This window comes from Enhydra lutris, unplaced genomic scaffold (assembly GCF_002288905.1).
Source record: "Enhydra lutris kenyoni isolate GAN:26980312 unplaced genomic scaffold, ASM228890v2 scaffoldscaffold56, whole genome shotgun sequence".
NCBI lineage: Eukaryota > Metazoa > Chordata > Mammalia > Carnivora > Mustelidae > Enhydra > Enhydra lutris.
The window spans coordinates 11760846-11832934 of record NW_019154140.1 but is presented as its reverse complement, the minus strand read 5'-3'; the positions used below and the strand labels follow the sequence as shown (position 1 = coordinate 11832934).

The following is a 72089-nucleotide window of genomic DNA, read 5'->3' as shown; positions in this document are numbered from 1 at the left end:
GTGGACAAGAAGAGAAAAGGCGTGACTACTACTAACTACCACTATTATTACAACAAAATGCTAGGAAAGGGGACTTTTGAATCATTTAGCCAGAGGTAAAACACCAGAGTTCTCCACAACAAGAGCCAGCAAGCCCCCATCATGAGAAGAGAGAGCTTCATACATAGTAGGCATGCAACAAATATTTGTTGAATGAATGAATCCATGAAGCAAGCCGACTCGCCTCAAGCAATGGAGAGAGCCCAAGCCAAGTGGATTTGAAGTTACCCATAGTCTTCTGTACCTCCAGGGAGGATTAATTGTCTATGGGAAAGAAAAGTAGGAATATATGACCAGAGACCCATAAGCACTGGCTCTCTTATTTCCATAGGGTCTGAGGGATTTTTCCTGGCAAAGCCCAGCAATAGAACTGAGTATAGTTGGGGAGGGAATGAGTCAGGTTGAGCTGTTTGTTTGTTCTCCAGGGCAGGGCATTGCAAGAGTCAATAAACACACTGGAGCCTCTTTGACTGGGCCTTGGAGCAAGAGATCAGCTTGTTTGTTCTAGAGAATTTGAACTTGGGTCAAAATGGCTCTCAGGGCCTCCCTTCCCTGAGGTAGAGACCTCCAGGCAGTAACTGAGGTCATCCACTGGGCAGCCAGGTGCTCCACCTAACAATGCGTTCCACATGGGACATTCCTTTCACCCAGCTTTTTTTTTTTTTCCCTCATAACATGCAGTGGACACACCAATCTGCCACTTACTAGTTGTTCAGTTTGTCTTATTATTTAACACAAACCACAGAATTGTAGCACCATCTGGCATATCCAAGTTGGTACACAACGTTAAGAATCCCAGGACAGGAAATAACCTTAAGACATCATTCCAACTACCTACCTGTCTCTACCATACCCACCCACCTGGAAGTCAGTCTCATCTCCATCTTTCCTCTTCTCAAATACAGGAGTGATTTAACTTTCTCAGACCGTCCAATCCCAGCTGTCATCAGGCAACAATAGGAGATCCCCCTCTATGCGTTCTAGACCGTGCCATTAGGAAGCTCCTAATCTGGGTGTGTTGACAGAACATGAGTATCTGTAAACTTCCTCCAAAATGCTTACTGAACAACAAAGCACTAAGTACAAACCAACAACTGGGCTGAAAAGAGGAAGAGCCAAGAAGCACTGAAAGACAGAAGAGGTTGGTTCAGGAAGTCTTCCTGGCAGAAGGAGTATCCCTGGGCTGGAGAAGAAAGGGGAAGAAGGGAGAGAAAAGTGAAGGCACCCCAGCCTGAGGAGAGGATGCATGTGAACAACATTTCAGAGGACAGAAAAGGTGTAGCATGGACAGGAGGCCCGGAATAGAGAGGAACAGAAAAGAACTGAGTGGAGCAAGGCTGACAGGGGAGTCTTGCAATTAAAGCCAGAGTCTGAATGTGACAGGTAGTAGCATGGTGTAGTATGGGAAGTCTTGAGGTGTGAGTCAAAAGACATGCATTCCAGTCCTGGATATGCTACCATCTCAGGTACCCCAGGCCTTAGTCTGCCTATCTATAAAATAAGGCCACTGGATCAGAGGACCTCAAGGGCCAGTCCCTTGCAGTTGAAAAACTCTCGATGGTAGGGTACAAGAGTCAGCAAGGACTGCCATGGAGGTTCCTCCACAAATCCATTTAATGTTTTTCCCTTACACAAGACAAGTCTAAGTTCCCTTTATCCCTGCGACTGAATTACAACTTGAGCATATTTACTACGTCAAAGATTAATCCTCTAAACCCGGCAAGCTCTCTGGTTGAGCAGCAAGGAAATATCTCTATAAAAAGAATAGACTCTATAAATTATTGGTCACTTACCTAGGGTTGTTACTAAATTATTTTAAAAGGATATATATTCTGCTCCTACACTCTCACTTCTGTCTGTCTCAGACTAATTGCTTCCTGAACTAGGAAGGGTGTCCAGGCAGAGACCTAGGAAGTTTGATATATTCTGGATCCTTCAACTGCTGGGATTCCAAATGATAAATAAACTGCACAGTGGAATTTGAATCAACCTATTCACAGACTAGAAGGGAGCAAGAGGGTAAGTCATTGAAATTGCCCTCTTTTTTTTTTCCCCCTTCTAAGCATTCTATGCAGTGTAACACTTCCATTGGTTTTACTTGAGAAAGTGCCCACTTCTACCTCAGGCCTTATCATACTGGATTTTAAATGTCTGTTTTTCTGTCGACCACCCTTGATGACAAGCTCGCTGCTGGCTTGTTCATCTTCAAATACAACCTAGTATGTGACTAGCACCTAGTTAGTACTTGTGAATACATCTGTTCAGTGCGTGAATGCATAGATTAAGACTGGTAATCTAATTGAGAAAGACTTTCTAGTATCTAGCCTTAGTCTTATGCCATTCACCCCCTTCTGCCTCCTGGGCCAGTAAATGACACTTGCTTGCATCTGAGTTACATGTCTATCCTTCATCCCCATACCCCATGCACCTCCATCACAGCTCTCATCATGTTGTATTATAAATGCTGGTCTACTCCTCCCACCAACTTCAAAGCACCTTAAAGGTAGAGACTTTATCTTACTCATTTTTGTCTCCCTTGTCCAGAGTAGTAGTGATCACAAATAAGGCAATTTGTTGACTGAATTCAGAAAGCACACTAGCTTATCTTTCCAGCATTATGACCAAAGAAAGAATCCTTTAGTAGGATGTCAAAGGTCAATCCCTATGACAAAAGATTTATCCATAACATTATTTCTACTTGACCAAAGGAGAAGCTTGCAGAAACAATGACATGGATATTCTAATTCTCCAAACACATTTCAGAAAAACAAACATAGTTTACACAAGACATTATCTAGGTAACTATTCACCTCTAGCACCTTGGATTATTATGAATTCTGGGTCTCAGATGCACTCTGAAGGGTGTGGAAAGGAGGAAAAAGTGCAAACACGGGCTCTGTCTTCAGGGACACCCTGATTAAAACACATTAGTGAGGATGACCAGAAGGAAGCTGAAAGCCATTAATGCTGTACAATTACCCAAAGATAGGCATCAGGCAAGGAAAGGCTCTGGGGTACTTGGCTTGGGAAATGACCAGAGATGGCCAGTCATTCACATTTTGACAAGCCGCCCTCCGGTTGGCACAGAAGAGCTTCTGAGGTATAATGAGGAAAGCACAGTCTGTTAGAAGGATGAGGAAAAGACTGTCTATTAGTTTGGAGGAAATCAAACTAGTGAAGTGCAATAGGAAAGAATGTTCATATTCTCACTTATGTCTTACAGGGGAAGAGTAAACAGACCAAAAAGTTATTAGACATGGTGGGCCAAGGAGAGGGGTAGTGAGGCAGGATGATCTCAGGCCTGATTTGTGGGGTATCATGAAATTGTTATGAAGGCATAGAGGATCAGTGGGAGAGATTGAATATGACCTAATTAATGGACTGAAAGACTGAGATGACAAGACTCTTGATGATCCATAATGGGATCTATGCTCCTAAAGTTGCTCTATACCTCCATCTTACCCATATCTACACAAGGGCCATTTGCTCTAAGAATGACCTCCTCCTCTGCATGTTTGCCTCCTCCAGGAAGCCTTCCAGAATTAACAACCTCCCCCATACCCTTCCCCACACACAGCTATCTGGACCTTGGCCTAGCTATATAGTACTCATCCATTTCCTGACCTTCTGTCACTATTTGCCTCTAGAACCTCTAGAGACTGTAGTCTGTCTGCTATCCATAGACAGGCACTGGGAATAGAAATCACCTTATCCTCCTTTGTGAATTTTGTTCCCAGAAGTTGTTCATGGTAAGAAAGCACAGACTGCCTGAAGAAGACAGCCATCAGATGGCTCCATTCCCCGCATCAGAGAGTCTGCAATGGGCTCCTCTCTACACTAAAGTTATGGAGCAGGAGTTATGGCTTTCCCCGTAAAAAGTCATTCTAATTATGAAAAATGTCTATGGCTCTTTCCACCGTTTAGGCAAAGCCTCTGGCTGTCCCGATGAGCAGAGATTTAAGATCCTGTTCTCCATAAAGATGGCAAGATAGCCCCAGAGATAGATGTGTTAACGCCTAATTGGTCATTGTTGAGTCATCAAATCTGTTTCAGACAGCGGAACTGGACAATCCTGACTGATAAGGGAGGGCAGCAAACAGCTCAGGAGGAGGATAGTGAGGGATCACTGTAGTGAGCTCTCTTTCTGCACCGCCCCCCCCTTCACTCTTCCTTTGCACGGGGCTCCTAGCAGCAGTAGATTCTACAGTCTCTCAGAGGGAGCCCCATCAACTTCCCAGCAAGGCAGTGTATCCTCTAGGCTACTCCTAAGATCTCAGGCTGAAAGTCCACTTGCTTCTGCTCTGGCCTCCAGAAAGGCTAGCGTTCTCCTTTGCTTGAACTTCAGTACTTTAAATCCCCCAGTCAGCATTCTTTCTCTTCCCTAATTCCTCTATCTTCCCCCTCTGTTCCCGGCCTTTCTCTTCTCCATATAACTTTCTTATTTATATCTTTTTTTCAAAGCCATGTGAATTCTTTTTAAAGGTTTTATTTATTTATTTGAGAGAGAGAAAGAGAGAGAGAGAATGAGAGCGAGAGAGCATGAGAGGAGAGAGGTCAGCAGGAGAAGCAGACTCCCTGCCGAGCAGGGAGCCTAATGTGGGACTCGATCCTGGGACTCCAGGATCATGACCTGAGCCGAAGGCAGCCACCTAACCAACTGAGCCACCCAGGCGCCCACCATGTGAATTTTTAAAAGTCCTTTCTAGAATCCTTAATCATCGCAATGAATATCACTTAATTCAGAGTGGGTGAAACATACTATTCGAACATTTGCCACTTTTGGCAGCAAACAATGCAGAGATGTAAGCCAAACCCCAAACACCTGCGACTGGGAGGGATGTGAGTGAAGAAAATGGCACTACTCGTAATTTGTGTCTTTAAAAGCAAGGTAAAAGAGGACAATCTGTTGTTAAATGAGATTTTTTTTTTTTTTAGTGCTAGAGTGTGTGACATCTTCATTTCAGGATTTTATTTTTTTTTAAGATTTTATTTATTAATTTGAGAGAGATCGCGAGAGCACAAGCAGGGAGAGTGGCAGAGGGAGAGAGACAAGCACACTGCCCGCTGAGCAGGGAGTTTGATGTGGGGCTCAATCCCAGGACCCTAGGATCATAACCTGAGCCAAAGGCAGATGCTTAACCAAATGAGCCACTCAGGTGCCCCTCATTTCAGGCTTTTAATTTTTTTTTATCTTTTTAAAGATTTTATTTATTTATTCATTTGACAGAGAAAGACACAGCAAGGGAGAGAACACATGCAGGGGGAGTGGAGAGAAAGAAGCAGATTTCCCAACCAGTGGGGAGCCCAATACAGGGCTGGATCCCAGGACACTGGGATCATGACCTGAGCCAAAGACAGATGCTAATGACTGAGCCACCCAAGCGTCCCCATTGCAGCCTTTTAAACAGAAAAGGGCACTACTCACGCCTGAGAAGATTTTCTAAGATTTTCTAACTTCCTGGGGAGATGGGACAAACTAACTTCTCAAGGAAAATCTGTGCCTCTTCTTCCTTTTCAAGGAAAATGATTGGTTTTGTGGAAATGGTAAAGGAAAGGTAATGGTAAAGGAAAAAAATTGTTTGTTCCTAGAGTAAAGATGCAGAGGATGCGGGTAAGGTAGGAAGCAGTGGAGGCCCTGGTTTCCTATGCCAGTGACATTCCGGTCTGTCCGCCCCAACCAGGGGGCTGCAGAAGAAATGGAGCAGCACCTCCATCTGGGTGACCCCTAAAAATACTCTGCCATCTTTCACTATTATGAGGGACTAAGCCAGTCCTCTTAGGTGGAAAAGTGGGACATGGTTGTGGCCTGTGGATTTACTCACTTGGGAGGACATACTCCTTAGGGTTATCCCCAGTATCTTTCTGTCTCTGGAATGCTCCTCCATTTCAACCATCCAAGTCAGAGATAAAATTCTCTTCATTTAAAACCCTTCAGAGAAGTTGGAAGACCTCCACCACTTCCCTGTCTGACATGTTTCCTCTCTTTTCTATAAATTTAACATAACTCCTGAGCAGCTTTAGTCAGAGCCCATTTTTTTCCTTCTCATGCCTACTCATTGAATTGGTTTTCTCAGGCTCCCATGCACCAACCATGCCCCTCCCCTTTCAATCCTGGAGACAGAAAGTTAAATGAAGTGGTCATACTCCATCCCCAAGTCCCGAATGCTCCTCCAGTCCCTCTTGAGATGCAGAAGCTGGAAAGAAGTCTGGTTTCTGTTGCTCTACACAACTCAGAACCACTTCACCTCCTAGAGAATGAGCATTTCAGAGTATCCTGAGCTTTCTTGGGGCTACCTGTCCAGCCACAGAAGGAAGATGGCAGATGGCTAAAGGAACTCTGCTCATACCCCATCTGAACCCAAGACAGATAAAGCAAGGCAATTTGCCATTCCTCCGAGAGCCTGGTACTCCCATGAGGGACAAAGGAAGCTGGATGTCCTGATCATCTAGAGTAATTGCTGCCGCCACCACCCTGACAATAATAACCCCCGAACCACTGACAGCCCTTTTCATCTGAACGATCTCAAAGCACTTAGCCGCCAGGTGCTCATTAAGCCCTCTTGGATGAGGCTGGCTCGATGGGTCTGAGCCCTTGCTACAGACAGCCAGGGTCAGGGGGTGACTCAGAGAACCTAAGGAGCCAAATGTTGCAGAGGAGGGGGGCCCATCAGCTTCCTACATGTGGGAAAATGAGCCTCCTTGGCCCAGGCCTGGGTGCCGACTCCAGGGGAATGAAAAGGAGCCTAGCTCCTCCCCCAGCGGTCTGCAAGCAGGGTCATGTAGAATTAATCCAACACAGAGCTCGTCTACCCCAATACCAGACAGGACTGTTTACTCCCCCAAGAACTGGTGGGAGGTATGGGGGAGGAAGCACAGGCAAGGGCAATTTCGGAAGAGAGAACCAGCAATGAGGGAAACATCTCTTAAAGGAGATGGGAAATAGCTGAAAAACATTGCCTGAATCAAGAGAGAGTCTGAGGAGGATGGTTCTGGGAAACTCAAGTCTTAGGAGAAGCCCTGGATGGCCAAGCAGGGAAGGGCTGCTCTTCATTTTCCTGGGTGTCAAAAGAGGCAACATCAGTTTTTCTACACAAGTGGTCTATATACAAAGGCTGAATGCAAACCCACAATGTGCACATCAGAATGTGATTTCTAATAACTGGCGATCCTGCTCTCCTGCTGCACTTTACAGCCTCTCTAACACCACACTGAAGAGCTGTGTGGATCAAGTAAATAAAAACATCCCAACCTACCTGCCCAGTTCCACAGTGATCACTACACTGGAGCGAAGCCAAAATTACTTTGAATGGCTCTTTTTGATATAGACCACAAAGCCTGCCTTTAGAAAAATGGACCACAGACTAGTTCCATGGACCGTTTGATTGGGTCATTAGACAATCTCAGAAAATCATGTACTCTACTCATTTCCTTTTGCTACTACAACTATCACAACAAAGACTGAAAGGGCTTTTGTCTGGTGGCATATGTGGCTTGTGCAGAGCCAAACCTATGTCCAAAAATATACTTTAAAATAATGGAATTTTTTGTGACAATATGGAAATGCATTAATGGACAAGACTGCATACCTGTCTTGGTCTCCTTAGATGACTCAAAACCAAGTCACCACTGATTCCCCTGGTGCCAACTGCTTGGATTTCAGGGATAGGTGCCTTCAAGAAAACTGCCTTTGGTGTGCTAACTTAAATAGTCCAAAACTGAACAAAGACAGTAGAGTGGCCTATGGACTTGGAGGAAGATGATTCCCTGAGTATCAAACTTAGAGAACCAATTACTTAGGAAAACATGCCTTGAGGGAAGAGATGAGGGTCAGATGATAGTTCCCCAGCTTTCCTCTGGGATCAAAGCCCAAGAGCCCCCAAGAACTCCAAAGACCACCAGGCCTGTTGTCTCGCTCCTGAAGGTTTCCATTTCTCCAAAACCCTGCAATCAGAAGAAATATTAGAAGTATACAATTTTTTTTGTATACTCTTCAAGGTCATTTCCATATATTTCTGCCCCAAAAAAGAACTTGTCCCCACCCTCCAACCTTAGTTCTCCCAGACTGTAAGAAGGAGCAGGCACCCATTTACCCAGAAATTGGGGGTCCCCACCCCCAACCTCCAAAAGGTGAGGGAGGCAGGGGAAAGACACTCATTAGCAAGTTGCAGGTGGTGTTACCAGGGTATTATTTATTATTTGTTGGCTGCCAAAGCTTCCCTGAACCTGCAAAGACAGAGCCATTGCCTCGGGGGCTGCAAAGTCTGAGACAGACAAACAACACACAATCCAGGCATGAAATTCACCCCACTGAGGAGCTGGAGGCAACCTCAGGGATAGGAGCCACCCTCCTCTCTGGAGAGTCCTCTGGTTCCTGAAAGTCTTGGGGAAGGTGCAAATGCAGGGGAAACTCTAGATCAGAGAGGAGCAGGCTCTCCAAAGGAATGAGAGGGGCTCCAAAGAAAGGAGTACAGACACAGGTTGAGGCAAGAGGTCTTAGAATGGTGTGAGAGGTAGGAGGAAATGAGATCAGGGTTACAGGCTGGGACAGCAGGCAGAGGAGGCGGGTTGGGGGGAGAGGCGTTGCTGAATGGTTGGGGGAGGCCAAGAGATGTCATCAGCTGTTGCGTGGGGGAGCACTGATGCCAGAACACAAGTTGTGGCAAGAATGAACCGCCAGAGGTACCGAATGATTAGGAGTTTAACCAGAGGGGAAGAGGGGCTTGGTCATCAGTAACAGCCTATATTGAGATGCTATTGCTCCTTCATAACTGCTTCATTACCAGCAGAAAGCAGACTGCAAATGAAAAGCCTAGCATATGGCATGGTAGGACTTCCCGTGGTACCATATGGCCATGTATCCCTTTGCTGGGAGGAGCCCTCTCAGAGAGGGGCAAAATTTTTAGTCTCACCCATGACCTCTTTCCCTAGGAAAGTAACTTGAGGCTCACTATCCCCTAGGAGGTCCATTCTCTGGAATCTTTGTCCTCAGTCAATGTTATTGGTCTGATCTCATCTTCTGTGCGCACCTCACTAAAACAAGAGAGCTTGTTTGGAGGCTTAGCAGAGAAGACTTCCATCTAACTGAAGAAAGTTTGGTCTTTTAACCAAAGAGAGGCACTTCTCCAATTCTAAGTATGCAGCTGCAAGAGGGATGGACATGAAAGGGAGAGGGAAGCTGGGACTCCCATCCAGTCAACCCTGGAAACTAATAGGTTAGAGATGCCATAATGACACTTGGCCCTCATACCCCAGGCAGGACAGCAGAAAAGAAGGCCTGGGAAGGCCAGAATGGCCTCTAAACCAAATGAGTTGGTCATGCTGTGCTTACTGTCAAGAAGTCTTTTGTTCAGTTTAACTTCGGCACCCCCATTTTAAATTATCTCTTTTCCTCTTATTTGGAAAAGGAGAAAAGGAAGTACCCTTCTCCTCCATTTAGGTACCCCAGAAATCAGTTATCATATCCCCAAGCCTCTTCTAAACTCATCACTCCTGGCTACTCTTTGCTGGGCTCTTCCCAAGGATACTAGGTGCACCCAGTGAGGAACTCAGAAGACAAGAAACCTGCAAGAGTGTATCTACATCTCTCCTTGAAAACATGCACCCATTACTCAATATCTTTGGAGGACTTACCACATAAAAACAACTTCATACAAGCAAATGCTGTGGGACACCCCGTTCCTGCTATTTATGCCCGAGCAGAAGGCAAATACCAACCTCTTGTTTTAGATTCACTAAAGCTATCTGCAGTAGGATGGGAACTTTCTAAAGGTCTGGTTCAAAGGGGCTCTAGGAAACGTAAGCAAGGACATTTCTCTGTAGGGACAACTACAAAGTCACTACAGAGAGCAGGTCTGACCTCTGCCAGTGTATCCCCAAACAGTAACAAATGGAAGAGTCTTCTATCCCCAACTCCCTCCAAACTGTCAAACCCCCTATGTGGGATAATAAATAACTGGGAATGGGGCACCTGGGTGGCTCAGTGGGTTAAGCCACTGCCTTTGGCTCAGGTCATGATCTCAGGGTTCTGGGATCGAGCCCCACATCTCTGCTCAGCAGGGAGCCTGCTTCCCCCTCTCTCTGCCTGCCTACTTGTGATCTCTGTCTCTTTCTCTCTCTCCCTGTGTGTCAAATAAATAAATAAAATCTTAAAAAAAAAGAAAGAAAGAAATAACTGAGACCATAATACAGGATAAGTCTCTCCGTAAATTTCTACTTCCACCCCAGGCTGTGAATCCTATATACTCCATGAACATGGGAATGAAGAACGCAGACAATCTGAAAATGTTTGATAAATTTTAGAAAATCCATTTGGCTCTGAAATGTATGATGCAAAATTTTTGTACAAGATTTATTTGTGTTATTTAGGCAGACATGAGATTGCTTTTCCTTGATGCATGTTTGCTTGGAACTGGGTGGGAAAACAAATCTAAGGTCACAAACTCCCTGTAAAGATGTCCTAGAATGGAAACTAAATAATTGAAATAATTGACCACATTTAAGGAGTCAGTTTCCTACCAAACTCTGTCACTAACCTGAAGAAACCCAGACCCACCATGCATCCACCAGGGGGCCAGGCAGCCAGCAGTCTTCCCCTGCAGCAAACACAGGGGCTGAGGGAAATGAGGTTATTATTACTAACTCCTGCAGGCTCTGAGCACCCTGGAGAGCCTACTCTCATCTGTTAATGGCGGAATCAATTCTATCCTTCAATTGGTTTCCAATGTGACTAATTTATTAGAAATGGGGAGGCTATCAGACCAGGCGCAGCGAAAAATTTCCCAATAGGAAGGTGAGCCTGTTAATTCCTGGGATCTTAGAAATTGTTTGCTTCAAAAGCACAGAATCTGTTTTCTTTTTCAAGCTAGGTTATGGGAGAGTCTGTCCTGAGGCAGCGGGCCCAGCAAGATGACTCTTCTGCTTGTTCAGAGTCTTGAATCTTCTCTCCTAGGGGAAGCCAGATCCAATATCCAGAAGGTGAGGGCTGCAGTGTTATTTTACAAACAAGTCCTCCCTATATCAACGCCACTTACTGTACTGGAAGCCGGTATTAAGTGAACCACTAGTGTAGTGCATCAAGGGCTTATTGAATATTGATTCCCATTTACGTGACAGCAAAATGGCCTAAGAAATCTTCTCTGGATGCCTCAGCCCCTTGATAAAGAGGGTGTTAGTTTTGTTTTATGAAGCCGGGATCCAGGCCAGTCACATCTTATAGCTCCACTTACTTTTATTTAATAAAAACAAGGGATGGTATGAGTGAGGATGGGGAGTGTGTGGTGTCATGTTGTTTTTCAAGAGGATTTGATCTGTTGGCAAGGCAAGAGGAGCAGGAGTTAGACTTCGGGAAGGATTTTTGCAGCAGATCATGGGCCAAAGAAGGGAACAGAGAAATCCTAAAATGGGCAACCCCAAAAGCAGGTTTATATCTTTCTTCTAAGAAAAGAGCCCCTACCTGAGTGAAACAGGGAAGCGATTTTGCTAGCCAGCAACTACCATAGCAAGCAAACAATGGAAGAGGCTGCTTTGGGCAGCTCTAAGAACAGTCATAGAGTCTCTCTTCAGGGAAGCAGGGATCCAAAGGTTGCTCTATCCCTTCCCATATGCCAGATCTCCCCTAACCCAGCTCTTAATCTGTATGGGAATTTCTCCTATTCTCCGAATTTTCCAGAAAAAGAGATTACACTAGCTTTCCCACCCCACCCCCATTCTCCAGCAGAGAAAAATTCCTTAATGTTAAATCTTAGTTCAATTCACCAGTTTCTTCAAAACGTTCCCTCTGGAAAATAAGCTACAATATTTTTGTGGAAAGCAACTGATGGCTCCATCCCAGAACGGCATGTGGAGAGTAGGGGCCACAGAGAACAGGGGTGAAGCTTTGAAAGTGAATGTCTCCTGGGTCTTCACCTGCACCCCACTCAGCCTCCACTCTTCACGTTAGACACACGACCAAACTTCTCCATATGGAGGACCGCAGAAGCCACTTCCCTCTAGCCCAATTAGGGTGCAGAGGCAGGGGGATGCCAAGATTGGAGACGTGGCAACAAGGGAGGGTGAACAGAGGAGCTGGGAAATGACCACAGATCGGTCAGCCTGCCAAGAGCCACTGACCCCGTTTTAATATCCCAGAGGTTGGAGGCGAGAGTAGAAATCACAGGCTCCAGAAAAAACAATCTTTGAAAGAAAATTGCCTGTCGCAGCCGGAGATATATGAAAGTGCTGTTACAGTCAAGGGTGGAGGGAGTGACTGTAAAACTACACCTGGTTATTGCACTGACTGGCTGACACCATGACGCTCTTGCATGCCAAACAGTTGTGTTCAAAATGAAAAATCCCTGTGGACTTGGGTAGCCACGACCATGCTGGCAGAGGTGTGCAGACGAGAGGGGGGGGCAGGGGGGAGCAGTCTGGGCAGGGCTGCTCCAGCCTCAGGATAGAGCCAGACCTGTGATGGCCAGATTGCAGGGAGGCACAGGAGGGGGACCAGGGACTTAGAACTTGAGTCCCTCAATAGCAAGGGGCCAGAAGAAAGCAGGAATGTTCTTTGCCCAGAGATCTTATGCCAGATTCTGCAAATGAACCATTTTTGTCTCTGGCCTCTGACAGTTCTGTCTGGCTGACTTTATTCTCCCTCTTCTTTCTCTTACCTTTTCCTCTCTCCTCCATCCATGTTCCTCTGTGTATCTTTCCTGTTCTTTCTGCCTCTTCCTGGTGTGCACGCTCTGTTCCCCAAACTCTAACTACCCCGTCTCCCTGTTTTCTGTCCCTCCTGTTATCCTTCTGGTTTTTTTTTGCAGTCATCCTCTTCAGTCCAGCTACATGGGTATCACTCTTTCTTTGCATCTCTACTCTCCCAAAAAGTGGCCAGGGAGCACAGAAAGGGAGTTCTACAGATGACTGCTCACTGCCTTTTACTGAGCACTTACTTAGTGTCAAGCCCTCACTTAACAAACATTCTCTTATTTAACCCTGACAACTAGTCTAAGAAATAGGTCTTATTTCCCCCATTTTACAGGTGGGGAAATAAGATCAAAGAGTCTAAGGAATACAATGCTAAGTGGTAGACCTAGGCCTGCTGGCTTTGAATATCCACGTTAACAATTAATGGACAAGGAAAAAACAGACAGAAAAATAGTGAGAAGGCAAGCAGCTGGGAAAGATCCTGGAAAACACTATGGAGGCAGGAGCAAGTAAGTGTTCTAGACCAATCGGTAGGAGCAACTGAATGTCAGTCCTTAACCTGCAAGCCTTAAGGCCTGCTGGGCCAATTACCAGATCTTTCAAGATTATCAGCCCTGTCCGGACTCAAAAGTTGGGTGACGGGAAAAGAGAACCACTAGCCCCAAGGGCAGCATCTTCTCCACTCCCAGGCTGGTCCAAGTCTCTTCCAAACCTCTAAAACCAGTCCTTTCCAGCTGAGCCCTCAAATCTCTTGTGGGAAAAGGCTGGTTCCTTGTGTCTTGAGAGAACATTATCTCCACAGCCAAAGACACCTGTCCTTTTGTTATGCATAAATAACACCATCAAAACTTTGTTGGATCACAAAATTCTCAGACTGGAAGTCAGGTCTTTTATCTGCCCCCAATAAATCTTTTGTTTTAAAACTACAGTCCTCTCCTGCCCTGTCTCCAGTACTTAATAACCCTTCTTGTCACAAAGTTTCCCTTAGCACTCCCTCTATCACTCCTGCTGGAACTGGGTCTTGGTCCCAGCACTCCCATCATCTGATTGCATAAGGGATGGTGTCTACTAGCTCCCATGAGCGCCTGGCGTGTGCCATGGAGCATGATATGCGATCTCTGCTATCTCCGCATCATTACAAATGGAATAATTGGCCATAAAAATTACACAGCCTGTTGGAAAAGAAATAACAACACTTCTCTCTCTCTCTCTCTCTCTCTCTCTCTCTCATATTACAGATTCCTGAGATAGCTTCTCCCGGCTAAAATTTCATGACTTCTCCATATTCCAGTCATCAGCAACATCCCCTCTGCCCCACCTCTGAGTACTCAAAATATTGAGTCTGCTCCAGAAAGAAGCCAGAGACAGAAGACAGACTCAAAGCTACAGCCTCGTCAGAAGTTGTGCTCAACTAAAGCAACACAACCTGACCTAGAAGTTGAGAGTGGGTTTTGTTGTTTTGTTTTGTTTTGTTTTGTTTTAATGCCAAAAATCTCTCTCATAATGGAACTATGTGAAAACAAGTCAACAGCTTAGATACTTTTTGAAGTAGAAATGTGGGGTTCCTTTCAAGGAAGACTTCAGCCTGATGGAGAAAATGGACAAGTTTAGGACACTGAAATATTGCACTGAATACTAGAGCAGTGATTCTAAGGTCCCAGATCTGGTGCAAAGTATAAGAGGGAGATATCCCAGTAAGAGATGAAATGTCCAATCCTATGCTGCCCGCCCAGGGAAGAGGGAAGTGAGGGGCGATTATTATTCGCTCTGAATGACTGAAAGGCCGAAAACTAACTGTATTCTGAAAGACCCTGGCTGCACTCCCCTCCTGGTCCTGACCACCAGGCCCCAGTGCCTTGCCCTGCCACTCCCAGCTATGCAGTGACACTGGAGGACAAGATTAGAGCAGGTGGTAAAATTCAAAGGCCACTGCTTCTGTGGGGAAATACTTTTGGAGAGAAGACAAGAGATACACAGGAGTTCTCTACTCAGGCTATAATCCAAAGGCCTCTGCTCTAGAAATCACCTCTAGGAGAAGACCAAGAAATACATTTCCCTATCAGAAGAGTGCAATCCAGAGACCCGGAGAAATGTGGGAAAGTCTCAGATTAATCTTTTCCATGACTCTGCGGGGAAACCTCTCACTACAGTATTTGCCCACTCAACATACCATATCTTCCCAATTCACCCTAAGCTACTTTGCCCTCCAGTTCTTTTATCCCTTCAAGCCCTAAAAAGCAAGTAGTAAGGCCAGTGAGTGGATCCTGGCATCCTCCTCTGGAGACAAGCAAGGAGATTGAAGCACTAGTCCAAAGCTTTTCAGACTCCCACCTCCAGTTAATACATTTGTGCACTGCAGTTCTCCTATCTCTGGAAGTGGGGGAGCAGGGGAAGATGTTACTTGTTCCCTTTAATTCCCACAGGGAGAGGGAACAAAAAAGAGGGAAGCTGGATACAAGCCAAACAGACTCAGAGACAGGCTCCTAGTTTTCCCAGCTGTGGACTCAACTTCTTGGAGTGAGAGCAAAGAGTGAGACGAGGCGATTGCTATGTGAAGAACAGGTTTGACTCCCACACCCTGTCTCCATTCTTCGTGCCTCTCACTCCCTCTCCGTGGGGTGAGGAAGGAGAGAATTACACCAGCTCCTCAGCCATTCCCGGCTACGGTCAGACCTCCTACAATATATGAATCAGCCAGCCATGGAGACAGAAATGAGGAAGATTATTTTGAGGCCTGAAACTCAGCTCCCTTCAGGACTTACAGTGACAAATGTCTGCTGGGGGACAAGTGCTTAATTCTGGAGGAACATCTCCAGCCAGCCTCAAGTGAATCATAGGGAACTTTGCCCCTGTTGTGCCTAACTATGAGACAAGACTCCTAGGGAGGTTCCCGAGCCTTCCCCTTGAGAACACTGACTCCTGTTCCCTCTCGGCTTTCTAGGCAATTCTAATAGGGACTCACAAATTCAAAATACATAAAATATCCTCCTTCATCCTCCCCAAAAACATCCACACAATTTGAATCTAGTCTAGAAGTGTTACGTAGATTTTACTCACACACCTGCAATATAAATTATTCATCCCCCCCCTCCTACAGAGGTGCTTCTCTGGCTTAATGTACATGCCAAAAATCTGGGGATCCTGTTAAAATGCAGATTCTGGCTCAGTAGGTTTGGGGTGGAGTCTGAAGTTCTGCATTTCTAACAACCTCCTGAGTGAGGCTAATGCCACTAGAGCCCAGACCACACTGTGAGTGTCGAGGACCTAGTACAGAGTACATGAACCCGGAGTGGATTTCACCTCCTGCCCTGAGGTGGCCTCCAGTCTGAAAGGGAAACAAGACACAGAGATGAAAAGGCAAGAACAGCATAAGAGCAACCAGGTAAAACACTACAACAGAGATTAGGAAGGGGAGTCATCTAACAGAGGCTGGGACATCTTAGGAGACGAGGGAGGATGTCTCAAAACTGGAGAATTTTGAACAGAGTATGAAGGTAAAGGCCAGTGGGACTGAAAGGAGGAGTCAGGGGCAACACGTGCAAAGGATTGGGTGGGAAAGAAGGACACTCACACAAGGGCATGGAGCTAAATTTGCCTCTCAGAGCAGGATTCTGGACCAAGAAATGATAGGAGCTCATTGGAGTGAGTCTGTAGGAGCCGGTGGAAAAGGTTCTTGAAATTCAGCCAGTGAAGCGGATATTTAATAGAAGAAATAGAGCCTCTGTGGTCAGAACAGTGTTTCAAGAAACTAAGTAAAGGGGCACCTGAGTGGCTCAGTTGTTAAACATCTGCCTTCGGCTCGGGTCATGATCCTGGGGTCCTGGGATCCAGCCCCTCATCGGGTTCCCTGCTCAGCGGGAAGCCTGCTTCTCCCTCTCCCACTTTCCCAGCTTGTGTTCCCTCTCTCTCTGTCTCTCTCTCTCTCTGTCAAAAAATAAATAAAATCTTTAAAAAAAAAAAAAAAAAAGAAACTGATTAAATTGTAGTAGAGGCATGCCAGGAGCTGGGAGCAACAAGGGAGTGGGATGTTACTATTTGATGGGCATGGAATTTCAATCTGAGAAGATGAAAAAGAGATGGATGGTGGTGATGACTGCACAACAGTGTGAATGTACATAGTGCCCCTGAAATGCACACCTAAAAAATGGTTAGAAAGCTCTACTTTGGGGCACCTGGATGACGCAGTCAGTTAAGTGCCCAGCTCTTTTTTTTTTTTTAAGATTTTATTTATTTATTTATTTGACAGAGATCACAAGTAGGCAGAGAGGCAGGCAGAGAGAGAGAGAGAGAGGAGGAAGCAGGCTCCCTGCGGAGCAGACAGCTGGATGCGGGGCTCGATCCCAGGACCCTGGGACCATGACCTGAGCCGAAGGCAGAGGCTTTAACCCAGTGAGCCACCCAGGTGCCCCCCCTCTTTTTTTTAAGATTTGATTTAAGTAGAGTGAGAAAGAACACAAATAGGGCCGAGGAGCAGAGGGAGAGGGAGAAGCGGACTCCCACTGAGCAGGGAACCTGATGTAGGGCTTGATCCCAGGACCCTGAGATCATGATATGAACCAAAGGCAGACACTTAACCAGCTGAGCCACCCAGACACCCCAAGCGCCCAGCTATTGGTTTCAGCTCCGGTCATGATCTCAAGGTTGTAGGATAGAACCCCACGTTGGTCTCCACGCTCAGCCCAGAGTCTGGTTAAGATTCTCTTTCTCTCACTCTCTGCCCTTCCCCCTCCCCCACTCTTTCTTGCTCTCTCTAAAATAAATAAATCTTAAAAACATAAATTATTTTAAAAGTTAAAAATTCTCGGGGCGCCTGGGTGGCTCAGTGTGTTAAGCCTCTGCCTTCAGCTCAGGTCATGATCTCAGGGTCCTGGGATCGAGCCCCGCATCGGGCTCTCTGCTCAGCGAGAGCCTGCTTCCCCCTCTCTCTCTGCTTGCTGCTCTGCCTACTTGTGATTTCTGTCTGTCAAATAAATAAAATAAGATCTTTAAAAAAAATTAAAAATTCTCAATTTTGTTATGTACATTATACCACAATAAGAAATCATAGTGGAGGCAGAGGCCATAAAAAGTTGGTGCTACTATCTAACTAGGACTAAAATCCAGGCCCACTCTAGGCTGAGGAGCTAGCTGAAAAACGAGCCTCCTAGAGTCAAAATAAAATCTGGAACCACCTCTCAGCCCCACCCCACCCCCATCCACTTCACTACTCTACCATAAGATAGGTTGCTTCAGTTCTTAAGGATTTGAAAGAAAAACAATCACATTACAAATGGGTTTCTGTTATGCCTCCGAGCTGGAGCTGCACGGCTTGAGTCACTAGGAGCTGCTGTGCATGGCTCTCCTTGCTCAGCAGCCAGCAAATGAAAGAATCAAGCTAACGATGAGGAAAGGCAAGCTCCGAAAATGCCCAGGCTCAGAGTCCTGGGGACCATGCAGCTCTTTCTGGCTCCATAAGGATAACTGGGGAGAAAAGGGATGAGCTGAACTGGTAGAGAATGAAACAACAAACTGAAAAGAGCTACCAACTGTCAAGGTTGGAAACATTCCTATGAAGAAAATAATGGTAGCTGCCTTAAGAGGCCACAGAAGCAAAGTAACCACTCTGAAGCAAAGAAATTGCTCTGCCTCGACTCAGAGGCAGGGAAGACAGAGGCCAATAAGAGTGGAAGAAAACAAAAAGTGCCTCTTGGGATAGAGAAGAGGCTACACAACAGAACACCAGTACAATGTTCTCACGTTTCCACCAGGGGCAGGCTGAGAAAGAGGCTGGCTGGAAAAGAAAGGATGAGCCTCAAGCCAGACAACTGGAAAAAAAAAAATCCCTGACAGGATTCCAGGGGGGAGGGGTACTAGGCAGGGAGTTTGGAAAACCAAAAACATTTCTTTGGGTCACTAGAGAAAGGAAGTCTTGGAGAAGTCAGGCAGTTGCTCGGAAGCCCGATCCACTGGCCCATGCCGTGCGGAAGGGATACCTCACTGCAACATATCCATAAGGGGGAGCCCAGTTGAGCAAGGGCTCCAGGAAGCTGAGAAGAGGCTGGCTTCCCACCCTAGGATCTAGGGAAGGTCTCTGCTTCTTAGCAGCCTCTGCCCCTGCTCCCTGCCTCCACCCTCTGTAGGTAATGAGGTGAATCCAGCAGTCATTAAAAGGAGAAGAGCTTGATGGTATTTTCTGACTCAGGGCAGCCTAGTCAGACTCTTAATTTCTCTTTGGAAATCCATCATCTGGGATCGAGCGTCATAGCACTCTCCCATGTAATCCTCGAGCTCCTCCCCAGTCATCAGAGCAATTGCCCTGTCTCCAATGATAATGCAAAGGAATTGCATTGCGATCGGGGAGGATTTTGCTGTTATTTATGCCCTCATATGCAGGTGTTTAAGGGCTCCTTTCTGAAGTCTGCCCTCAGTCCCTATTACAACATTGAAAAGCATTTGTTTTCTTCAAGGAAATTTTTTTCAAGGGACATGGATTTTATTGGCAACAGAGGTCAAAGAATCACCATCTACAAACAATGAGTAAAGAGAAAGGAGGCTAAAGGTAGATGTAACTCATAATTATTTAAAATTAGCTTGTGGGGTGTACTATTTGTAGGAGAAAAGGCTGCCCTCTATCTCCACTGAGAAGTCCAGAGGAAATACCTATCTAACACTCATTAAGTTTTTAGAAGATTTTTATACCCATTATTTCAACCAATCTTCTCAAGCATCTTATATGGGAATGGGGAAAGTAGGTATTAGTATTATGATGCCCATTTTGATTAAAAAGTATAGGGAGTAAATGGAAGCCCAGGGAATGATCTTCCCACCAGGAAGAACTAAGGCTAGGCATTGAGAAGAACTTACCATCTGTAGGAATTGTGACACATTGAAATGCACTACTAAGAGAATGTGAGTCAATCCAACTTGTCACAGCCACAAGAGGACTCTGGAAGAAGGCCAAGGGGCTTTGCTTGTCACATTACATCAAAATTGCTGGAGTACTTTGTGCCTCCTCAAATTTCTCAGAGCCTGTGTGCCCTTAGAACCAACTAGAGGATCTGGCACATAATAGGTACTCAATAAATGTTTGATGAAGGAAGGGGAGGGAGGTAAAAGGAGTGGAAGCAGGGCTGAGGACATTGTAGGGAAATGAGCAGAGGTTGAGAGGAAAATAGGAGAAGGAAACAAGAGCTAAAGAGGGACACCGGAAAAGGTATAGGAGCTACCAGTGGAGGAGAAACAGAGATTGGCGGGGGGGGGGGGGGGGGGGAAACGGGGATAAGAGAACTAGGGGATACAGGGGTAAGAGAACTAGAGAACTGGTATCCACAGGATACCACAGGATACCAGTGGAACCAGAATGGGGACAAGGTCACAGGAAAATAAGGAGGTGGGGGAAATTTTCTGGGCAAGAGGCATTCCCTCATATCCTCACAGTTGGTGCCTACTACTGGAGGAGGTAACATCTCAGGGACCCTGTAAGTTAGGTGCTAAGGATATAATGACAAAGAGGAACTGAGCACAGGACAGACAAGCAGGAGACGATATTTTTTCAGCAAACATCCCGTAGCAAATCTCTGAGAATGGAGGAGCCAGCATTGGCAGCTACCTCACTCTAAAGTCACTAGACAAGTCAGGCAGGTGAAAGGAATCTGGGGAGCACACAGAAGCTACTGTGCCTAAGACATGATCTCATTTTGCTGGGGACCTGGGCACCCACTTCAGTTCAGAAATGATTACAAAGAGGTATGACTGGAGCAAAAGTCAAGGTACTCTGGGACAGGAAGCAAGTTTGAATCCTTAGTATGCTAGGTGTCTTTTGGTAAGACACTCAAGTTCTCTGGCCCTCACAGGGAGGGTAAACATAATGGTATAGTCAGGAGTTTACAATATCCAGGCCTGGCACATGTGATACCTGAGCCATAGAAGTGACAGCTTCTTCACTGACCTTTCCTACCACCCCACCATTACCAACCTCTTTCCCCCTGATTCAATGACCAATGCCCAACAGCAGCCAGACCATGTTGAGGCTCCTTGAAGAGCTGGAGAGACTCAGAAATAGGTTTCCACCGCTGCAAGGGCAATTTCAGGAAGACTCATTGGACTGTGGAGACCCAAACTTAATCTCTGGTTTCAGAGGAAAGACCCAGCTGGCTATAGTCAGATCAGGATAGCCCTGCTTGAAGGACTCCCCGAAAAACCCCAGACCACCCCGCTGGTAAGAAGGGTCACGGATTCTGCTGCTTCTTTTCATCCACAGATTTCTTAAATGTAATGAGATATCAAAGGAGATAACTTTGGAACTAGAAACTCTAATCCCACCAAAGGCCCTTACCCTCACCAACCTCCCCAGCCCACCCCAGATCTTGATTCTTTTGAGGAGGCAAAAAGGTAGCAGTTCTCCCTTATGGCTTTTCCTGACCTGCTACTGGAAACAGGAGAATAGAAATGAAGATTTTGGCCATCACCATGGAAACCGGCAGTCTCTCTGGCTCCCCCTCACACACACTCACCCAGCACCTCCTTCCCTCCCCCCTCTAAGTCATATCAGCTCATAAGATTTCTTTGTGGCCAATACACCAATTCATTTGAAACAAAGAACAGAAAAAATCACTGGTTTAGAGGAAAAAAGGCTGACCTCTAGCTTTCTGACCACTCACCTGAGCTGAGGTTCCCTCCCTACGATCACAGATGCTGCTTCTGTTCTCACACAGATGCTCCCCTAACCCCTATCGTCCAACCTCACCACCCCTCTGATCCCATCTCCCTATTCCCACACAGTTACCCCCATCCGAACTCCTGTTCTACTGGGCCACAAATACAGATCCTTTAGCTGCATAAGCCCCCAGTGTAGACCTGCTCACCCTCAGTCTGCCATCCTCCAAGGCCATGTGCCTTCACCCCCTTCTATACCCATTCTTCATACCACCCCTATGCATATTATCCCCTATTTTCATGTCCCAGAGCCTTCATTCTTAATGTCCTCCTACTCAGATTCCTCATCACCTACCTTGCCCCCTGATTCTCAAGCATTCTGTAATAACAATAGTTCTTACAAAATATCGGTATTTCCCATTATCCATTCCCCTTTTCTCTTTCAGTCTTAATTCAACCTCCAAACTGGATGTTTGAACACCAGGGTCCCTTGAGAGAAGAGGGAGATAAGGGAAATCTCTCAGTGCTCTCTTCTCCTAACCTTGGTTTTGCCATGGTCCAGCCCCAGTCCCCACTGGGGGCTGTGAGACTTAATTAGCCTTCCCAGATTACCCTGAGATTCTTGAGAGAAGATCCAAAGACTATTCTGAGCTGGGAGGAATTTTATCGGCGTCTTTTACGGCTTTGTTTGTTCTTCAATTTCTCCAGCTCGGACTCTTTATCCGAGTCTCTTCAGTCATAAAACAACCTCAAAAGGACAAGCTGAAACCAAACTGCATAGAACCACCTTGATACCTGCCCTTAGCCCCACCCTATGATTGGGAAGAGGCACCTAGATCCCCACCACTGTCCCCTCAACCCACCAAGTACCCATCCCCAAACATGGTATCCCACTGCCACCCCCATCTGGGAAAATGGAAGCAGAAGATGACTCAGGGGGTCAGGGAGGATCAAGGCTTGTTTGGAGCTTTGAGATCTCTGGATAAAAAGTAAAAAGGGTGGGGAATTGTGAAAAAGTCAGCTGAAGCGTCTAGGGCTCAGAAGCAAATCACTGTTCACCCCACCCACCCACTTCCCAGACTGAGGTTCTTAGTCTTTCACAAATGGGTGCAAAACAGGTTTGCATCGAAGCATGAGCACTTTAAGCTAGCCTGAATAGAACTGCTCAAGTATTTACTTCTCTAGGGAGTTGAAAATTGAGAAGACAGACACATTTATTTAGGATAGACTCTACCTGTTTCAGCCAGATGAGCTAAAAAATTTTCCATGAAAGTTCAGCCTCTTATTGTCCTGGTCAAGATCCAGAATTCAGTGGAGAAAAGAACTCTCACAGAGGGCTGAGCATAGGGTCTTTTATGTATCTAGAAAGTTATTTAACCTCACTTCTCAAGAGCAAGAAAAGTAAAGAACTGGCCACAACACTGGAAGACATTCGAGTGGCCCTATAATGAACTCTCACCTTTGCAAAGATACCTCCAACTTCTTAGTTTTCCCCTGAAACACTTTTTTTTCTCAATTGCCTCATCCATTTTCACAGCTTCAGTGATTATTTTTATGTGAGTGAGTTCTGAATCTGTCTGGGAGTGGGGGGTCTACCAGCAATTTAAAGTATAATTCAGGGGCGCCTGGGTGGCTCAGTGGGTTAAGCTGCTGCCTTTGGCTCAGGTCATGATCCCAGGGTCCTGGGATCGAGCCCCGCATTGGGCTCTCTGCACAGCAGGGAGCCTGCTTCCCTTCCTCTCTCTCTGCCTGCCTCTCTGCCTACTTGTGATCTCTCTGTCAAATAAATAAACAAAATCTTTAAAAATAAAAATAAAAATAAAAAAATAAAGTATAATTCATATTCCCTCCACAACCAGCCTCTTCTAACTCCCTCTTTTTCTATTACAGTCACCACTAGTCTACTAACCACCAAAGGTGAGAACCTCCAGCTTCATCTTTGACTCCTCTTTCTTTTTCCCTCTTCTCTCATCTTACTCATCCTCCCCACCACTAGCCCATCAAAGTCCCTCAGTGACCAGGTCTGTTCATCATGCTTTCACAAGGGTGGGACCTCCACACTTTCATGTCTGTTCCCACGCCATCGTCCTAGTTTAGTCTTGTAGCCTCTCTCATCTAGACTTCATTAGCATCCTAACTGGTCTCCCTGCCTCTGTCTCTTCTCCAAGTTATCTTCCCACTGCCTTCAGAATAATCTCATTTAGGGGCGCCTTGGTGGCTCAGCCAGTTAAGCTTCTAACTCTAGATCCTAGCTCATGTCTTAATTTTGGGGTCATGGATTCAGGCCCTGCACTGGGCCTACTTTAAAAAAGAAAAAAAGAAGAATTTCATTTAAACCACTTTGTGTGTCGTTTATCCCCTCTACTACAGCCTACAGTTCAATTCATATCTTTTCAAAGATCCTCACATGAATGTTCTGTGCCAGATAAATGCGTCATTCATTCCTTCCACAAATATGCATTTAACATCTAGCTACTCTATCTTTGGTGTGTTGAGAAAGCAAATGTGAATATATATCATCCTTGACCTTAAGAAGCTCAGAGAAAGCTCTCTTTGGTATCCCCAGAATATTATCTTTTAGTTTCCTGCTCTCGTGTCTTTATACCATTTCATTCATGTAGAATGTCCTGTCTAGTCTTAAATTTTTCCTTAAAATCCTACCACTTCCATGAAGCCTTCCCTAGCCATCCCATCATGATTTCTCCTCCTTTTTCAGAATTCTAGTAGCACTTAATCGTCTGTATCACTCACTAGGTATTGTCTTACTGCCTTGATGTATATTTTGTCAGTGCTATACTTGAATATACACTATCAATACTAATATTACCATATATATTATATAAGATCTATATTTAACATCTTCAAATGACTTCACGCACTGGAGGTAGGGATCCTGCTTTCTTTTTGTCACCCCAAGACATTTAACACAGTGCCTTATACAAATGATTGTGTATGTAATATAGTTGGAGACACCACTCTGGCCAACAGAAGAAGCAAAATTCCAGGATAGAAATGCAGTGTAGAGTCGTGGAAAAAGCAATGGTTCTCAAGTCAGAAGTGAGCCTGCCTCCCAGCTCCACCAGTTATTAGAGACCTTAAATTCTGAGCCAACTGTGCAGAGTTTTATGAGGATTTAACTTGGTAAGAAAACATATGGAAAGAGTAGATCAGTGCCTAGCACCTATTAATAAGTGCTCCATAAATATTCATTTCCTTCATTTATTTCAGTTTGGTTCTGGTAAGAAGGCAGGTTGGATGGAATAGTGTCCTTGGACCTTCGGGCTCCAGCCTGTGCAGGTCTCAGGAACATAACCAAGAGAAGCACTGACCTACTCAATCATTGCTGGCTTTCCCTCCATCTTTATTCTTAAGACCCTCAGCACTTAGCCTACTTTTTATCATTTTACCATTTTATCATTTTGTTATATCCCAGCACCCATTCTCTAGGAAGCTTCCCACTTGATTTTTATCCAGGATTGCCCAAGATAGAAAATTAGTCCCAGAAGTCCAAGTCTGGACAATTGATTTTCTCCACCCTCCCACTTCCTAGGACCAACATCATTGATTAATCTTCTCTGAAAATGGTTGAGCCTTCTAGGGTATTATGTCACAGGGTCTCAAATTCCCTTCCCTTCTCCTCATCAGGCTCAACTGCCACCTCTCCCAGCATCTCACAGATATTCTGAAAAATCTTAGGACAATGACCTGAGCAATGAAGTGGCCACAGAAGGCTCATGGAAGTCTAGCACCTCCTTGTTCAATTGAAATAAGTCAAAGGTCATCCATCCCAGAAGGAGATGAAGTGACTAAAACATTATTTTCATTTTTCTTTATTTTTTCTTTTTTTAAGATTTATTTATTTATTTGAGAGAGTGTGTGTGTGAGCGGTGGAGAGGAGCAAAGGGAGATGGACAAGCAGACTACATGCTGAACGTGGAGCCCAGTGCAAAGCTTGATCCCAGGACCCTAAGATCATGACCTGAGCTGAAATCAAAAGTTGGACACTTAACAGACTGAGCCACCAAAGTGCCCCTCAATTTTTCTTTAGATTGAAGTAAGGATCAAAAAACAGAAAAATAAAGAAGAATAAAAGGGTAAAACCCAACAGTCCTGACCCAGCAGAGGGAGATGCATCCACTCCCATCACTGCCACCTCAAACAGGCACAGCAGGCCTCCACAGGGGCCAGGAGAACTCCTCTAATGGAGAGAAGGGGAAAGGGAGGGATGAGTCAGCGGGTATTGGAAACAGAGGGTTTTGTTCAAGGAGAAGAAGTCTGTGATGCAAGCTCTAGGGAAACAATGTGCTCCCTGTATCTTCACCCCCTCCCCTCCACCTCCTCTCCCCACACCCCAGCTAGGTCATTGACCAGGTCTCTGGTCAGAATCAGAACAGAAGAAACTTGCTAAGAGCCTGTGGCTTCCATCTAGCCATTCCACACTCATCGATCATAACTTTCACTGTCATCCTGATCTTTCCTCTTCTCAGGGGCCTTTGGGTGCCTCACAATCATCCCTAATTTTAAGTCATCCTTTCTTAGCTTGAGCTTTAGAGCTTAAGCTTCCAGCTGTGATTCCACAATGCTCTCTCTTCTTTAAGCTAGCAAACCTGTTTCTATTCTCTCTGCCTCCAAACCCTCACACTGACCTCTGCCTGACACATCCTTTTCTCTTTTTCACCTAGATCTAGCCCTTCCTTTCCTTCAAACCCTGCCCAGGACTCTCCTCCTTCAGGAAGGCTTCCCTAAGTAAGCCAAATTTCTAATTCCAAAAATTTCTCTTTTACACTGTATATCTGGTACCCAGTTTGCAATTTCCTGTGTATGCATCTATCAGACTCAAACTTGTATAGCCTGATGCTTCCTCCTCCCCCTCAATAATTTCGAGAGTTTTATGTTCAGAATCGAGCATAAAAAGAGTCCAAGTTATAGAGTTATAAAAAAACCGAGTGGGCAACCTGGGGAGGGGGGAGGCAGCAGTGATGGGTGGAAGATCATGAAGGTGGGAATGTGGGATGTAGAACTGATGGAAGAGACAACCATAAGAAAACCATCATTAAGCTTTTCTTCATCATCTATGTACACATACCTTCTGGGCTGGGTTATACAGAAAGAAATTATATAGATTAGCCTCCTGCACATTCAAGTTTCATAATACAGTCATAATAATATAATAAACAAAGGACAGACAAGCCCAAAAAGGAAAGATCAGAAGGCTAAAATATTAAATAATAATATCCCACAGAAATCAGAAGTAAATGTAAATTGAGACTAAAGATGAAGATGTGTGCAAAATGAGAGGGAAGGACAGGGTTTGAGAAAAGGAGTGGGGAAGGGATAAAGTAGGAGGTGGATATCCAAGTCCAGCCATCCTGAGCCCAAGGAATTCACCAGCTCATCTGTAATCCAGAAAGGAATCCTTAAAATGAAGGAACTCTGGGGATGTTTTGAAGGATAAGAAAGAGATGGTTTGCTAAAGAGCACAACCCCTATTTGAGAGAGAGTGGAAAGCAAACAAGTGCAAGAGGATCATAGCAGATAAACCTGAGCAGGCAGAGGGTGGGAGGCAGTGTTCTGCTCCCATCTCAATCCTCCACCAGTCAGCACTGTAATCCCAGGCTCCCACAGCTGCCTGGAGCCAAGCACTGTGCGTAATAGTTAGACCCCGTGTCACAAATAGACACAGGGCTCCTAGTTCCTATTTCACAGTGCCTGGCACATAGCTGGTGCTCAATAAACACCAAGGAATAAAGGGTTGATTAACTGATCAAATATTTTAATTTCAACAGAATGGGGTAAAGTTTGATATCAGAAATTACTTCCTGCTTGAGTGAATGGGAAGACAGTAAGAGCCAAAACCATTTATAGGCACAAAATTATTCCACAGATTCTTAGGCCAACATGGACCTCTAAAATGTCTTGTTCTCCATCTCTCACTTCTAAGAAAGAAGGAAGGTGATACTTATTATATTCATACTATGTGCCAGTAGTAGGTGCTTATGCATAGAGTATTTCATTTATGCAAGCCATATTCCAGCCCAGCCCTTCCAGAAAGACTGCTTATAGTTTTTCCTTTAATATCCTGCAGAGATGGTAACTTCCTACTTCCATTTTTAAGGCTTTCCTTTTGACGAAGGGCCATACTTTATGGTACAATTTAAACTCATTTTTTTTTAGATTTTATTTATTTATTTGACAGAGAGATCACAAGCAGACAGAGAGGCAGGCAGAGAGAGAGGAGGAAGCAGGCTCCCCTAGAGAGCAGAGAGACCGATGCGGGGCTCGATCCCAGGACTCTGAGATCATGACCTGAGCCGAAGGCAGCGGCTTAACCCACTGAGCCACCCAGGCGCCCCTAAACTCATTTTCATTCAAATTTTCTCTCATATAATCCTTCCCTTATACCTCTCCCTATCTTATCCCAGCTCCCCCTACATACGTCCCACATACACATTGTATTCTTCTCTTCTGGTTCCTTGCTCCCTTTTTCCACCCCAAAAGCAAACAACCCTCCCTAAACCAGTGAAAGGTAGATGGAAAGAAGGAAGGAGAGGACACTAGGCTAAGATGGAAGCCTTGAGCCCAGAAAGACGAACGAGGCCGGGAGGAGAGAGCAACCCGCCCTCCGTCAAGGTGGCTTTGCCTGCAGTTTTTATTATGCATCGATTTTCTTATCCATCTTCTTTAGAGCCTCTTAGATCTTCAGGCTGCGGCTGTTTCTCCAAATTGTCATTCACTCCAAGCTCTCCAGCTCCTTGCAGCAGCTAAGGGGGTGGGGGGGAAGGAGGGGGAGAAGGCAGCCAAGAGGTGAATGAGGGTTGCTAAGTAACCGTTGCCAAGGAGCCAGTACCAAGGAGCATCCCAAGCTGCCTGCTTATTCCAGCCTACCCCCCGTTCCACATCCTCCCCTCACTTAAGTTCTCTCAGGTCTATAAAGCAGCTTGATTCTGTCACCTTTGCCAGCTGCAGAGCTATTTCCTTAGCTCTTCAGGTAGAGGACTACAGACTCCAGTGACTGAGAATCTCACATTCCCAAACCAGGGCAGGTCATCATGGGCACCCAACCATCTGTCCTTCAGATGACACAGTTAAAAACAAATTATTAAAATGTTTTAATTTAATTGACAAAAATAAAGATCCTGAGTTAAAAGGGCAGACAAGAGGGCCAGGTGGAGAGCCAGAGTGTGTCCAGCTCCCTAAGTGGATTTGAACCCCCTCAGCGAAGCTCCATTATCTGATCTAAAATTTCGTGAATTCCAAGAACAGAAGATGTATCCTGTTCCAATAGCAGATCATTTCCAAATTAAAATGATACTTTGGTTAGTTAAAATTGGGACGATCTTCTGATAAGGATTACCCATAACTGCCCCCTCAGTCAAGGCAGAGACACCAGACAGTACTACATGATATTTTCTAACAAATGTACCATTCAACTCAAATAAATATTAGAAATTCACACCCCTTCAGGGGTAGTAGAGGGAGTAAATAGCAGAAAAAAACCTGAAGGGGGTGCGCAGGGAGAGCGTTACTCTGGAAAACCAGTCTAGAATTCAAACTCTACCACAAATAATCTAGAAGGCAGATAATCATTCTTCCGCCAACAACCCCAGATAACCCTGGAGTCACTGTCTCTCTGTGGCTGGTTTACAGGAGCATGGACATTACTCTGGGCTCTCAAAAGTACCCCCACTTCTAAATTGACTAAGGGCATTCTCTTCACTAGACCCAAGTTCTATCATATGCCATTTGTTCTCAGGATGGCCAAAAGCATCCCTGTCTTTGGTCAAAGGATTTCTCAGCCACACTCTTGTCATTACTGAGAAAAGTGTATTCCATGGTTTCCTTCAGAATCTACCAATTTTCTACTCCCAAGAGTCAATACATCCTAAATTTTCCTGATGCTGCTTTCAGGCCAATCAGTAACACTAAGGATGAGAAGTCTTATATATGTAAAGATTTCCAAAATGTACTTGTACAGTATAGCACCATGGTAGGTAAAAACAAGACTTTCAAGTCATAGGCATAATTTCTTGAACAAAGAACTTTACCTCTCTAAGCTTCCATCTCTCATCTATAAAATGAAAACAACATCACCTATTTTGTGGAATTCTTATGGAATTACAAGAGGTGGAATTTTTTAAATATTTGTATATATTTATTCAATATTTGTATATATTGTGCAATGATACGTGCAGGATCTTAACATAAGTGCTCAAAACTAACTACTGTGATTATTGTCATCATCACTGTTATGGTTCTGGTCTGCTCAAAGTTAGGCAATGGACAAATGGACAAATAAAAACATGCAAACACTCACCAAAAAAACCCAAGTTTATATGGTCACCCAACTTCCAAACGTGAGCTAACTGTCAGTGAAGTAAAGCTGGAAGGCTCAGGCTATATCTAAGGAACAATATGGACCCAAGAAGGTAACCTCCACTGAAGGTGGGATAAAGCTGCTCTTGGGGCCATAACCTTGGCCCATACTTTATTCCTAAGGATCCCCGATAAGTCCACCAAACAAAGTCCAAATTAAGAAATTGATAAGAGGGGCGCCTGGGTGGCTCAGTGGGTTAAGCCTCTGCCTTTGGCTCAGGTCATGATCTCAAGGTGCTGGGATCGAGCCCTGCATCAGGCTCTCTGCTCAGCGGGGAGCCTGCTTCCTCCTATCTCTCTGCCAGCCTCTCTGCCTACTTCTGATCTCCCTCTCTCGAATAAATAAAATCTTTAAAAAAAAAGAAAGAAATTGAGAAGAAAGAATGAATAAAGGAGAACCAAACGTTCCCTCTGCCTTGACCCCTTAATCTAACCAACTTTATTTAAGTATCTGTCACTTGCCTCTCAGCCCCATCTATTCGGGAAGATGGGTCAGAAGGCCACTACCACACAAGTCAGTGTCTATCAGGTTCTTCTTGATGTCTGACCACCATGCCTTTTGCGTGGTGGCAAAAGTGCCCACAGCTCACTCCCTCAGAGATGCAGTCCTTAAAAATGTATCCTTTCATCTCTTCAAAGTTGGAATCACAGCTGATGAAGGTTGAGAGGGAAAAAAAAGTAGAAAAGAGAGAGAATTAAGGCAGGAAGAACTGACCAGACAGTAGGTGGAGAGGGGTTGAAAGGATGATAGGAAGGGAGGGAGAGGTTGCAGGGGGAGAATCAAAAGAATGAAGAAGCAAGAGTAGAGTAAATGAAATTTATAGAACATTATCCCCAACTCCACTAAGTGGTTGTAGAAAGAAATAGACCTGGTGAGGAGGGAAAAGAGGAAGAAGGGAGAGGAATAGAGAGGGAGGCAGACAGCTGTTCTATAGGAAAACAACATGAGTTTAGGCCTAAGGGAGAAATCCCCAATATACACATTGCTTTGGTGTTGCAGAGCCTTTCCTGGAAGGGACTTGGGACTTAAAGCTGTTCTCCCTGAAAGTGACGGGTCACAGGAGCATCTGCTGAAGGGAAATTTGACAAGGTAAACTCACGTGCTGTGGAATAGAGGATCGGGGAAGTTATTAGCAAGCTATTTCCTATTTCAATCACTTGGATTGAAGGGATAAAGTACAAAAGCAAGGTAGCTAAGAGAGTCCATGATTCTGACCGAAACCTCTCTGAACCAAGAGAAGATAATTGGACCCTCTTCCTTCCTCTATATGCCATCTCTCATCCTCTATCTTTTGAACAAAACTCCTTGGGAAAATCTGTCCATATTCACCCGCGTTAATGTCAGCTCTGGCACCAGAATCTGTCCTGGCCTGCCCTGAGCTACATGCCCCATCCTGTCTGCCTCAGAAGGGAGCCAATAATGCTGCTGCCCACTGAGAGAGAGACTCCAAAAAGGACCTTCAGCTAGGAACTAGAGTATTAGTATAGCTTACAGATTATGAACTCTGCCGTGGATTTAAGTCTGGGCTCCCAGGGTTCAGGAGTCAGCTTCACCATTCCCCTGCCTCCACGTATCTTTGGGCCTCGCTCTTCCTTTTCCTCTTCCAAGTAGTGTTCATTCTATCCCACCTTGCTTACCTGTACCCATAGCATGAAGTCGCTTGCCAGATGTGAAACCCACTTGAGTCCATCTCAGGTGCCAGCCCTAATGCAGATGTTGGAAGATACACCTCCTGCTTCAGGTGCAGCAAGAGGCCCAACTTGGACAAGAACTTGGCTGTTTGACTTCAAGGGCTCTGTAGGTACCACTATTCCAAAGTGCCTGTCCATCTCCAAAGATGAGAAGTGTGTCTTGTGTATGCCCTGAGCAGTGCAAAGTATAGTTCTTCCTTCTCCAACAAGTATCTCTTCAAAACAAAGCAATGTGAGTCCTCTAGGCACAATTCTGGACTATGGAGCAGAGAGGAAGGGTTTCTCTTGAAGCAAGTGTACGGCGTTTACCCTTGTACAGGACAGCACTTGCACAGAAGCTGGTCCCAGTGGGGTGGGCAAAGGGTGAAGAGAGGTGAGGGCTACAACTTCAATCAGAGGAACTTATGGTAACCTAAGTAAGACCTCTCAGCCATCTGAGGGTCCCTCAGCATGACCAAGGAGGTCAGGGCCTTTGTGAGAAGAGGAACCATTACTTATGAGCTAGCAACCAAACTGTGTTATTCTAACAGGAAGCAGAGCTCAAGCAGGTGTAAAAACTCCAGTACCAGTACCAGTCTCAGATTCTCCTTACCCATTCCCAAGCCTTTCTTAATGTGACCACCCCTATACAAGAAGCAAAAGCTAATGCTACCAACTTGTGCCAGGAGGAGGCGGGCAGGAGAGTAGAAAAAAGAAGACCCGGGTAATGAAAGAACTAGCTAAGGCTGCCTGGAGATTGGCAGACTGCATGCTCCTCACTAGCCTTAGTTGTCTTCAACCTTGGAGCACAGATCCAAGAATGACCAGGGTGAGTCAATCAGGGGATATCTTCCTCCTCCCCAAAATCCAAAATCCCTGATCAGCTCCCCCAAGAAGTACAGAACCCAGAACCCACTGAGACTGAGGTGGGAGGTAAAAGGGAGTCTCTGTGACAGCAATTTGCCTCTCTCTTTGTGTACTTCTGTCTCCATCTCTTCCCCAGCTTCTCACATCCTGGGGCATTATTTCAGAGGCCTCTACCTTGATCTGTCTCCAAGTCTCTAATAAGATCAAAGCTCTTAACACCTGTTTTGCTTGACGACTCCTAGGCTAGAGAAGAGGGGGCAGGGTCCATCCTGAGGCAAGGGGAGGGCCTTGACTTCCCCTCTTCCCAAGGCAGTTGGGAGGTTGGGAAGTTGGACCAAAGGAGGAACCAAATCTAAGGTTGGGTTGACAAAAACGCCCCCTAGTGGGAAGGCTGCTGTTCTCATTCTGTCGTTGATTTTATTATTACTGCTCTTCAGGCTATAAATTGAATTAACTCATAATAATAATAGGGTAAATATATTACAGTGACCATAAAGTCCTTTCCTAACCTCCCTATCTAAAGAAAATTCCCTGTTATTCTTTATCACAAGATCCTGTCATTTTCTTCAGGTGTTTATCAAACACTAATTATTTGAACACTCGTTTTCTTGTTTATCTATTTCCCACTAGGAAAAGCTGTAGATTTGAATGAGGGAAAGAATGAATTATTAATAAATAAACTACATGTGAGTAAATCTACGGATGGAATAAAAGTTTCCTAGTTATATGATCTATACCTAGAAGTATCATGTCCAAACCTTTATTAACAATAATATCCTTGGGGCGCCTGGGTGGCTCAGTGGGTTAAAGCCTCTGCCTTCGGCTCGGGTCATGGTCTCAGAGTCCTGGGATGGAGCCCCGCATCGGGCTGTCTGCTCAGCAGGGAGCCAGCTTCGCTTCCTCTCTCTGCCTGCCTCTCTGCCTACTTGTGATCTGTCAAATAAATAAATAAAATCTTTAAAAATATAATATCCTTAATCAATAATCATAATGGCCCCTACTTCTACATCTCTACCCATGGCCTCTTCCCCTATGACTCTATACCAGGCATGAAAGTCATTTAGCAATTCTTTAGCTCTGTGTTAAGCGCCATGGAGAGAATATAAAAATATACAGGGCACAGTCTCCCCACTCCAGAGGTGTAGAGTTGAATGGTGGAGAAAGGGAAGACACAAGGTAGCCACAACTGAAAACAGTGTGCAGAAAGACAGCTATGGTAAGACTGACAAAAGGAGTAGAGGAGGTCAAAGGAAATAAATTGTTTCTGGTACGTATTATCCAGGAAGGCTTGGGCAGGAGGTAACTTTTAAACTGGACCACGATAATTGTAGGATTTCAGTAGTCAGTAACTGGGAGGATGGAATTCCAAGGAAAAGACATGGCAACTGGGAAGGACTTTTTACTTTGGGCATTATTCGATATTGAATTTTGTTCATCATTAGAAAGTGAAATGCAAGGACCAGTGAAACTGAAGATTAAAATGCAGAAGCTGGAGGCTTTGACTAGGGAAGACAGGAGCCAGGACCTGGACCCTGGCTCAGGATCCATTTCTCACTTCTCTTGCATCTGTCTTATTTAAGAGGTATGCCGTTCAAGTGGGACAGGGTACCCATGATGCCTCCATCTATATGTCTCTCATCACCTCTCTCCCCACACTGAGTTCTTTATTAACAACAAAATGATTTCTTAATCTCATTACTGAGAAAAGCACAAAGCACAGAAAAGCATATGTTACACAAATTAAGTGAGGTAATTTGCATACCTGGAGAAAGGGAAAAACCTCTCCTCCTTCTATCTCCATATTCAATTTTTCTCAATCTTCTGATACTATATGTCAATAAATATCTATATTTCCTCCTTCTCTGGACAAGAGATGCTGTTAAATGTCAAATGTAAAGTAAAGTTTGTCATAAAAATCCCTCGTAAAAAAATCTCCCAACTACCAGCATTGGCAAATGGAGGAGGAGAGTTCCTGGGCTGTGTTTGCCTTCAAACCATGTGCAGGTCATCCCGCCTCCTGCTTCCAGGAGCTTTGCTTCAGGTTTTCTAAAGAAGTAAACAGACGCATTCAACTCCTCTTGCCATCCCTGCTTCTGTCAAAGCTCATTGCTTTCTATGAAATTAGTTTCACAAATGACTCGTTTCTCATAATCGCAACTCTAGATTCCTTAATTAGTATAATTTTTTTAAAGATTTTATTTATTTATTTGACAGACAGAGATCACAAGTAGATAGAGAGGCAGGTGGGGGGCAGGGGGGGAAGCAGGCTCCCCACCAAGTAGAGAGCCCGATATGGGGCTCGATCCCAGGACCCTAAGATCATGACCTGAGCCGAAGGCAGAGGCTTAACCCACTGAGTCACCCAGGTGCCCCCTTAATTATGTAATTTTTAATTCTCCTCTTTCCGGGATGGCTCAAATGGAGAGTTCCACTTGAAAGCAAAGAAGTAAATAAAATGACTTCTCTTAGTACCTTCCATCAGGGGGTTCTCGGAGAGGGGAGGTGGTTACGTGGATGGTGTACATACAAGGGCAGCTGTGTATTAGACTAGAAAGTAAAAGACAGGAGGGGATTGCCTTGCGGCTGCTGTTTCTCTTTCTCTGCAAACCCCCTCTGATTATAGCAGATTTATAGGGGCCCCAAAGCAGCCCAGCATCTTAGCCATAAACTTCCCAGAAAGAAAACTCATTGAGGTTCCCTTGAGAGGCGATGAAAAATAAATATCAGGGTTTGGTACAAACACATCAACCAGGGCCAGGGGTGGAAGGCAGCCAGTTCCTTATAGCTGGTTTAACTCCTTCAGGATTTGTGTACACACACACACACACACACACACACACACACAGCACACATGCACATCACACCCATATATGCTCATGTTTATAGACCTACCAAGATAAACGTACCCCACTCCTCGGTGCATATTTCCACTCAAATTCAAACACTTATGTCCATATAGTATGCACACACACATGACTTTCAATGAGTTGCTTTATGACCATAATATACCCAGCCTCTCCCCCTTCCCAAGCTCCTGACTACAGGGTGGGGCACAGTGAAGGTGAATGAGAGAATGTCTGAGCATAAGCTTGCATGTGTCACTAAGTGTGTCTCTGACTACATTCCATAAAACAAATAGAAATTGTTTTTTCATTATTCATTATTTGGAATTATCCACTGTCTTTCAGTTACTTCTATGCCATCAAGTTTCTGTGATCATCTATCCCTTACTAAGCCACTACTCCTTGCAAACTATAGCTCAGGGTTGAGCAGCATGAGTTTTGCTCAAATTTGGTACAAATCCTAGCTTCACTACTCACTTTGCACAGATCACTTCACCTCTCTGAGCCTTAGATTCGACTTTTGTAAAATGAGGATAACAATACTCACCTCATAGAACTTCTGTATTAAATAGGTGATGGGGGCACCTGGGTGGCTCCGTGGGTTAAAGCCTCTGCTTTCCGCTCAGGTCATGATCTCAGAGTCCTGGGATCGAGACCCGAATTGGGCTCTCTGCTCAGAGGGGAGCCTACTTCCCCCTCTCTCTCTGCCTGCCTCTCTGCCTATTTGTGATCTCTGTCAAATAAATAAAATCTTTTTTAAAAATAAATAAATGAAATAAAAAATAAATAGGTGATGATGGAAAGTGCTTAGAACACAGTATAGGGGACAGGACTCAACAAAAGGAACTATTGTTATCATGATCATTTGAGGGGCACTGGAGATATAAAGAAGTAATTCATAAAAGAGATGTTATTTTCCCTTAGGAGTTTTTACAATCTCATCAATAAGGCAACAGAAATACATGGAGTGGAAGGACAAGGCAACGTAAAACTCTTCTTTGAACCCAAAAATGCAACATATTCTCCTAAACCCAAACCCTGTTTTAAAATTTTTAGCAGATTTCATTGCTTTAATAAGATTGTTTCTTCTTTCTCATCACCTAACTCTCATTCTTTCTAACCCTAGGCTCTCATTTAAGGAGTTGACTGGAGAATTCTTGGGATAAAAAAGACTTTGAGTGTTCATTTTGTGCATTTCCCTAATTCTGGGCAGGAGCCCATCTGAGGCATTCCAAACCCAAGTGAGACAACCAGGTGAATGACCAGAGAGACTGCACCTTCCCAACTCCCCCAGTCACCCTCTAATCTCAGAAAATTCTTTCCTATGTTCAATCTCAAGATGTTTTTTACCTCAATATTGGCCTCTCCTTATCACTCATTCTAATTGTGGGTGAGGTATACAAACCCTCAAAAGCTGAAGAAAAGGGGTGCCTGGGTGGCTCAGTGGGTTAAAGCCCCTGCCTCCGGCTCAGGTCATGATCCCAGGGTCCTGGGATGGAGCCCCTCATCGAGCTCTCTGCTCAGCAGAGAGCCTGCTTCCTCCTCTCTCTCTGTCTGCTTCTCTGCCTACTTCTCTGCCTACTTGTGATCTCCATCTGCCAAATAAATAAATAAAATATTAGGAAAAAAAAGCTGAAGAAAATTCTCAATGGGTAAAATTGTTGCATTACCTATTACCCCAAGTCTCCAGAATTATAGGTCTCATGTATTTTGTTATTAACCCATTAGAAATCATCAAAAGATCCCTTACAAAGCATTGATTTGGTCGCTACCGGGGTATAACCCCTTACCCAGTCATCTGGTCTCTCCTTAAAGCTTTTGAAAGATGAAAATATCTTTGAAAGTAAAAATATCATGAAAATATCCTAATTCCCATGACAATTAAGAACTCCTATTTCAATCCCTCCAACCCCCATAGGCTCCTCAATTAGCATCACTAAATTATCACTCATTTGATTAAGGGACAGTACAACCCTGAGGCGGGGCATGACTAACATGACCTCCCCAGTCCCTTTCAGTCCATCACATGAAGTAGGGGAAATAAAATTGGCAGCACTCCCAACCCACACAGAGCTCGCCCCAGGGGAGTCCCTGAGGACCAGGCAGACTCCAGCGTGGGCACAACAGACATTTTCCCAAAGTGGGCAGAGCGCCAAACCCTGGCATAGTGACTGGTGTGGGAGGCCTAGAGACAGAAGGGGAGCCAGGGCCCACATTTCTCCCTCTAGCCCAAATTAAATTTCCCCAGTGTAGGTCCCTCCTTGAAAGAGCATACAAATCACTTGGGAGCTTATTAAAAATGCAGATTCTGATTCAGTACATCTGGATTGGGGCCTACGATTCTGCATTTTTATTTGACAGACGGAGATCACAAGTAGGCAGAGAAGCAGGCAGACATTGAGGAGGAAGCAGGCTCCCCACTGAGCAGAGAGCCCGATGCGGGGCTCGATCCCAGGACCCTGGGATCATGACCTGAGCCGAAGGCAGAGGCTTTAACCCACTGAGCCACCCAGGCACCCCTCGATTCTGCATTTTTAACAAACTCTCAGTAACACTCATACTGGTGGTCCACAGACCATACTGTGAAAAGCAAAGCTCTAGATGACTGTAGTAGTTTCTACAACTGTCTCCCAAGAAATCTGTCTATCCATATCCTTCTCTCTGTCTATCCACCAGATGGCAAAGAGAATCGTATCTCATTCCTTCCTGATTCAGAAATCTCCCTCCATGGCACAATACACAATACAAACTTGGCTCATAAATTCCCTTCAAATGTGAAAAAACACATTCCTCACAACAGTTTCATTCTTTCATGACTCTTTAAGGTCCGTGTAGCCTAGAATTACTGTCCCATTTCTTTTGTAACTCACCTATCCCTCTCTTATTTCCCAAATTGCTCCATAGGCATCTTCCTCCAGGAAGTGTCTCTTGACCAATACTTCTCTCTCAGTTTCTACTCAGACCTTCCCTTCCAAAGGAATGAGGCCTCCATCCTTATCCAGTTCCTAATCCTTCCTATTCCAGTCCATTTTTTCACCCATTTAGGGTGTAAAATCTCTCTCTCCAAAGAATCTTAGATACTCTCACAAGGTTTTTGCACCAGTCTCTCAAAACAGCATCTAAAGGAATTGGTAAATATACAGGCAATCCTAGCAGGCTCCCCTGGAGTCACTTGCTCCCTATTGGGAATATGAGAAATTCTGCAAATAAGAAGTAGCTTCCTATCCCTCCCTCCCAGGGCAGGCCCCACACATAAATACAATAGAAAAACACTGGCCTGTCTATGCCACAGCACAGAACTCTGCTTCAAGAAAGATGCCTGTTGTGCCCACGCTGGAGCCAGTCTAGACTTCAAGGATTCCGTGGAGTCAGGTAGAATGGGTTGGGCCTTCTATCAATTTTGCTACTTCCTCCCCCTCCCCCAAATCCCATGGGAATAGATGGAGAGGGACCAGAGGAGGTCCTTTCAGGCATTCTCCTGCCCCAGGGCTGTATTTTCCCTGCTGCTCTTTGAATGAACAGCACTGTTCTTACTGCTGGGTCTAGAAGAAGGAGAGTACCTCCCCCTTGCCCTGAGCAAGATTCCACTGTGATGGAACAGACAGGACAGGACAATCACCAGAACTCAGGCATAGCCAAACAAGGGCAAAATTAGAAGTGCCTGGTACAGTTCTAGATGCTGGGCATAGATCTAGATACAGTTCTAGGTATAGTTCTGGATGGACAGAAATGCCATTTGGCAAGGAGACTTTCCTAGAAGATAGTTTGAAAGGAACAGCACAGTACTAGCCTGAAAGGAAGGAGAATTTTCTGTACCAAAGACATGTGTAAGGTTCAATTCAATTTAATATGAATTTATTGAATGCTCATTTTGTGCCTGGGCCCCCAGGTATATGTTCTGGAGGTGTGAACAAGATACACTCCTTAACCTATGATCTACAATCTAGGGAACAAAATAAATAAAGATAACTGTTGTATTTTATTTTTTTTTATTTTGGCTTTAGTGAGGGAGCATAATTGACATAAAATTATAAGATATTTAAAATTATAAGATATTTAAAATTATAAGATATAAGATATTTAAAATTATAAGATATTAAAATTGACATATAAAATTATGAAATAAAGATATGTTGTGGTGATTTCATATGTACACACACTGTGAAATGATTCACTACAACTTCCCCACTGTGAAAGGATTAACAATGGTATTTTAATCTGAATGTTTCATTAAATGAGGGTAAGTGTCAAAGGGATGTCTTTACATGGGGACAGGCTTTCAGATGGAGCTTCAGTTTTCAAAGTGTGGTCCCTGGACCAGCAGCATCAACATCACCTGGGAACTCGTTAGAAGTTCCTGGGCCCCACCCAGACCAACTGAATTCCAAATGCTGGAGCGGGGGACCATCAAGCTGTTTTCACAAGCCCTCCAGGTGAGGTGACACCCCATGAAGTTTGAGCACCAGCGAGCAGTACTATTCCTGGCTGCTCACAAGCCTCGCTCTCCCACTATGACTTTGATCAGTGAATTGGAGAGACAGCTCTGAGCATGCCCAGCTCAGCCTCTTCCAGTTTTTTGTTGGTTTCTGTTTTTTTATCCAAAACCAACCTGCCCACAGGACACATGCATTCAACCTGCTCACACATGAAAAAATCTAATAAAAGCAGGCTCTCTCCTGTGGTAAGAGGAAGGGGCTGCTCTCCTTGTGATGAGGAGTAAGTCTTTCTAATTTAGCCACACGGTATTCGCCAGCCAACTAGGCTGCAACTCTAAAGCGGATGGTTTAACCATATGTCTGTATGTCTTGTTTATCAGTATGTCTTGATTATCAATTGGTTCCAAACATAGGAGGGAAATGCGTTGTCATTTATTGTACCGCTACAGCTCCAACAATGGGTTACAGAGAAAAGTGGGCGGGATACAGGTTCAGATTTCATGCAGCAGGGAGACCCAGTTAAGAGAATAACAGGACAAAAAAAAAAAGAGGAAATTCTTAAATTTTTTTAACTAAACAGAACTTGAGAAATGATCCGTTCTGACCGCTCCTGTTACAGATAAATAAGCAGAGCGCTGAAGGAACTGAGTGGCTTGCTCAAAGTCACATTACTAGTTAGTGGTAGAAACAAGACTTACACCCGGGACACCTGGCTCTCAGCTGTGCACTTTCTAAGCAGCTGGACTAAAGCAGACAGTAGTAGAGAAACTTTCCAAGTCCAGGAATACAGATATCACCAAGTAGGAGAACCAACCCCAGGGATTTTCAGCATGGGTGGTGGGTTCAAAGCCAAAGTGCTTTGTGCTCCCGGGGAAACTCTGGCTCCAATGCAACTGCGCATGCTCTGTTGCCCCCTCACACAGCCGAGCCTCAGTGAGCTCTGAATACTGCCTCGTTTTCCTGTCCTTTTCCTAGTGTTGCTCTCTCTGCCTATAATCTCTCCTTGCCACTCAAATATCATTCCTCTACAAAGTCTTCTCTGGTTTCACCACCCAACCCTCACCACTGTGCCAGCCACAAATGATCATCCTCCGATCTGAATTTCCTAGACACTTTCTTTGAATATTTCTTATGACAACACTTTCGACCTTGCGTGGCAGCTCTGCTTTATCCACTGTAGTGGAATATAAGCTCCTAGGGCAGCCTGACTGGCTATGTTGGTAGAGCATGTGACTTTTGATCTTGTGAGTTCAAGCCCCACATTGGATGTAAAGATTACTTAAAAATAAAATCGATTATTAAAAAAAAAAAAAAAAAACAGGGGGTGCTTGGGTGGCTCAGTGGGTTGAGGCCTCTGCCTTTGGCTCAGGTCATGATCTCAGGGTCCTAGGATGAGCCCTGCTTTGGGTCTGCTCAGCAGGGAGCCTGCTTCCCCCTCTCTCTCTGCCTGCCTCTCTGCCTACTTGTGATCTCTGTCTGTCAAATGAATAAATAAAATTTTTTAAAAAAACAGAATATAAACTCCTTAAAAAAATAAATAAAAACAAAATATAAGTTCCTTAAGGGCAGGGACTATATTCCAGCTTTTTTTTTGGTCTGTTTCTAGTACATTTTTTAGTGAAGTGTAATTAACATACAGTGTTATCATATTTGTTTCAGGTGTACAACATAATGATTCAACAATTCTATATAGTACTCAGTGTTCATCAAGATCAGTGCTCTCTTAATTCCCTTTATCTATTTCACCCTTCCTCCCACCCACCTTACCTTTGGTAACCACCAGTTTGTTCCTTCTGTTTAAGAGTCTAGGAGGGGTATTTTTTTTTTTGTCTCTTTTTTTATTTTATTTTTTCTATTTCATTTGTTCTATTTCTCAAATTCCACATATGAGTAGAAATCATATGGTATTTGTCTTTCTCTGACTGACTTATGTCACTTAACATTATACCCTCTAAGTCCACCCATGTTGTTACAAGTGGCAAGATTTCATTCTTTTTTATGGCTGAGTCATATTTCATTTTGTATATGTACCACATCTTCTTCATCCATTCGTCTGTTGATGGACACTTGGGTTGTTTCCATACCCCGGCTATTGCCAATAATGCTGCAATAAACATAGGGTTGCATACATCCTTTCAAGTTAGTGAAAATGAAAAGCTTTTACATGGCAAAGGAAACCATGAACAGAACAAAAAGGCAACCCACTGAATGGGAGAAGATACTTACAAATGATATATCCAATAAGGGGTTAATGTCCAATGTCCAAATACATGAAGAATTTATAGAACTCAATACCAAAAAACAAACAATCCAATTTAAAAATGGGCAGAGGACCTGAAAAGATATTTCTCCAAAGAAGAGATACAGATGGCAAACAGAAACATGAAAGATGTTCAGCATCATTCATCATCAGGGAAATGCAATTTAAAACTAAAATGAGTTAGCACTTTATACCTGTCAGAATGGCTAAAATCAAAAAGACAAGAAATAACAAGTATTGGTAAGGATGAGAAGAAAAATGAACCATCATACAATGTTGGTGGCTGTTGGTACAACAACTATAGAGCTAGTATGGAGGTTCCTCATAAAATAAAAATAGAATTACCATAGATCCAGTAATTCCACTAGTGGGCATTTACCCAAACAAAACAAAAACAAAAACAAAAACTCTTTCTAGTTTCTTTTAATAATAATTTTTAAGGGGCACCTGTGTGGCTCAGTCGTTAAGCATCTGCCTTCAGCTCAGGTCATAATCCCAGGGTCCTGGGATCGAGCCCCACATCAGGCTCCCTGCTCGGCGGGAAGACTGCTTCTCCCTCTCCCACTCCCCCTGCTTGTGTTCCCTCTCTCGCTGTGCCTCTCTCTGTCAAATAAATAAATAAAATCTTTTTTAAAAAATAATAATTTTTTAAAGCCAGTAAGCAGACACAATTGAAAAGTAAACAAGTTAAAAAATATATAAGAAAGAGCAAAGACACATCCTTCACTCCACAATAAGCACAGAGCTCTATTAGTGTTTCCCCACCAACATCCCATGGGAGGCCTAGCTTTCCGTGTGCTCAAGAGTACTCTCCACCATTGTGCAGGGAGACCAGACAGCATTCAGATGTGACATCAAATCGAACTTGTACTGGCACTGTTGAGTTCAAGGTCGTCCGTTTGTGCCCTGACTGAAGTGGGTTTAATCCTGCGTGCGTGCTGGATCCCATAGCCAAAGTAGATAGCCAACCCAATCAGCATCCAGACACCAAATCGGATCCAGGTGCCAGCTGCCATCTGCATCATAAGGTAAACATTCATAAAGATGCTCAGGAGTGAGAGGAGAGGCAGAGCAGGGACCTTCAAGTAAAGGGGAGTAGAGCTCTGTGGCTGTCTCCAGATGACCCCAGTGATCCCAGTGATGAGCACCAGGAGCAGCACAACCACTATAATCAGTACTGCATCTCCGGAAAGCAGCAGAACTGGCCACTGAGCCAGCGCCAGGCCAAGAAGAGTCAGCAGCAGGGCAAGCAGTGAGGAGCAAACGTAGACAACCAGGCCAGAGAATGCGGTGGGGGTGGGGCTGCCTGGATAAAAGAGTCCCCACATGGTCAGCTTCTCCAGCACAGGTCTGCTGTTCCGCTGCGCCCCTGCTGCATCATCTTCATCCTTCATTTCAGGCTGATACCTGACGATGAGAACACAAATAGCCACCAGGGAGTATGTAAGCAGGGTCCCAATCGACATGAGTTCCACAAGAGCGGTGAGTCCAAAGAAGAATGTCACAAAAGCTGTGATAATGCCCGAGGCCACAGTGGCCATGATGGGGAGGTCTGTCCTGGTGTACAGCCTGGCAAGGACACCGAACAGGAGGCCATCGTATGCCATCACATAGATCATCCAACGAATGAGGAACATAGAATCCAAGATGCCGGTAGAAAGAGCACAGAGGGCTCCAACAGCCACAACATAGCAGGCAGGGGCCCAGCCAATATGGAGAAATGCCTGAGGCAAGGGGCTCCCAGGTTGAAGCTGGTAGTAAGGCACCATGAGCGTAAGTGCCGCAGAGACACCAAAATACACCAAAAAGCAGATGAACACTGAAATCACAATGCCCATGGGGACAGAACGCTTTAGATTCTGGGCTTCTTCGGCAGCAGTAATAATGCTGTCAAAACCAGTAAATGCATAGAAACAGGTAGCTGTTCCACAGAGAATTCCCTCAAAGCCAAAAGGCACAAACCCTCCAGAGCCCAGAGGACCCAAGCTAGAAGTGTCATTGAGTCTAGACATGGTCATTATGTAGTCCTCTTCTGTGAGCTTCCAGTTGTGCAGGTTCCCCTTAATGAACCCAGAGATGATGACAAAACCAAGAACCAAAAGATTCACCACTGTGAACACCATAGTAACCAGGACAAACTCACTAGCCCTCAGAGCCAGCAATCCGGTGAGCAACACCACCAGGCCCACAGCAAAGAAGTCTGGATATTCTGTAAGGACATAGGGAACATACAGTGAGATCCTCTCACTCAAGGTCCAAGAGATCCAGTTCCCAATCAGGCCATCAAAAGCTAAACTCCAGGCCCGGGCCATACTGGCCATACCAGTAACACAAGACAGGATAAGGTTCCAGCCAGTGATGAAAGCCCAGAGTTCACCCACAGTGACATAGCTGTAGAGATACGCAGAAGCAGACTGGGGAACCTGGGCACTAAACTCTGCATAGCACAGAAGACAGGGCGGCCACCAAAAAGCAGATCACAATGGATGGTCCTGCTATTTCACTCGCCACCTCATCAGCCAGGACATACAAACCTGCACCCACTGTGTTGCCCACACCCAGGGACACTATATCCAGAGTGCTCAGTCTTCCGGCAGGAGAAATCTTAGCCACGTATTGCGCCAGTGTATGTCTACGTACCAGCTTTTTACCAAACCTGCAAAGTGCCTTGCACAGCATTCTAGATGAAACCGAAGAGGAGTCTAGGATCAGAGCACTGTAGCAAGTGCAGGGAGCCCAGAGTCTCCAACTGGGTTCAGTGAGGCTGAGTTAAGCCAAGCTGGGTTGGGGCTGCCAAGTTCAGGTGCTCAGGCTTCAGAGCTGCTGCTTTGTATTTCATCTTACGTGTGCTCTCCCTCCAGGATGCCTAAGACACAGTGAACAATAAATATTTACTGAACCCATATTCAACCCACCAACCAAAGCTTAGGAGTCGCATGTCACCTGTTGCAGCCCAAATATCACAGAAACGGACACCAAAGGACATTACAGAAAAAATCAGCTCTGCTTTCCCCCCCGAAAAAGTGCCAAATACCTCCCAACATTCTGCTTTTTTACGCACCACATGACATAATCCCATTTGGGTTCGTCTAACTCATGTAGCTTCATGTACTAATTAAGCTGTAAGACACAACAGGGCATGAATTTATTGTGCAATAATTCACACGCGGGATGTTTGCGCAGTGCTTGGGCGTGAGTTATGACACATTAATTCACGGCCTAGAGGGCCTCGTTGCAATTACAGACCCATTTTTTAAATATCATCTGAGTTTAAAATACAAAAATTGGTCCCCCAGTCTTAAAACCCTTACCCCCAAATCAGCTAGCCAAGGTCAGATGGCATTTTGGCCCCTCCTTGTTTTGCATTATCCGTTTAGCTGTGCTGATGGCCAAGAAAGTACAGTCCAACACTTCACCTTACCCACATAGGCCCACAGGGCACTGTGAGATGAGAGAAAGAGGGAGGAAGGGGCAGGGCCTTCCTAACTATCTGCCAGAATGGGAGGAACAGGCTGTTGGGGATGGAAGCACAGGAAAAATGGGTGCAGCCGTCAGCCCAGGGTCCGTGACTAAGAAGGGAGAAGAGCCAGAAAGGCCATTTTATGAATTCAGACGTTCAATAAACTTCACCCAAAGCAACCAGGCAAAATTCACTACAATTTTTATGTCCACAGTTATGAGAGTGTGATGGGCAGGGAGAAAAGAAATGTCACCTAGCTCAGTTGCTCACAACCAAAACAATTCCTTCTGTCTCCTCCTTCTCTAGGTTCCAGGAGAAAAGGAGAGCTCACTTCTGTAGACAACGCTCCTCGCTGGCCACACCATGCTCTATAAACACCCTATACCATCTGTGATGTCAGCTGCCAGCCACCTGGAGAATCTGCCCTGCTCTGTGAGCTTGTATTAAAACACTCACTTATAACTCCCTATTAATTTTTCACGAGGAGTTATTTTTAACTCCCTCAAACCATTGTCTGAATATGCCAAATATATTTTCTTAATGAACGAACCCGGCGTGTGGTTCCTCCTTCCCCTACTCCCCTGCTGCTATTCAAATGGTCCCCTCCTCATAGGGAGCAAGGCTTTGGATGAGCAATTCACAGCAATGCCCCGGAAATGAGTAGTGCAGAAGAGATAGAACAAAGTCATGCAACCCCCACTCTCCTCCCTACTCAGGCTTCAGTTTTGAGAGAATTTTAGGAAATGTTGTCAGGGGGTTTTAAAGACAGAAAGATCAAGTCAAAACCGAAAAATCTTCCCTACAGATTATCAAAAGGAACCCTTATGTTATTGGGTCAGACCTTCCATCTTCAAATCCATCAAGATTCCTTATTTGCCACCCACCGGTTCCAGTGCTCTGATTTACTAACAAGCGCACGAGATAGGTAAGGAGGGTCAATTCTTAACTTATGGGATCTCTCTATACTATAAATGTGATTGAGATATCTCCCACTCACCCCGGGCTTCAAACCCTTCAGTGGTTTCCCCACTGCCCTTCTTTTATAATCCTTCCTTCTTTCATAACCTGACCTGCACTTATTCCTCTAACCTCATCCCCTACCCACTTCCTGTTCCAGCTACAAAATTCTACACTCACTCTGTTCCCTTGCCTCAAATGCCCTCTCAAGCCCACTTTGCTTAGCTAAGCCCTCTTATCTTTCAATTCCCAGCTCAGAAACTGCCTCCCCAGGAAGGTTCCCCTGATCCTTACGCTGACTTCCCTATGTGTTCTCAAAGCAGCTGGGCTACCCCCATCAATCCTCAAGTATCAAAATTCCAGGGGTACCTGGGTGGCTCAGCCAGTTAAGTGTCCAACTCTTGGTTTTGGCTCAAACTTGATCTCAGCAGGGAATCTGCTTGATATTCTCTCCCTCTCCCCCTCCCCCTCCCCCTGCTTGCTCTCTCTCTTTCTCCCTCTCTCATATAAATACATAAAATCTTTTTTTAAAAACCCAGTTCAGCTGCCTGTCTCCTCCTGCGAGTTAGGTGCTCAATAAATATTTGTTGAACAAATGTACAAACTGAGGAGAGAAACCTGAAAGAGCACATAATCCAGAATTCCCATCTACTTGACCTTGAGATACAAACCTTGTAACCAAGCACCTTTATAAACCTGACTCAGGTAAATATATAAATGGTGTTACCTTCCTTGTAGAAGGCAATCAAAATGGAAAGTGTAGAGGGAAAACAAACTGTGATAAAACCTTGACCACAGATCATTCAGGGCAGGTATAAGCCACACAGAGGTGATAAAGAATTGTTTGTCTTTGAGGACGTTTGTTTTAAAAATATCGGGCGACCTTGGGTTATAAGCAACCAGCCACCCACACCCAGATAGAGAATTCCCACTTTTTCGAAGGCATCATGTCCAGGACCTATCATCTAGGCAGGATGCCCTAAGGCAAAGGTGCTCACCTCGAGGGACAGAAGGAGGCCTAATGAAGACACCTGGGGAACATTTTCAAACTTAGATCCTTTCCCTCTGGAGATTCTTGTCCACCTACCCCCTCACTTCCCAGGACTGGTCTAAGCCACCCCAACTGACAAGAAATTGTCCTACCTTTCAAAGGCAAGATGTTCTAAAAGCTTCCTTCACAAGAAGAAAGCCCAGTTTAGTAATTAGGGGTAAAGGCTGTGCAGGTAGACTGTTCAGCTTCAAATCACAACTCAACCTGTGGACAAATTAGTTCCCCTCTCAGTGCTTTCGTTTCCACAAATGGGAGTAAAAGTAAATAGCTCATAGGGTTGTTGTGAGGAGTAAGTGAAATGATGCTTGGGAAGTACTCAGCTCAGTGCCTGGTAACCATATGCAAATAATATAATCTACCTAATATTTAATGTTAACATCTGATCCAAAGTCCCCAAACTTTGAAAAGCAATTAATCTTTATAAATGTCCAGTCTCAAAATCATGCACTGAAATTCAAACTTGTTAGCTAGCCGTCATGAGAAAAATGAAAACTGTTTTTTTTTTTTTTTTTTCATATAATTCGCTTTGAAATTCTAAGGACTCTAATTAGACACCCTCATACATGTTGGTGCTAAACACTCTGCAGTCCTAGGCTGACTGAGTTAGACCAAGCATTGAAAAATGCAAGGCTTGGGGCACCTGCCTGGCTCATTGAGTAGGTCTCTGACTCTTGGTCTGGGGGTTGTGAGTTCAAGCCCCACTTTGGGCAGGGAGCCTACTGAAAAATAAAAACAGAGGTCAAAAAAGAAAAGAAAAATACAAGGTTCAAATACAATAATTATAATACTATCTTTGTCCACAGATGCCTCATCTTATTCCCAGAAGAAGCAGTGCTGGATACAAAGTGGCAAGAGCGAAGAACATTATGTCAAAAATTTCGGATTTGAGCCCTGGCTCTTTCACATAACTATATAATCTCGGGTAATTTGCTCAATCTCTCTAAACCTCAGTATCCCTGTCCTTAAGGAATCTTACTTCACTTTCCTTACTGGATCAATATGGGAATTCAATGAGAAGAGACAAACAATCACAAGCTGTTACTGGGAGTGTCACTGATGGCACCATCTCGAAGCACAGTCTTAGTGGAATTAACAATGCACACACCTTCCCACCCCACAACCCCTCTCCTGGGTACCTACCCCAAGGAAACTCTCTCCTGAGTCCATAAGGAGACTCAAATGAGCACGTTCGTCACAAGACTGTGGTCACTAGAGGTTGGAAGCTATGCCAGCATCTGTTACTAGAGGAATTTATAAATAAAATGTGCTATACATACACGAGGAAGTAACTCACAGCAGTCGGAAATAATAAAGTAGATTTACAGATAGCAACATGGGTAGATTTCAGAAACAACGTTACCTAGGAAAAGCAAAAGTATGTGTATGGCACAATGCCATTTATACGCATGTTAAGAACAGCCCCAAAATGCTATGTGTTTGTCAAGGATACACCTACATCTGCTAAAATGTCATGTCATTCTTCTGCTTAAAACCTTCTGCTGGTGTCCCTTTTCTACTCAGAGTAGAAGCCAAAGTCTGCATTTACAATGGCCTACAAAGTCCTACAGTATTTGCACTGACCAAGCTACATCTCAGTTTCCTGCTTCTCCTTCTTCCCATTCATTGCTTTCTAGCTATTGGCCTTCCAACCATTCTGGGCTCCAACATACCAGGCAAGATCTTACCTTAGGGCCTCTGTCCTTGTCGTCCCCTATAAATGGACCACTTCCACCCCAGAGAGCCACGTGGTTGCTCCCTTCACTGCATTTGGTGAAACACCACCTTTGTAGCAAGCTTTCCTTGATCACCCCATATAAAACTGCAGTCTGATCCTGACCACCCACCACAGACAGTTATCACTATTTAAGGTACTGTTTTACTTACTTATTTGGTATGATTTGTCTCACTCCAACAGAATTTAAGTTCCACGAAAGCAGAACTTTTTTATTATTTTGCTCCTGCTTGTATTCCTCGTACCTACAACTTCACCTGACACAGTTGGCACTGTGTATTTGTTGAATGGATGAGTGTATCTAAATATACATAGAGGGGTGCCTGGGTGGCACCGTTGGTTAAGTGTCTGACTCTTGGTTTTGGCTCAGGTCATGATCTCAGGGTTCTGGGATCGAGACCCACATCAGGCTCCACACCTAGAGCAGAGTCTGCTTGAGACTCTCTCTCCTCCCTCTGCACCTCCCCCCTGTGTTCTCAATCTCTCTCTCTCTCTAGGATAAATAAAATCTTTTTAAAAATAAAAATAAATAGGGGCACCTGGGTGGCTCAATGGGTTGAGCCTCTGCCTTCAGCTCAGGTCATGATCTCAGGGTCCTGGGATCGAGCCCCGCATTGGGCTCTCTGCTCAGCAGGGAGCCTGCTTCCCCCCTTTCTCTGCCTGCCTCTCTGCCTGCTTGTGATCTCTGTCAAATAAATAAATGAAATCTTTTAAATAAATAAATAAATAAAATAAGAATAAATAAATGCACCTATAAAGCATGGATTGGAGGAGCATTTTTTAAATGCACTAAAGCAAATGCCTCTAGTGAGGAGGGGAAATGAGAATAGAGATAAAGATGAAAAGGAAAAAGAAAATGCTTTGAAAAGGGGCCTGACGGGAAGCGGTGATGCCAGCATGCCATGACTGAGGGGGGGAATTGACCCCCTCCAGGCACTGCAGGTTCAACAAAGGAATTGCAGGAGACAATGCTGTGAGAGTACCTGGTACAGAACCTGATAAATGGCAGACTCAATAGATTTAAACTGAAGGGGACCCAGAATCCTGCAATCGTCAGGATGTGGAGTATACAAAGAAGAAACATCTGCTAGAAAGAGGGTGGAGAACAAGGGAAGATGGGGCACCCCTCTTACTAGTTCCCTCTGAACCCATGTCCCTTTTCCCAACTCCTCTTTCTCCTTCATTCCCTTCAGCTGTCTCTGGAAGGTCCTGTAGCTGGCACTAAGGATGCCTGCACCAGAGTTCTCTCTCTTTCTGGGGAACCAACCCAGCCACCTACCTCCCCACAAAGAGTGCAACAGTGGTTCTTCACATTTGCTGAATCATAGACTCTTCTGAGGTTGCTCACCTCAAAGAAGAAGAAGAAGGGGGATGATGATGAGGAGGAGAAGAAGAAGAAGAAGGAGAAAAAGAAGGAGGAGGAGGAGGAGAAGAAGAAGAAGTAGCAGTAGTAATAGTCGTCATCGTCGTCGTTGTCGTTGTCGTCGTCGTCATACTCTTCTGAAGTCCATCCACGGACCCTAGGCAAGAATCTCAGAGGAGGACCAACTGAATGGCAGGGTGGGAGATGCTTTTGATCATTCGTTTCTCTCAACTCTGTCATGCAGGGTGGTCCTTGGGCTCTCCCCACTTTTACTGAAGATGAGTGAAAATGGGCCTACAGACAGAGTAGGAAGATACCAGGGAAGCAACGCAAAGAACAAAACACATGGGAATTAAATAATCATAATTTATGACTCCAGCAGAAGCAGGCAGAACAAAGAGATGAACAACCAGACTTACAGAGGAAGAAGTAAACCCATGACTGGGAATCCTGAGAAAGTCTATCTGCAATCCAGTTCATAACAATACAGAGAAACATCTTCCTCAAACGCCCTTTCTCCATGAAATAAGCTGCAATTATTCCAATGGTTTATATTCAGTCCAGACTCTCTGACCCAGCTGTCAGTGTCCCGTCCTAATTCCCCCCTTCCCTCCGGCCCATCACCCGCTACCTAACTCAGCTCCTCACATCCTGACTTACCCTTCCTGGGATGAACCCTGCCCTGCCAGAGATGCCCTCCTCTCTGCTTTCCATCCAGTCTTTAGACCCTCTAGCTTTCCTCAGCCCTATTCTACAATTTCCCCTCATGTCTAGGAAGAATTTCCTAAGACATCCTGATTGATCCCCCATCTCCAACCTTCCTGCGCTCTCGGCCAGCACTTACAGCCGGTCCTGATGCTCATCTGAAACTAATTTCCCCTTTCAGTCTGGTGGTGTCCTGGGTGTGTCACTTAAATTCCCTTACAGTCTAAAAGCTTCCAGAGGGCAGGGCCAGGATCCATGTACCTCCTCCTTCTGAATTCCACACTCCCATCCCCAACCCTCACTCCCCAGGACAAGGACCTGCTCATAATTGTACCAAGTAACCAAAAGAGGCATTTAGGACAGAGGATATGAATATATAGATGTATTGATCGACTCCTTTATCTCGAGATTCCTAGAAATAGGGTTTTTTTTTTTTAACTTTTTCATTTTTTGGAAAGAGAGAAAGGGCCAAAGAGAGATGGAAACAGGAGACTGGAACATGCACCATCATTGATTTCAAGAGCATTTCCTGAGGACATTTCCTAATGAGGGCTCTGGGTCTGTGAATCTCAGTCTAATTAGGAAACAGTCTCTCCCAAAGGAGGTGCTTGGCGCAGGGGAGGTACTTAAAGAAACGCAGAGAGAGGCCAGGGAACATGAAGCCAGCTTGTATGAATTCCATAATGCCCCCAGCTCCAAACCCTTCCCTCCCTCCTCCTCCCTCTGTCTCTCTCAGTCTCTGAGCTCATTCCAAACTTCAAAACAAAAGTTCCATCCCAAGTCGCCAAGAAGAACTCCTGTCAAATCCAACAATCCACCCACTAAATTGCAGGCTGTCTTGTTTTCCCAGCCGGCCCCACCTACTCTCCTCCATCCTGGAGGTCACTGTGTTCACTCCTCTCTCTCTGAGAAGGGTACTGCCCTTACTCTGGACCTTTCCTTTTCAAAACACTCTTCCAAGTTAAGTTCCTTTCCAAGCAGTAAGTTCCACTGGTTCCCATGGTTGGGTGTTAACCCTCCTGCCAGTCAGGAAGTTGGCCTTGTGGCTCCTCCTGAATGGCTTCAAATACAGTTAGGATACCAGTTGCTTTGCTAGAAGTTTGGTAAAGACTTGAGAGGAAGGCTAATGAGCCTGTTCAATAATTATTTTCAGGTGCTCAAAGTTTCAGAGGAGGGACTTTAAACACAACATCTTCAGAAATCATATCAATCTCTTTCTGTCCAAGCCCAGCTCCTTCCCTGATCCCAAATTATATAAATTCTCTCATCCATCTTAAAATTTCCAGAGAATGAAAACTCCAGAGCCAATCAAACCAGGGACTCCCAAACAAACAAGTGTAAAGTTTTCTGGATAGCTGAGCTTTCCAAGAGTTTCCAAAGTCCTCATCCAAGCAGCCCTGCAACTCTGGAAGGGCTAAGACAGGAATACAAGATTAGAGGCTTTAGGTTCAGGTCAAGAGATTGAAATAACAGCAAGTGTGGTGTACGTAGTACACCCATATTTCCAAAGTGGAAACAGTTCAGAATACAGGCGAAAAAGTAAACAGAGCAAAAGCCATCATGAATGCTGGGGCCAAGTCTCATACCCAAGCGTAGAAGGAATTTGTTAACAACCCAAAGGAAAAATGGAATCTTCTCATTTTCTCTTTCTGTTGGTGCCTTGTCTAGAAGTATGCATGTGTGTGTGTGTGTGTGTGTGTGTGTGTGTGTCTAATCGTGGTCATTCATTTATTCATTCAACAGATATACTTGTCCCCAATTATTCACCACTGCTATAATTATGGCAAATAAAAAACCACAAAAATCCCTCCACTCAAGTTGCTTACATTCCTGCAGGAGGAAGCAGACCATAAACAAGTAATAAGAATATAGACTGTGTCAGATTTGTGATCAGTGCTGCAGAGAAAAGTAAAACAAGAGAAGGCTAGGATGTGCTCATGGTGGGTGTTGTGATTTTGAGATGGGTGGTCCAGACAGCCTCATGAGCACACTGCTCTGCAACCATCACCAGCATCCAGCTCTGGAACTTGTTCATCTTCCTCAACTGACACTCTGTACCCATTAAACAGTAAATTCCCATTCTTCCCTCCCCGCAGCCCCTGGCAACCATCATCTGACTTTCTGTCTCTATAAATTTAAATTCTCTAGGTACCTTGTGTAAGTGGAATCATACAGTGCTGTCCTTTGGTGCCCAGCTTCTTTCACTTAGCATGATGTCTTCAAGGTTCACCCATGTTGTAGCATGTATCGGAATGTTCTTCCTTTTTAAGGTAGAATAATATTGCATTGTATGTATGTACCACCTCTTGTTTATCCATTCATCCACTGATGGGCATGTGGGTTGTGTGGGTTGTAAATATGAGTGTATAAATCTCTTTCTGAGTCCCTGATTTCAGTTCTTTTTTTTTTTAAGATTTTATTTAATTATTTGACAGACAGAGATCACAAGTAGGCAAAGAGGCAGGAGAGAGAGAAGGAAGCAGGCTCCCTGCTGAGCAGAGAGCCCGATGTGGCGCTTGATCCCAGGACCCTGGGATCATGACCTGAGCCGAAGGCAGAGGCTTTAATCCACTGAGCCACCCAGGCCACCCCCTGATTTCAATTCTGAGGGATATATACCCAGAAGTGGGATTTATGGATCACACAATAGTTGCATATTTAATTTTTTGAGATGTCACCGTGCTGTTCTCCACCATGGCTGTACGATTTTACATTCCCACCAGCAATGCACAAGCATCCCGATTTCTGGGCATCCTCATCAATACTTTTTGTCTTCTCTTTCTTTAATAGCAGCCAATTCAATGGGTGTGAAGTGGTACTTGGCTATTTTTGAGGCACAACAAGGATGCCTATGGGGCTGGGACAGAATGAGCCAGCAAGAAACAGTAGGGGATGAGGTCAGAGAGAAAGGAGGAAGCCAGATCCTTCACAAAGGGCCTGAGAATCACTGTGAGGACTTTGGGTTTTACTCTGAGTGTGATAGAAACCTAGAAAAAGTGATAGTTTCATATGTTGGCTACTGATTTTCATGTTTTTTGGACAAAGTATTGGGTTTTCAAACTAAGGAAAGGCTTTCTCCAGAGTTTGGAAACAAGGCATGGAGACAAGTTTTGCAGAGACCTCAACAGATGTCTGATGCTTCTGACAACAGAGGAGGGCTGAACAAGCTGTGTTCTTGCATCTATCTCCCTCTCTAGATGCCAAAGAAGAGATGCCATACAGAGTCCCATGGGACAGAGACATGATGGATTGCTTTCATTGAAAGTGTTCATGTTATGAATTATCTCTAGGCAGAATTCAATCACTTAAAAATCAAACAAAAGTCATTTTAGTGTCATTCACCATTTTGGGTTATTCCCACCATTACTGTGGATAATCAAGAGCTGACATGGAGATAAAGGGCGCTTTTTCTGGAACCTAGTGAAATACAGGACTGCAAAGACAGAAGTAGGTAGACTCTCAGAAAGGGGCCAGGAACTATGTGAATCAGGCACTTGTAATCCTTGCAGAATTAAATAGATTAATCCAGTCCCAAGCCCCAGATGCCTCAGGAAGGACTGTCAGAAATGTCTGAGATGATCAGGGCTGGAGAGAGAAAGGGCCCCAAAGGGAAGCCTGAAAACACATTTCTGAGAGGCAAAGAGTACCTCTCATAACCTCACTTCCCCCAGGCGACAGGGATGAAAGCTTCTACATCAAAATGAGAAGTCCAAGGAGTTATAGATTTTCTCAACAATAAATAATCTGGAGAGAATGGCCGCCCAACCACCGTTTATAAATGTTAGAAAATACACACTTGTGTGTGTGGACTGGGGAGGGAAATGGAGGGTAGAGAAGGAGAGAATTATGGGGTTGTCCCCACTGGGAAAGGAGGAGGGACAGAAATCAATTTTCACCATGGCATTCTTAGGATTCAAATGGAGGTTAAGGGAGGAAACTATAGTAAAACTTAGAAACCTAAATAACTAATTTCAGCAAGGAAACAGGCCATGTACTCCTAGGTTCTGTGTGCTGTTTTTCTCTCCATCTGAGGACCACCTTATTCAACCTCCAGTCTTAACCTAGTATGATCACCACTCATCCCCCAGGAGAAAGAGACTCCACAGCTTGCCTCACATCATAGTTCCCAACTCCTTTCCCTTCTCTGTGGGCTCATTACAGAAGTCCTAGGTTACCTTTAAGCCTTCAAATATGTATAATAAAAGTGGGACTAGGATATAGGAGAAGGCCGCTCTTCCTCCTCTCCTCAAGTGGAAAAATAGTAGACGTAGGTAGAAGGGGAACTTTTAGGTCATTCATTCAGTCATTCATCCAGTAAATATTAAGCACCTTCTAAATGCCAGTCCTTATGCTTGACCCTACAAACACAATGGGGAGGAACACCTGTTCCCTGCCTGTATGCCATTCATTGTCTTTAAGAATGTTCTCATGGGGCACCTGGGTGGCTCAGTCAGTTAAGCATCTGCCTCCAGCTCAGGTCATGATCTCGGGGTCCTGGAATCAAGCCGCAAACTGGGCTCCCTGCTCCACAGAGGCCTGCTTCTTCCTCTCCCTCTGCCTGCCACTCCCGCCCCCCCCCCCCCGCTTGTGCTCTCTTTCTCTCTATCAAATAAATAAAATCTTTAAAAGAAGAAGAAGAAGAAGAAGAAGAAGAAGAAGAAGAAGAAGAAGAAGAAGAATGTTCTTATATAGGGGCACCTGGGTGGCTCAGTTAGTTAAGCATCCACCGTTAGCTCAAGTCATGATCTTGGGGTCCTGGGATCGAGCCCTGTATTGGGCTCTCTGCTTAGTGGGGCATCTGCCTCTCCCTCTCACTCTCTCTCTGTTCTCTCTCTCTCTCTCTCTCTCTCTCACTCTCGCTCTCTCTCTCTCAAGTAAATAAAATATTTTTTTAAAATAATGTTCTTATAGATTTTCCTGCCCCAAATGTTTAACCTGAATCTAATGATAAAAAATGATCCATCTACAAAACAACTTTCTATAGAAAGTTGACGTTCTATAAAACAACTGACCTGTGCCATTCAAAACTGTCAATGCCAGGAATGATAGGCTGAGGAACTGATGCAGATTAAAGGAGAATCAGGAGACGCTATAATAAGACATAATGTAGAACCCTGGATTGCACCTGAATCAGGAGGAAACACTCTACTACCAAAAAAAAAAAAAAAAAAAAAAATTGGACTATTAGTGAACTTTGAATAGAGACCATACCTCACACTCATATAAACACACACACACACACACACACACACACACACACACACACACACTGGAGAGAGGATGCAAATGTGGCAAAATATTAACAAGCCATCCTGGTGAAAGATAAATGGATGTAAATATACTATTCTTGGGACTTTCTGTAGGTTTGATATTTTTCAAACGAAAAAGTTAGGAAGACTGGGGCGTCTGGGTGGCTTAGTGGGTTAAGCCTCTGCCTTTGGCTCAGGTCATGAACTCACGGTCCTGGGATTGAGCCCCGCATTGGGCTCTCTGCTCAGCGGGGAGTCTGCTTCCCTCTCACTCTGCCTGCCTCTCTGCCTACTTGTGATCTCTCTCTCTCTCTCTCTCTCTGTCAAATAAATAAATAAATAAGTCTTTAAAAAGAAAAGTTAGGAAGAAAACAGGACTGTCCCAGTGGTAAAGGTTATGGATTCTTATTCCCTGAATGACCTTTATAAACCAGCATGCCATCGCTTTGGGTTGGAACAAAATCCTACCCAGGATGATCTAGCCCCAAATCAGGAACTTTAGATCAGAGGAGTGGGTGGGAAGATAGAAATCTTTTGTCTTTGATTTACAACCAAAATTGTCAGCAAGCAAAAATGCTTGGAAAGAAACCACAACCTTGGCTCATATTAGTACAGTTATAAAAACTACCTACTGTTATTGTCATTTTGTGGGACTAACACAAATTAATAAATCAGGGCCCTAGGCTTGAGCTCTAAAAGGCACCGGGGAACATGTGCAGAGGTTGGAGGCAGAGAAAAATGGTATTTGGCAAATAGGGGGACGAGGTATATGTGTAAGAATTAGGGATACATGGAGAGAGGGAGAGGGGTGAAAGAGAACCAGAATTTGTTGAGCTATAAGAAATGCACATATGTTATTTAGTTTAACAACCAAATGAAATAAGTATTATTATTCCACTTTACAGACTGAGAGGTGAGACAACTGTCCTAAGCTCATAACAGCCAGTAAAAAGAAGAGCTGGAATTTGAACTTTGCTCTTTGTTACTTCAAAGACCATGTCCTTTCTACTGTAGCACCTTACCTCCACAAAGAGTCAAGACTCTAGAACTTGGCCATTAAAGGAGTATTTGAGCCAGTTCCTATCTTTGAGTCCAGGTCACCCTCTGCCGATGTCTTCATTAATAGATATTAATAGATATTAATGAACCAGAGCTAAAACTAAAGGGATCATTAAATCGGAAGGCTCCATCTAACCATGTCCTGCCAAAATCCTAACCCAGTCTTGGCAGCGGGTGGTGGGGGTGGTGGACTGCCCGGCTGGCTCCTCCAATAGAGTATCTGACTCTTGACCTTAGGGTCTTGAGTTCAAACCCCACATTGAATGTAAAGATTACTTTTTTTTTAAAGATTTTATTTATTTATTTGACAGAGAGAGATCACAAGTAGACAGAGAGGCAGGCAGAGAGAGAGAGAGAGAAGGAAGCAGGCTTCCTGCTGAGCAGAGAGCCCGATGCGGGACTCGATCCCAGGACCCTGAGATCATGACCTGAGCCGAAGGCAGCGGCTTAACCCACTGAGCCACCCAGGTGTCCCTAAAGATTACTTTTTTTAAAAAAGTAAAAGTCTAACCCAATCTAGGGTCAAAATGTCTCTAGACTATATTTTTAGATGCCAAGGAAGATTCCAAAGCATCCTCAAACCTATTCCAATAGTTCCCAGTTATGATTTTATAGCTAATTATAATTCCTACCCACAACTTTAATCCATCTCCTTTTGCTTGGCTTTTAGTAGAAATATAAGATAATAGCTCTCTAGTTGCCAAATATGTCACCCACCTGAGACTTCTTTCATCAGTCTATCCCAAATCTTTTCTAGTGACTACCTCATTCTTAAGAAGAAGAAGAAGAAAATCCTCAGTGGGGTCAGAAAGTGCTAGAGAAGGAAATGAAGCCTTCACTCTCATTGCATTAGGAAAATGGGAATGGGGACCAGATATTTCTAAAAATGCGAGCTCAATAGCAGGAAGATGGTTGCAATTTCCCTGAAAACCTAAAAACCTCCAGGTTTGCCCTTCCCAAACCTCAGCCATCACCCAAGGCTTCCAGATGTTGCTAGCACACACTGTAAGGAAACATCTGTCTCAAAGGACAGCCCCAAGTGGGACAAAGAAGAGTAGGAAGGCAGACGGTGCCAATTTAATGAGGATGGTTTAACAAAACATCTTTTTAAGTTTTCTAACTCACTTGGCCATTTGTTCCCCAGACTTGGCTGCCAATCAGGAGCAGACTGGGAATGTTTGCCAGAGAATGGCAATCCCCTCTTTATCCTTAGCCCAGAAGGACACAGTACCAGAAAAATGTCAGCTCTCCAGTCACTCCAAAATATGATTTCCCCATTCCAGATCCAAAACTTCATGATGATGCTGGGAAAAAGGACTTGAGCTCTGTCAGACTGATCGTTCTGGTTTGATTGTTGTTGACAGAGACCTGACCCAATAGAATATAAAAAGTGAGCATTAGTGTTCCCCATTGTGACCCATGTCTCTGACCAGCTCTGAACTCATAGCATCTAAGAGCATTGTTAGTATTTACTAATCATCCATGGAAACAAGCACAAAGACAATGGACATGAGCCATCAATATAGACTTCTCTGTTTATTCTTGTATCTCCTCATTATTTTTTAAGGCTCTTAAGAAATATGGACTTGAGATAAGGAATAATGAGTATTCCGAACATGCTGTTAGTATAGGAAGATCAAAAAAGAAGATAAAGGACTGCCTATCTATTTTAGTTTCAAAAAGAAGAAAACCCCAAATATATCCAAGAACAAGAGTATTGACAAAGCAGTTCCCAAGGACCCTGACTTTATTCAGGGAAATTGCATAAAAATTTGGATTAAGTCTAAGGAAATGAAATCAAATGAAAACCACTGGTTTCAGATATTTGCCGATCACCAACCTAGCCCTCAATTCAATTCAGCTGACATGAAGTCACTTAGACACTTAGCACCTTGTCCACACTAGACCTCCATCTAGTAGGTTCCTACAGCTTGAAAATAACTGCATATCCAGAGCCAGCCTCCTGCCATACTTCCCGGTCCACCCTCCTGGTCCATAAAATTGGTAACTCTACCAAATGAGATCCTCTCAGCTCTCAGATTCACCCAGCAGCCATCAGACAGTGCTGCCCTTCCTTGAAGCAGGATAAAGCCCTAAATCACATTCTTCCTGACTACTCTGCATTGCAGCAGATAACTGAAGTGTGAGTGCCCTCTACCCTCCTTCTGGAAAATGACACTTTCCTCAAGTCTTAAAAAGATTCTCTGTCTCTCTCTCACTCCCTCTCCCCATCTCTCCCCCAACCAGACCTGCAGTTTCCTGCTCTCTATTAAATCCAAACTTCCAAGATTGCATTTCCAAGGCTTTCTTTTCACTGTTCTTCTACCACTTGCTCCTGCTCTTAACCTTTTCTGTGGCTCCTGCTTGAATAGGACAAATCCTTACCCCACACATGCACATCTTGACATCATTAACATCAGCCCTCACACAAACTGTCCCTCTCTGCCTAGAACTCACTCTTTCGAAACCCTGTTCAACATGACCCTCCTTCCAGAAGCTTCTCTGGCCACACCTACAGATAGATATCTGAGCTCTCCAGTTTGCTCTCCTTGTGTCCCACTCTTCTCCTCATGAAAATCCAGTGGCATATCTCACTGACCTAGAACTCTGCACTGGGAGAACACCCAGTCAGGGAGGAGGGCAGGAGTAGTAGGTGAAGAGGTGGAGCCCAGAGCTCCTGCCTGATGACTTTCAGCTGGCCTTGCCTTCCCCAGCAGAAGCCTGATGTACAAAGAGTTAACTGGCCACCACGAAGGAAATAAACCCCAGGCTCTACAGCCCAATGTGGTGATGTCAACAATCTAAAATCAGAATGGAGGCCCAAATCTCTCTCGCTACAACAAAGTGAAAGTAGAAAGGAAATAACCTAAGTTGGCTGAAACCAAGTGCATTATCTGTGCCATTTATGATTTGCTCCTGTGTCATCCCCTTGATGTGTGACAACTGAACAGACAACACAGAGTTTATTACCTCCACTACTTTACTTAATTTGGAAAATAAGTCACCTCATGCTTTGGCATTAGGCAACTCCGAGTGTAATAACTATATGTAAGGCTTGCCTGCAGAATGGGGGAAGAGGACAATAGTCAAATGACCAAATGGTGTACAGAACAGGATTTCACTTGCTTCAGGAGAGGGAAGTATCCATGAAATGCCCTCGTCCTGTAAGCTCCCAGAGAAAAGGATTTCCTGTGTTTGCTACCATTTTTCCTGTACTATCTGCACATCACTAAACAGATAGATTCTGCACACTTTGGTTTGGGTCTAAACTGAGAAACTGGATGGTCCCTCAAGTAGAAACCACAAATAGTTTTTAAGTGAGAAAGACTGGATTCAATCTATTAAAGATCAGATTTCAACTAAGTGTAAATGAATATAAAGGCAAATACCAAATTAGAAAATCCAGGCACCACAGTGATTCTTTGTGGAAAAGAATTCAAGCAAAAGCAACATTTTTCTCCCCCTTAATTATTAACACCAGCACTGTCACCCCCAAATCACCAGGCACTCATTTACACACTATGCAAGACAATGGTGGCAAACAGAGAACTCCCTCTGGAAACTTAAAATTAAGGGCATTTTCTGGATATTTCTTTCTCCTGAAGGAATTCTTCCCCACCTGCCAAAAAAAGTAAAAGACACATAAACTATGAACCGGAAAGGTCATTCCTAAGTCAGAAATGAACAGTTAAGGCGAGGATATGTCAAAATCCCAGATGGCTTCATAGCTGGTGGGAAGTTAGAATAATAAGGACCTCATTTTCCAGTGTTGGCAAGACTAGAGAATATCTTCTGTGCACTGTGGGTTAGCCTGAGAAGGCCCCATGGAAGAAGCGGCATTTACCCCATCTCAGCATTTTGTGTAACTGTTTCCCAGGAAAACATCAGTTCCGGCTACATCTTCAGCTTGGGCCATGATATAATAAATAGAGCCTCTTTTTGGCCTTCCTTCCATGCCCCCCACCAAAAACACAAAACAAACTCCACCATACCCTAAACCAGTAAATCCAGTTAGTTTGCTCAACGATACAGATTCAGTTAAGTATTTGATACAGATACTAATATAGATCTAGATGTTAAAATACAATAATAATTCTCAGTCTTGGTCTGTGCAGAAAAGGAAAAGAGAGAGAATCGTTTCCGTGTTACTTCTCCCCAGGGGAAAGATAAGTAAAGTTCGGACAGTTTCCCTGAAAGGTTGGAAAGAAGGCTGAAGTAGGGCACCTGGGTGGCTAAGCTGGCTGGGCCTCCAACTCTTGGTTTCAGCTAGGGTCATGGTCTCAGGGTCCTGGGATCAGCCTCCGCCCCATGTCAGGCACTATGCTGGGCATGGAGCCTATTTGAGATTCTTTCTCTCCCTCTCCTTCTGCCCCTTCCCCCATGCTAAAGCTCAAGTAACCAAATACAGCTCATGCTAAAGAAAATAAACATCCAAACTTATCTCCCAGGAGTCTTGTGAGAACAACCTCACCAAATGGATCACTTACCAGGCATTTTCCCACCTATTATCTTACTTTGTACTATATTTTGTTTCAATGTTACTTGGAAGAATCCATTGTCTCCCTTTCTAAAATAAAAACTCCTGGGGCACCTCTGTGGCTCAGTCAGTTAAGCCTGTCAGTTAAGCATTTGAATTCAATTCAGGTCATGATCTCAGGTCCTGGGATGGAGCCCAACATCAGGGCTCCTCACCCAGTGGGGAGTCTGCTTCTTCCTCTCCCTCTGCCTCTCCCCTCATCTCTCTCTCTCTCTCTCTCTCAAATAAATAAATAATAAAATATTTTTTAAAAATTAAAAAATAAAATAAAAACTCCTAAAAATTTAATAAAATGGGGCACCTGGGTGGCTCAGTCAGTTAAGCATCTGACAGGCTCAGGTCATAATCTTGGGGTCCTAAGATCAAGCCCTGCATCTGGCTCCCCACTTAGCAGAGAGTCTGCTTGTCCCTCTCCCTCTCCTTCTGCCCTTTCCCCCATTGTGCTCTGTCACTCTCTTCCTCTCTCTCTCAAATGGATAAATAAAGTCTTTTTTAAAAAAGTAATAGGAGGGGCGCTTGGGTGGCTCAGTGGGTTAAAAAAAAGTAATAGGGGCACCTGGGTGGCTCAGTCGATTGGGTGTCTGCCTTCAACTCAGGTTGTGATCCTGAGGTCCTGGGATCAAGTCCCAAGTGGGGCTCCCTGCTCAGGGGGAGAGCCTGCTTCTCCCTCTCCCTCCGCTGTTCCCCCTGCTTGTGCTCTCTCACTCTCTTTCTCTCTCTGTCAAATAAATAAAGTCTTTTAAAAAATTAAAATTAAATAAATAGAAACTCCTTAGGGTAGAACGTGATTCATGTTCTATCGATGAGGTGAGAAACCATAATTCTACAAGTAAATATCACTAGGGGCAACCTAGACTTGAGCTTGAAGGTATGGCAGCCCCCAGACTGTCTGCTCATTAGACCAAGAGGAAACACAGCCACTCCTCCAACTCACCTACCTACCCTACTACCCCCAGCACTACACCTCGCAAATCCCTTCCCAGTCTGGCAGAGGCTGAATTCCAAGTCAGTGAAAACCCATCCTGATGCAGACTAACACACATCAGACCAACTGTATATAAACATCCCCCCCCAAACATAGTCCAAAATCTATGTAGATATAGACCAAAACATTTGTGCTTCCTTCCTTCAATATCTATGGAGTCCCTGCTACGTGCAGACACAACACTAGTTTCATTGCACCATTATTTGTGTAAACAATCAAATAGCCAGAGCTTCTCTAGAGGCCCTATAGACTCCAAATTGTCTAGTATCATTCTGGAATGGTTATGAACAAGTGGCTGTTCTTAAACATTCTGGGATAACTTCTGAAAAAACAAGAGTTAAATCCAATGTTCCTCATTCATGGTTTGACACCAGGTTTGGTGTCAGTCAGAATCCAGTTTTGGAAATTCTTAACATTTCTATCACACCAAAACAAGATGATCAAGTTGACAAATCAGAAAATCCTGAGCCTCTGCTTTTAGATGTCTTCAGAAACTAGATGGACTACCAGGAAGAATCAGAATTAGATTTTCCAAACAGGAATCCGAGAGAGAGATGGGGAGGGGTGCCTGACTGGCTCAGTCAGTTGAGCATCTGACTCTTGGTTTCCACTCAGGTCATGATCTCGGAGTTGTGAAATCAAGCCCCACTTCTCCACTCTCAGCAGGGAGTCTATTTGATTCCCTCTCTCCTTCTCTGTCTGCCCCTCCCCACACTCATATGCTCTCTAAATCAATCAATCAATCAATCAATCAATCTTTAAAAAGGAAGAAGAAAGGGGCGCCTCGGTGGCTCAGTGAGTTAAAGCCTCTGCCTTCGTGATCTGATCCCAGGGTCCTGGGATCGAGCCCCACATCGGGCTTCCTGCTCAGTGGGGAGCCTGCTTCCTCCTCTCTCTCCGCCTGCCTCTCTGCCTACTTGTGATCTTTGTCTGACAAATAAATAAATAAAAATCTTAAAAAAAAAAAAAAGGAAGAAAAAAGAGAGTTGGGTAAAGCCAAGAAAGGTGTGAAATTAAGGGATTAGAAAGTGATGTGATGGGGCGCCTGGGTGGCTCAGTGGGTTGGGCCTCTGCCTTCAGCTCGGGTCGTGATCTCGGGGTCCTGGGATCGAGCCCCGCATCGGGCTCTCTGCTCGGCGGTGAGCCTGCTTCCCCCTCTCTCTGTCTGCCTCTCTGCCTACTTGTGATCTCTCTCTCTCTGTCAAATAAATAAATAAAATCTTAAAAAAAAAAAAGAAAGTGATACATTGATGTCAACAGTGAAAATCAATTTCTTCTCTCCTCCCCATATGATTCTCTAACTCCCCTTTTCTCAATCCCAAATCCTGTCAGCCCAGAACACCTAATAAAAGTCCTCAGGAGAAAACAATAGAAGGAAATCCATCTGCCTGCCCACTTATTTTCCAAACTACCACTGCAAGGTAGGATGGCCTTTGTCTACAATGAGCACTGATCCACATTCATTTTTCCCCCAAATTCCTTCCTTTCTTTCCAAGCATAGATTCCGGAAATCCTTCCAGTGGTCCCATCTATCACTATACCCTGTCTCTACATTTAGACTAGAGGTTGTGTGTGGTCAGAGTCCACGGATCCTTCTTCCATGTACCTCCTCCCAGTATACACCCTCAGTAGTAATACAACGCACACAAGGTGGCTTAGGAAAGGCCAACTATCTCTCTGGTTATCCTTCCTCACATCTTTAAATGTCCTTTTGTCTTCCCACGTAAGTACTTGGCTGTTGTCTTCCACCTGTCCTCTCTCACCACAATTTGCTTGGCTGCTCCCATAGCCCTAGTTAACTGCTCCACACTGCCACCTGCTCCTTTGGAAAGTTAATTCGTTTTTTGTTTTGCTGTAGGAAAGACACCAGATTCTCTGAACCACAGGAAAGTTGTATCATGCCTCAAAGTCCTGAGTTCTTATCCAAATACAGATCAGTGTGACTTCTCCATCAAGACCCATCTGGGGGCATCTGGCTGGCTCAACTGGTACAGCATGAGACTCTTGATCTCAGAGTCATGAGTTGGAGCACCACAATGAGCTTAGAGATTACTTAAGAAATTTGTAAAAATAATTTAAAATGTTAAAAAAAAAAAACAGGGGTGCTTGGTGGCTCAGTTGATTAACCATCCAACTCTTGATTTCAGTTCAGGTCATGATCTCAGGGTTGTGAGATGAGCCTTGTGTCAGACTGCGCTGGGTGTGCCTGCTTAAGATTCTCTCCCTCTCCCTCTGCCCCTACACCCCCTCTCCCCTTCTCTAAAAAATAAATAAATAAATATTTTTAAAAGACCCATTTGCCACTCCCAGCTCATGTATCACGATGTACAACAAAGAGCCTCCACCACCCCTTTTTTAAGGGAGACACTTTATCCTTATTCCCTTGTTCTTTCTTTTTTTTTTTAAGATTTTACTTATTTATTTGACAGATAGAGACCACAAGTAGGCAGAGAGGCAGGCAGAGAGAGAGGAGGATGCAGGGCTTGATCCCAGGATCCTGAGATCATGACCTGAGCTGAAGGCAGAGGCTTTAACCCACTGAGCCATGCAGGCACCCTCCCTTGCTCTTTCTAATCCCCAATCTGCTTTGTGATTCTGCAATAATAAAAGAAAAATGAGATGAGGGTAAACCAAAAGAACATAATCCAAAAATCATTTTTTTAATCACTTTGGAATATACTTGGTAAAGGAAATTTGTCTTTTCACATGATTTTGCTTAAACTAAGATCAAAATGAGCCTGCTTTCTGGAGGCACATAACCCATATCAATTGGTAATGAGAGAAGTTGCCCAAGAACTGCTAGAGGGCAAGAGAAAAACAACCTAGAAATCAACATTTGCCACATATAATCAATACAACTGGTGTCACGCGTGGATAAGTATTGTCTGGGCTTCTGGTGTCGAGGTACTGCCTACAGGGTACATGACGGCGGGGGGGGGGGGGGCCTGGCCTGAGAACAATTTAAGACTCCAAGGGCCTTAGAAATTAAAGATAACAAATATGTTCTGTGATAACAGCAAATGCCTCTTGGAGACCCAGAAAGCCAGTCCTATTTCAGACATCTCCCCCAAGCCTTTATCAATCAATAAATATGCCTATTATGTACATAAAATTGATAGATTCCAAGAGAGAGAGGACAGAGCCATCAAGTTTCAATGTTTATTTAGCACTGGCCCGTTTACAATATATTTGGGACCTCAGATAAGCCTCCATACAGTGTTTTAAAGAACACTAGGCAGCCACACCCCAGAGGAACTTGGCAATCTTTCCTCCTCCAGGCTGACCTGGCCAATACTCAATCCCCACCCCAGCTTTTTTAAATTAGATAAGAAAAGTGAGGAGATACCCTCAGCAGCTGTGAAAATAGATACCTAGCTCCTTCAGACTGGAGGAAGGAGACCCACAAGTCTTCTCTCCTACGGCGGACCGCTTTATCAAACTGGACCTGCTCTTCTTCCAAGTCCGCACCAATGCCCTCCCTAAGAAGGCCAGATACAAAGACTTTCAAAATCTCCAGTGAGAAAGGAGGCGTAACATGGATGGGGCAGCAGAGTCAGGTGGAAGATTCTTCATTCATTCAAGGAACGGGTCTAAGCATCCTATGTGCTAGGCCCTGTGGGAAAGACAAAGAGGAAGGAAGCAAGCTCCGCACTAGGCCAGAAAGGAAAGGCCAGGAAGGGGGGCATGGCAAAGAGGTGGGAAGGACACTAGAGGAGAAGTGCCAAGAACAACCTCCCTGAACTCATATTTTCCTCAGCAAAGCTGAGACGCTTTGTGGTCTGGAGGAGAATAGAGTGTAGGCCTCCATATCTCTCCAACCACCACAAACCTACCTATCCTTCCCAAACTCGCAAGGCCTCTGGTCAGCACCCCCTAACCCCCATGCAAAGTCTAGCTCTGGTGCCATGAAATGCCCTCTGCTCCAATACCACACAGCTTCGACACCCGCACCGGGGGCAGTCCAAGCCCCGCCTACTTTCTCTCTGGCCCTGTCTCAGTTTTCTTGCCAACTCTATTAACACAAAAAAATCACTTACCCGTGGGCTTTTTCTACCTCAGAGGGGAAAGACCTGTGAAGAAAGTGCAAGCTAAACCCAAGGAGAGCTAAGGAGCTTGACCAAGAACTATCAAGATACGGAGCAGAGCCTAGCCTTTGGCACTCAGGCAGGCGTGGCCCTCGGGGAGGCAGAGCCCATGTGGGAGGCAGGACCCTCCAGGAGGCGGGCCCTCAGAGAGGCGGGTTGGGGAGGCTTTGGGAAGGATGGAAAAGTGGGAAGGAAGTGGCTTAGCCCCATTTCAAGAGGAAAGCTGGAGGTGGGCAAAGGAAGATTAGTGGGTTCCTGTCTGGGTGAGGAGGCGGAGCTTTGGGGACTTAATGGGACAGAGTTTGAGACTGGGTAGCAAGATGGGAATTTAGAAGTAAACACTGTTTCCAGAATCCTATGCATGGAGGATGTCCCAGTTGGCAGGAGAGTGTGGGGAGCCAGATGAAGCCCAGCTTGTGGTGATTTGGGGGCCATTCCCAGATCCAGCTAAAGAACCCACTCACGAGTCCTTTAAGCAAGGATAGAAGCACCCTCCAACAACCTCACCCAGAATATCCTGCTAGGTTATAGAATATCCTGCTAGATCCTACCACCACCATCAATCCCTGCCCCTTCACCCACGTTCCATATCCCTCCAGAAATAAAACTAAAAGGGAACTGGTATAAGTTCACCAGGAGGGATTTCCTGAGATAGTCATTCAATGGTCATAGTATATTCTAACCAGATATGCATTGAGCATTGTACTGGAGGAAATAAAGAAAAAGATACAGTCCCTACCTAGAGAACTTCCTGCCCCAGACACTCAAAACGTAAGGTTTCCAAAGCACCTGGGTGGCTCAGCCAGTTAGGTATCAGACTCGATTTCCCCTCAGGCCATGCTCTCAGGGTTGCAGGATCAGGCCCCATGTCAGGCTCTCCGCTGAGCACAGAGTGTGCTTGTCCCTCTCCCTCTGCTCCCCACCAACTTCTCTCTAAAATAAATAAATCTTAAAAAAAAAAAAAAAGTAGGGTTTCCAAGACCCTGAAACAGTGACCAAAGGAAAGTGCCTTCTACTTCCCAGTGATCCTTCTTCAAACAAAGGCAAGAACTCTCAGAAAAGGAGAAGGTGGGGCCTACTTAGAGCCCAAGGGCTGAATACACATGTAATTGGCCCAAAAAGCCATGGGTCTCAGGGAAAAGGGACAACACTGCCTTTACTTGATAGCACTGAGATTCCTCTAAACCCTAAATTAGGGTGTAGGGAGGGGAGAGAAGGGACCACAAGGGGACAGAAGCTATACTAAGACAGAACATTGAAATTGGAGCAGAAAGGATTGCTTCAGATCTCAGAAAGAACCTCTAACTGAGGAAAACCTGAAAATGACATTGACCCTGCTCTCACACATCTCCGTGAGGCATGGACCAAAGGCATTAAAGGAGCACCTCCTTTGTTCCAGGCCCTATTCTGGGCAGTGGATGAGTCGCCCAGCCAAGACTATAGAGCCAAAATTCCTAGAGGCAAAGGAGACAGGCAGGAATTGGAAGGATGGCTGTAATGACAGCCCTGTAGGGGAGGGGCATCTGGGTGTTTGATTTATGTCTGTTCCAACAGTCCTAGGCTGTCTTCCCCTGCCTCAAGCTGGGATTTTCCCAGATGTGCATCTGCTTCAGGGAAAGAAGGGCGGGTGCTGGGGGAGGGTCTCCATGTCCTTGCATCTGGTCCCAAGAGCTACCCCTTCCCCTTTCTCCCTGTACTATTCACTGCCTGCTGGGTAGAGGGTGGGAGGCTGGGGGAAATGCCAGGGCCCCCAGATAATCACGAGGTAATGAAAAGAACTGGCCCAGGGCTGGGGGGAATGCAGAGGATGCAGATTTGGGGCCATAAATCTCTCCTGGAGGAGGGGTACAGAATGGGGGGACCTGGTAGTTGGAGCCCATCCAGGTGATTTCATACGAAGTATCTGAACCTTGAGGGGTGGGAGGAGAGAGGTGGAGAGGAGGCAGGGGTATGAGCCAGAGACAGGGGAAGAGCTCAAAGACAGAAGTAAGAGAAGCAAGGGAGAGAGATGGAAGGGGGGTGAGTGGCAATAGAGGGAACAGGGATGGGGGAGGCAGCAAAAGGAGAGAGAGCAGAGGAGATGTGGATGGAGAAACTAAAAGGCACACACGGTGAACGTCATAAAGATGTGATGGGAACAGAGCCCCTCGGAGACTGAGGGAGGGATGCAGGGAGGGAGAAGGGAGAAGCTGATGGCAGACACAGCCCTGGAAAAACTCAGACCAAAATATATCTGGAGTCAGAGAGACAGACAGACCGACAGACAGATCTGCCTGACAGAGATGAAGGTGAAGGAGGCAAAGTAGGAACAAAGAAAACAGGGATGCGGTGAGGAGGGGGAGGGAGCAAGACAAAGAGAGAGAAGGAGGCAAGTGTGGAGCAGGAGGAGGGAGCGAGGCCGGGGAGGGGGATATATATTTTCTTTATGATCCTCTTCAATCTCACTCGGCTCGCTGCTGAGCCGGTTCCCCTCTCAGGTGCTGCTGGGTGGTGGATGTGCCCAGAAAGCTGATGGGGGGAAGCTGCTGCGTTGGCTGCCCTCAGGCTCTCTCCCAATGCCAACCTGGGGATCTCAGGGACCCCTGCATGGATAGAAAAATGGCCTCCCTTGCCCTCGCCCCCAAAATGCTGCAATCAAAAGAGGCCTGAAGCTCAGCCCTAAATTTTTCAGAGTTAATGCAGCCTGGCAGACCCAGCGCACGGGGGCGCGGGGGCTGAGGAGAAAGAGAAAGCAGACAAGAGAGGCACGCAAGCGCTGGAAAAAGTGTTGGGGACAGAATGGAAAAGAGTGAGGAGACTTGAAGAACTGGAACCACATCTGCATTGAGAGCTGAATAAGAACCGTGCAAAGCATAAGCAAAATAAGATACTAGGGACTGTCCATTAATTTGAAATCAACAATAAAGACACCTTCCGAGCAGTCACGATCGGTGCCTTCAAGCAACGCTCCACTAAAGGCCCCCACAGATATACATATGAAACCCACAAAAGGAGAAAGTGAGACGGAGAATAGAGACCTTGAGGCCAGTGTACATGTGTGAATCTGGTTTTAAGGGACCAGTGATGAAGCAACCAGCCAATTTTCTGAAGACTTGAGATTTAACATGGCAAGCTGGCCCCTGCATTTTTCCCCAAGCTTTCTTGGGGTTCTGCAAAGACTAGCTCCCCTAGCTCCTCTCAGGACGGGGGAGACTCTAAGAACATTAACTCAAGCAATCTAAAGGGGAAATGTTCTACCCACCCCCTTCCCTGCCAGCCCCATATTAAGGTCCCAGAGGCCAGATGTCTGGTTATAGCCAGAGCCCAAGGAGTCTCTTTAGCAGCAGGAAGAAGCAGCAGGACGAACCTAAACGGGGCAGCTGGGTGGCTCAGTCAGTTAAGTGACCTGCTCTTGATTTCAGCTTGAGTCATGATCTCAGGGTCCTGGAATCGAGACCCGGATCAGTCTCTGCCCTCAGCACAGAGTCTGCTTGTCTCTCTCTCCTTCTGTTCCACCTCTCTCTCTCCCTCTCTCCCTCAAATAAATAAAATCTTTTAAAAAGGGGGTGGGGGGAGAACCTTATCACAGATGGTTTGGGCCTCCCCGAGGTAAGTTCAGAGGTTGCAGGAAAGAACTGAGGTCACCTATCTCTTCCTACACCCATTCCAAAGGGGTATGTGTAGATGGCCACCAGGGAACAGGGTCAGAAGGACTCCACAAACCAGGGAAAAGGAGGACCCGATCCCCAGAGTCCCTGACAACAGCTAGGTAGGTCAATATATCTAGAATAAGGACCAAAAGTTGGGCAGCCCAGGCTACAGGCCAGCTGAACGACACCCCCCACCACCCCACCCCCCCCCCCCCCCCGCCCAAACACCCAAGGCAGTTCAATAACTATTTCTTGGCTGGGTCCCACAAAGCCAGCAACTAGGAGGCTCTGCAGTACCAGAGGGGAACGCTAGGGAGTGCTCGCCAACAGTCGGGCTCCGGAGAGGCAGGAGCCGGCTGACTTGTAGGAAGGCAATCGATCAGAGTAGCCCTGGCAACCGGGCTGAGCCCGAGACAGACAGCACGTCGATAATGAAATCATCGTTAAATGACTCCAAGCCCTAATTAATAATCCGGGCCAACCGAGGCCACGCCTGACTGGGGTCGGGGGGGAGGGGATGTCATTGTTGGGGGAGCATTGGAAGCTTCTGGACAATTAATCAATTAATTCACTCACTCAATAATTGGCTCCTTTGTCCTCTGCCGTGCCCCCTCCCCCACCCCATCCACCTCTGACTGTGGAGAGGGTAAGATGAGATGTGGGCCTAATCCTTTCCAAGGGCCACACGCCCTCCCTCTCTCCTTTTTATCCACCTGTTTTCTGGATGAACTCACAAAAGCCTTCCACAAGGTGGGACTTCCCTGCTCTTGGACAAGACCCACCAAAGAGTGACTATTTTAGAACCTGGAGCCCTAGCTGTCTAGATACCTCCCCACACCTCCCTACTCCTTCTACTATTTCACCCCCACCCATGTGCACACGCACACATAGACACAAGAGCAACCCACAGCCCACCCAGACTGAGTAAAAGAGCACTGAACTGAGAGTCATGGAAGTCAGGCAAATCCCTGTCACACAAGCCCACCATTAGAAATGTGACTTTGGGGGCGCCTGGGTGGCTCAGTGGGTTAAAGCCTCTGCCTTCAGCTCGGGTCATGATCTCAGAGTCCTGGGATCGAGCCCCACATCGGGCTCTCTGCTCAGCAGGGAGCCTGCTTCCTCCTCTCTCTCTGCCTGCCTCTCTGCCTACTTGTAATCTCTGTCTGTCAAATAAATAAATAAAATCTTAAAAAAAAAAAAAAAGAAATGTGACTTTGGGGTAGGTTACATGCCCACTCCAAGGCCTCAGTTTCCCCATCTGTTACCTGAGGAGACCCAACTCATACCTTCCTGTCCTCTCATCTATTATTCCAATCATGGGATCTGGATCATCTCCCAGGCCTCTCTACTCAGTTTCTTTACCTCAGGGAGGGAAGAGGAGGATAGGGAAGGAGTGCCAGGTACTGATTTATCAAGTGTCTCATCCCTAAGGAACTCACCTTGAGACCTGGAAAGAGCAGATGGCAGAAGAGTGAT

At 45.1% G+C, this 72089-nt stretch overlaps 1 pseudogene across 1 annotated transcript; it reads right to left on the bottom strand.

The window, feature by feature from the left end:
• Positions 1-42655: 42655 nt before the first annotated feature.
• Positions 42656-44480, bottom strand: LOC111157993 (annotated as a pseudogene). Its single transcript, XR_002641329.1, has one exon. The product of XR_002641329.1 is annotated as a cationic amino acid transporter 3 pseudogene (transcript).
• Positions 44481-72089: the final 27609 nt, after the last annotated feature.